We start from the raw sequence: 71,217 nt of genomic DNA on the forward strand, positions 1-71,217 counted from the left end.
AGAAGTGTGCATGCACACGAAAGCTCATACCAAGAACTAACTTAGTTGGTCTTTAAGGTGCTACTGGAAGGATTTTTTTTTTTTTTTTTTTGACTATGGCAGACCAACACGGCTACCTATCTGTAACTGGAAGTTTGCAATGTCTGGGGCAACATACCCCAGTGGCAGTCAGGGGTATAAATATACTGAGCTAAGAGTGTATCTGCTGATTAGAAGAGTGCTAACCTTCAAAGGGGGAGTAGTTCTGAACACAAGAGGCACACTGCATTCTCCAAAAGCACTTGGGAACACATGGCAGTTTAGACATGGATCTGCACAGAAGGGTATCTCTGTCCCAAGGGGGAAAGCACATGTGTTCTGTTGCAGTTAGATATCACAATCAGGCAGCCCACTGGAGAATGTTATTATCAGATCCTGGGGTGAAGAAGAGGTCCCTGGGTAGACAGGCAGCAACACCTATGGGGCAGCAAACAAAGCAGTATCCAGGGCCCATCCAAGATCAGAGTCCAAGTAAGCAGAGTCCAGGTTAGTGTCAAAGTCAGAGCAGTCCATGGTTGGGTTGTGCACAGAAGTGATACAGAGACTTTGTTCCAACAACTCTTCTATTTCTGCCCTGGGGTTTATGATGTGGAGCTACTAAAGCCACACCCCAACTCCTGTCAACTCCCTTCTCTCCAGAGGTCTCCTTAAGAGGAAGGCCCTACTCCCAATGAGTCCTTATCTGTAGTTGGGCATTCCTCTGGCTAGGCTGAGTTCCCATCCACCCTTCCCTTGTGCATGGGACCAATTCTGCTTCGATGAATGAATGAAACTTTATTAGCCTCAGCCATAGGCCATAGCAACAAAAGAACATTGCAATATACACAGAACAGAAATAAAAAGTTGATTATATAAAACACAGCTTAGGGTCCTGAATCAGCAAATGGTGGATCTTATTCTGATTGCCCCAGCTAAATACCTTGCAACCTGCTCATCTTGATCTGCCGAGAGAAAGGACACCGTGGCAGTGGTTGGGCGACCCAGAATGGACAATAAAAGAGGGGTGATAATCTCATTCCTCAAGTCTTTATAAAGAGTGCAAGCCAGAAGGGGATGCGCCACCGATTCAGTACTGCCATCTCCACAGGGACATAAGCATTTTTCGTGTGGAATCTGTTGGAATCATCCCTCAAGTATAATACATTCAATCTTGTGAGAGTAAAAGCGCGTCTATATTTTGGAATTGCTAGGTTATGCAGATAGGATGCCAGAGAATCAAAATGGGAAGGCATGCCTTTCTCTGATGTCATTACAGATAAGGAGTGAGCTGTACATAGCAAATAAGCGAAGGGGAAATGGCTGCTGAGCCTCACCCACCATTGTGAGGCCTGAGGAGGTGATGATGATGATGATGATGATGATGCCTCTCTAGCTGCTGTTATTGGCTGTGGACGCCCTGTGATGTCACATAAGCACATGGCAGCTCAGTGGATATACAAAAGCGGCCCAAGGGGAAACCCAAGGCAAAGCTTGAAAAGGACACAGTGGACAACAGTTGTGTTATTCAGTACTTGGTGATCTCCTTCCGCATGGAGGTGAAGTGTCAAATGGAAGAAGGCCATCATCCGTCAATGAGATGCTGTGGAGCAACGAGAAGGCAAGTGTACCTTCTGAGCAGGACCGCGGCTTGAAAGCAGCAGATATCCATGGTTGGAAGCTGGCGATGGACCTGGCAGAAGCTGTGATTAGCATGTGGAAGCCTGGGATGCCGCAGGGCTGAAGGAGGCTGAAGTTTGTGCACGTAAGCTGATTGAAATTCACCTTCAGAAGGCCATTGACAAAAGCTGTGTGGATATTTGTGGACTGGTGCTGGGGTAAGTATGGAGAGTGGACATAGGTCACCTACCAGACAAGGTATGCCTGGGAATTGCATGTTCAGATAGTGGTGTAGGCTGCCCTTCAGGCTCTGGGCGAATGAACCACTGGATATTCATGGATGGGAGCCAGCGGACACAGCTGTTTCTGCATATATATTTTAATAGTAATTATATAAAATATATCAGTTTGCTGGCAGTTGTGCAGAGCATTTCGCACATATAAATGTCAACCCGTACTGGTTATTGGAGCTGCATTTGAGAAAACAGCTATGAAATTGTTTTTAGAAGATTTAAGTGAAGATCTGAGAGTTTCCTTTCTCACTTTGGAATTTTGCTGAGCTTTTAGATGTGCATTGTTTTCTGTTGCTTTGATTCTGCTTCGATGTATGAGGCTGAACTCACCCCTGGGTGCAGTTGGCCCCTACTTAGCCTCGTTGCAGGATCCCAGCTTCTCACTTGCAGATGGAGCCTGAAGCAAGGTCAGGGCAGAGCCTCCTGGACTCCCACTCCCCAGCTGAGACCTGGCAGGAGGCAGCAGGTAGTTCTGCAAGTGGTTGCACAAGAAAGGCTATGATCCATCGCAGGCTTACCTGGGAGCAACCCTCAATGAGCACGAGGGGACTTACTTTGGACCAGTCTTGCTCTGTACTAACCTGTATGTGTAACCTAGATGGGCTATTGGTCTGATCCAGCAGCCAGACTTATTATGTTCTTACATAGAAAAGAAGGTAGGACTTTCTCATAATACTGTGGAGGAACCATCCAAAGAAGCTGAATGTTGGAAGGTTCAGGGCAGGAAAAAGTAAGTATTTCTTCACATGATGCATAGCTAAACTCTGGAACTCCCTCCCACAAGATGCAATGAAGACCACCAGCTTGAATGGCTTTAAAAGAGTGTTAGGCAAATTAATGCAAGGTGAGGCTATCAGCTAACCATGATGGCTATGTTCTGCTATCACTCTAACAGGCAGTATGCCTCTGCATGCCAGTGTCTGGGCATCACAGGTGGGCAGAGAGCTCTCATGCTCAGGTCCTGCTTGCAAACTTCCTGCTATGGCATCTGGTTGGCTACTGAGAGATCAGGATGCTGGACCAGAGAGGCTTTTGACCTGATGCTGGTTCTTCTCATGAGTTTGCTTCTCGCAACTCAGCAAGATATGCATACCCTCAAAGCGTCCCGGTTTTCCAGGGACCATCGCAGACTTACAAAAGCCATCCCAGCTTCTGATTTGATCCCGGAATATCCCTATTTCTTCCACCAGTGATACCTCTGCTGAACTTGGGGGGGGGAGGTGCTGACGTCTGTGAGAGAGCACCCTGTTGCCTCTCCATGGCCACTGCTGCCAGCCTCCTCCCTTGGGCAGCTTGTAGCAGCTGCTGGAGAAGTGAAGAGGATGTGGCTGAGGCCACTGAGGCCCAGCCCCATGTGAGAGCCAGCTCTGAGGAGCAGACAGAGGGCAGGGCCGTTCTGGGGAGGGAAGAAAGGGGAGTGGAGCAGAGCGCAAGGAGTCTTGATTTTTTATATTTTTAAAAAATGCTTTGTGCATCTGCGTCTGATCTTGCCCTTTTCCAAAATTTATTTGTCGATGTGTGTTTTCCTTTTTGTAAACCTACTGAAGAATACAATGAAATGAAGGTAAGGGGTTTTTCTCAGGATGGTGGAGGGCATGTGTGCTGTGTCCCGTTAGTGTAGTAGCGGTGGCTCTTGCCCTTCTTCTGATAGAAAATGCTGTGGGGGGGTGGACAAAGAAATGGGGGTTGAGGGGGGTCAGTTGGGGGTGAGTGAGAAATGTCCCTTTTTTTTCGTCTGAGCAGCGTTGGAGGGCATGGCTATGCGACCTCTTTCCAACTTCCGATGTATTTTAGGAGAGGCTAAGTAAAATAAAACGATTACACGTCTCCCTCTGTTGTTGTTTTCCCTTCTTTCAATTCAAAATGTGCCCCTGGACTTGTCTTTCCTCCGGATCACTAGTCTTCACCCACGGAGAGGCTCATGCTGACTATCCACCCAAGTGCCATTGGCTTGCCGGGTGGATTTGACTGCCTGCGTCACTCAGGCACAGCTCAGGGAGGGCTTTATAAAAAGCAGGTGCCGCATGCTGCTCTTGAGGACAAGACTGGACTAGGGAACAGCTCTGTCCCTCTCAGCCTTAGAACCAAGGAGCTTCCGGAGGAACCTCCGCCATGCAGCTGGTGGCCAGGCTGATCGCTGTTCTGCTGCTGGTGTGGAGCATGAGAGCATCCGCCTTGCCCGGGGAGGATAAGTTTTCTGTACAGAGCAGCAGGGTGAGTTGAAAAGGGACAGCGTTCCTTAAAAATTCTAGGGTTTTGTGCAGAAGGCTTTTAAGGTTTCTGGTGCTTTAAAAGATGGGCAAAGCTGCCTGGTGGAGGAGAAGAGACTGTGCACAAGAGGGAGGCTTTTGGAGGGGGTGGAAAGGGAATGGAAGTACAAACAGATGCAAATAATGGAGAGATCTGAGGAATAAAGAAAGTGAAAGGGGAGTAAGTTAAATACCAAAGAAGGGTTTTTTCCAAGGTTGCTGTCTTATTTTCTTGAGTATATAATACCAAACTCAAACTAAGGACTAGCATCGGAATGCAGAGAGAACGAGATATTTTGCAGTGCAACCCCAGAGTCCTGCCTGGCTCAATTAGCAGGACTTATTCCCAGGTAAGTGGAGGCTGGATTGCAGGCTAAGGGAAGGAAGGAGAGGAGAAGAAACAGAAAGAAGGAGAGGGAAGGAGAGTGGGTCCATCAAAGCAAGAGAGAGGTGAGAAGAGAAGGGCTTTTAGTTAAATGCATGCTTCTTGTTTAGAAAGGATGTCAGCAGTGGCAAAACAGTCCTCTGGGGGGATGCTGCAGCTGAGTGATAGAGCATCTTCTTCGCATGCCGGAGTTCCCAGGTGGAATCTCTGGCATCTCCAGGAAGGGCTGGGAATATCCCCTGCCTGAAACCCTGGATAACGTCTGCCAGTCAGGATAGACAATACTGAGCTAGATAAACCAAAGGTCTGATTCAAGATAAAGCAGTGTTCTTCTAATGACTACCGTTTGTTTTCTCCTTTTCCTGATCGAAATCCAACAGGTGTGGTTCCCCAAAAAAAATTATTAGAGAGGTGGGGACTACACCTGTTACATTTCTCCCTGTGGTTAAATGCACCACTGGGCAGTATGTGGGCAGGAGGGAGTACGCAGTACAGTCCTAAACATGTCGACTCGAATGTCCTATTGAAATCAATAAAGTTTGCTCTCAGGTGTTTTGAGATTGCAACCAGAATTTACAAAGGCACAAAGGGCTAAAATAAAAATTGACTCCCGTATACTAAGGGTAATTAGTGATATTAGCTTACTGTTGTGTGCCAGGGAATGAGCTAAGCTATTACTATTTCCAATTTTAAATGCCTTTTTTCGCTGTCACGCTGCGCAAATTAGCTCTGTCTCTTATGAACTAGCATCTTTATTTGATCAGGGAGATTAAACTACTAGGCAGTGAAGCCTGCATTCCATTTCCCTTCCACCACACATGCATTCTTTGCTAAGCATTAAGTCTATGAATCCTTAACAGCAGGGTGAAATCAGTGGCATAGCGTGGGGGGTGCAGGGGGGTCGGCCGCACCGGGCGCAACATCTGGGTGTTAGGGAAATCCACGGGTTAGGGGGCGCAAATCCATGGGTTAGGGGACGCAAATTACTTGCCTTGCCCCGGGTGCTGATAACCCACGCTACGCCACTGGGTGAAATGCAGAAACCCAGTCTATGTAGCTTCCTGGGGGCATTGCCTGTGTCGAATCCCTGTCTGCTGTGCTGTTCTGAAATTTTATTTATGTTTATAAAAAAAACCATTTGCATGTTTGTTCTCAGTCCAAAAAAGCAGCCCCCACCAAAGTGGCTCAAGTGAGGGAGGTGGGTGGATATATTCTATAGGATAAAACCAGGAACAGGATAAAACAAGCAAAGCATGAATATCAGGCACAAACTTCAAAGGAAGCTAAAAGTGAGGGGGAGGAAGTCTTGAGGAAGGGCTGTAGCTCAGTGGTTAGAGCAGAACTTTTCAAACTAGAGCATCTGCTTTACATGAAGAAGGGCCCCAGCACTGATCCCTGGCATCACCAGGTAGGACTGGCCCCATGCCTGAAATTGCTTGAGAGCTGCTGCCTGTCAGTGCAGCCAATACTGAGCTAGGCAGGCCAAGGATCTCGCTTGGTATAAGGCAGCACCCTATGTTTCTGTGTCTTCAGGGAAGCTCATGCGTTGCATGCAGAAGGTCCTAGGTTAAACCTGTGGCATCTCCAGGTATACCCTCTGCCTGGAGAGATGCTGCCAGTCAGTGCAGGCAGTACTGAGACAGATGGACCAACAACCTGATGCAGTATTGCAAAAGGCTGCAGTTCAATGGCAGAGCACCTGCCTTGCATTAAGAAGGTTTCAGATTCTATCCTGGCATCTCCAGTTTTAAAATATCAGGTAGGAGAAGTGAGCATCCGGCTGATGCCAATTATGATAATATATTTCAATCCCACCTTCTTTCCAAGTAGCCATACCTGGTTCGTCTCCCCACCCCATTTCATCCTCACAACACCCCTGTGAGGTGGGTTAGGCTGAGAGCAGACAGGTAACCTAGTGAGCTTCATGGGCAAGTGGAGATTCGAACCCTGGTCGCCCAGGTCCTAGTCCAGCACTCAAACCACTACACCACACTGGCTCTCAGCCTTTGTATGACGTGGCTGACCTTTCTGAGAGCTGGGTGCTAGACTGGGATGGATCTTTGGTCTGATCCAGCAGCCAGACGCTTCTTACGTTCTCCATGTATTTTATTTCCCACAGTGACTCTCTGTTTTTAAAACCCCTTTACACTCTCCAGCAAGGGGGCAGGGACTCACTTTCCTGCTTTCTCTTTGCCCTCTGCCCTACTGCTTGCTTTGTGATTGCAGGAGCAAACCAAAGCCCGGAAAGGTCTGATCCTGAAAATGCTGGCAGATCTACTGGACGGGGTGGACGTGAGCCGTGATGGGACGGCTTCCTCCGACGCGGAAGACCTGTTCGAAAGCAACCTGGAGGAAGAGCCCTCTGTGTTGGGGAGGTTACCCCAGCTCACCCAGAGGGATCGCAAAGCCCCCTGTAAAAACTTCTTCTGGAAAACATTCACTGCCTGCTAACACCACCAGCACCAAGCCCTCATTCCCCAGCCTTCCCCTTGTCTTTGCTCTTGGATCTGGGGGAGGGGGGGCCTCCGACTCTTCTCTCGCTGTGTAGGGTTGCCAACTTGGTGGCAGGGGTGGGTGGGGATTAATAGGCCTGGCCTGCTCCTGTCTCTTTAACAGAAGTTTGATCTGCAGCTCTTCCTCCTCCCCCCTAGTCCCTCTTTCCTTTTGTGCTATGTATTTAAAACTGTAAGCCTGAGGGCAGGGATTGTCTTGTTTCAATTAGTTCTATGAAAGCTGTTCTTGGAAGACTTCTTGGCTGGACAATGGGGTACAAACGCTCTAAAAAAATAACAAGGAGAATAAATTGCGTCCAACATTAACTCCACCCACAGTAGATCTGATTTGCACTTTCCAAAACAATGTGGGACCCGAAACACAGTCGTCTTTCAAAATTCGCACTTCCCTGAATTTTGGAAAGGGAGTTCTCCAGCCAAGAATTCTTGCAAATACGTTACAGTATATCGGGGCAAAGTGTGCATTTTAAAAATGTATTATGTTACTGAAAAAAGCATATAAAAACACTATAAAAATATTAGGAACAATTCCTTTGCAAAATGCTTGTATCAGACAAAACCATGTACAAAAAATGTGTATATCAGAAGAAATTTGCACCCAAATGCTACTGAATGTTCACGGAGACTTGTGGCATGCTTACCATAAACTAATGTGGCGAATGGAACACAAGAAAAATGAGAAACAGTGAGAAACTGAAATTGGCACTTTCACTCGTTCCTCAGGCTAAAATTATTATTTGGTTGTAATTAAGTTAATCACGCAACCCATGGACTGTAGGCCCCTAGCAATGGAAACGTAAGGGAAAGTAATGCATTTGCAGAAATTGTTTCCCTCCACTGAACGAAGAAAGAAACCTTTCTGGCTGCTGATGTCCCATCAGAGCTGCCAACTTTGTTACCAAACTATGCTCTTCTGCCTTTAACCGTTGTTTGATGTGCAGGCATTGGTATACAGCACTGCTTATCTCCATGCTGCAAGAAGCTTTCACCCGCTGCTTTCTGCAAATCAACAGGTGCTGTTAAAGGCATAGGAGCATTCCAGATTATTTCCCCCCATGAGTTGGCAACATTATCCTCTACACGGCTCCTCAATTCCCACATCTGGGATAAATCACTGGACTAGGGGTATTCAGGATTTGTAGGTTGCAGTCAACTTTTACTTAGAGTAGACCCACTGGAATGTAAAAGCATGACTAAAGCCACATTCACATATTTAAAGCACTATGATACCACTTTAAGGAGTCATGGCTTCCCGCAGAGAATTCTGGGAGCTGTAGTTTGTTAAGGAAATTGAGGGTTGTTAGGAGACCCCTGTTCCCCTCCCAGAGCTGCAATTTGCAGAGTTCCCTCTTGATTGTTAAACCACTCTAGGAATTGTAGATCCGAGACGGGAATAGGGGTCTCCTAACAACTTTCAGTACCCTTAACAAACTACAGCTCCTGAAATTCTTTGTGGGAAGCCATGATTCTTTTGGGGAAGCCAATGACTGTTTAAAGTGGTACGATACTGTTATGATATGAAGGTGGCCTAACTTAGGTCCACGCATTTCAGTAAGTGTACACCAAACAAAACTTAAAGACGTCCCACTATTTTAAATAGAAATCCATAGGTGAGTGTGTGTACTTTTGTGACAGAGACTAAAATGGATTTCTTTTAGCTGGCGTGGCGCAGACTGAGGGTTGTTGCTGGGGGCCTTTGCAACACAGAGCAGAAAATAACTGATCACATGTCAGTCTCTGCAGATCAAACAGGACTGTTGAAAGGGACATGGAAACAAGGGAGCAGTTGAGACAATGGCTGTGCCCCATATTGTGCATCATCTCTGGCCTCACTAAATTACTGTACAAAAAAACAACAACAACTCAACCAGCCTTTGTTTTAAAAAGCATCTGTCCATCTTGTGGGGTTTCTTTTGCTCTCTCACTTTTTTTTTAAGAAATAAAAAATCTTCATCCAATGTTTCAAACTTTTGGTTTAATGATGGTTCCAATAAAGCATGACCTATGGGCGCCGTGGGAATACGACCTGATATTTCTTTTTTCTTATTTTTCCTTACTACCGCGGCACGTCCTTCGAAAGCCTGCTTCCCGGTTTGGATTCCGGACAGATCAAAATGCACAGAGTAAAATGATAACGTTCACTCCCGTGAAAGGGAGCAATGGCCACCACCTTGGATGGCTTTAAAAGATGTGACCAATTCATGGAGGAGGGAAAGGCTATGCTCTACTGCCCAAGGCAGTTGGCCTCCATTTGTCTCACCAGACAATGGAGTATGCTTCTGGGTTAGCAGCACCAAAGTGACCTTCCTGGGGTGCAAGCCTGGGCAGTGTGTATGAAGGTCCTTGGCTGCCCAGACAATAACTCTCGGCCCCACTGATGTGGTCCAAAGGAAAGCAGAGAAGTACTTTTGGCACCAGCTTGGCTGCAGGATTTGCTGGGAGGAGTCATACAATCATCTTAGGGACTCTACTCCAGATTCGTGAAGGTTTATGCGTTAGTCTTTTCTTCTCCCAAAGGTATCTCTCAAGGCAGCAGAGGTTTAGGACCAGAGTTTTCCTTCTCCTATTAGGGCTTTCTTCCCAGGTTGATGAGCCCCATCTGCCCCCCACTTCTCTTTATACCATGCGCAGAAACCACCTACTTGACTGTTGGACCCACTATTGGCCGTGTCCACTCAATTCTCCAGTGTGATAGGAATTTTGAGGTCTTAGATATATGGTAATGTTCATAAGTGTACCAACCAAGCAAGTACATAGATCAGCACAGGAAGACTGACCTGGAACCATTTTTGATTCCCAAACTGTCCCAAACTGATCAAATGTTTTCTCTGCAAGGTCAAAGGAAAATGGAAAAGCCTCCCCCTTGTCTTTTCCTTCACAAATACTGTCTTAAGGGTATGTCTGTGACATGGTCCAGGAACTAAGTATTTATCATTACAAAAGACTGGCCAGGCTCCCCAGGAAATCCAATCTAGTAAGCAGAGTATCCAATCAAGTAACCTGCCAGACAGGAGATAAACAACAACAGGAGAAAAACAACATTCAAATTTCTGTTTTAGACCGCCTTTTCTGTGATGTATGTATGATGTTTCTGGGGGTGGTCTTGATCTACAGGGGGGCAATTTCAAAAGTCCATATAAGGCCTTGTGCGCCATTGTTCTGGGTTCCTCCTCCTTTCCTGCGGGTGAGGGGAGCACCCTGTTGCAACAGATCAATAAAGATCAAGCTTACTAGCTGTTTTGCCTCTCAATATTCTCTGGTTGGCCTCTGTTATTTTCTCCTACCAATAGGGAACCTATGTAAGGACTCTATATGGGCTCTTGGATACCCCATAAGGGGGGAAAGGGCAGATTTTTGTTTATGACACCAGAGACTGTCTTTGCATGCAGGTGAAGTCCCTAACTCAGTGAATGTTTGAGACCCATCAGATACCCCTCACCTGGTTTAGCTGGTCATTCAAAGCCATTTCCAGGGTGTGGCCACTGCCACATGCTGACAGCTTCTTGGAGCCATTGGTGACTGAGCACTGAGTGCAGGGTGGGAACCTAAAGTGGACAAACTACCCCAGAAGGAGCACAATGCGTCCCCCACCAGAGGTACTATCCCTCCCCTAACATCTCATACTGCCCATAACTTCTGAATACCAGTCGTAGGGAGCTGTTGCACTTATATGCTGCTTTCAGTCCACTGTGAAAATAGACTGCTGGAACCGGCAGCCAAGCTCTTCTTATGTTCTTAAGTTGGCTGGCTTTTCCAAGCCTCTCCAGACAGAAGGCTAAAAGAGATTGCTCATCCTCCCCCATGCTTGGGAGAAGGGCCTTCCCAGGTAACTACCAGAAATAAATGGAACCTCCTTAGCCATAGGCAGCCCACCTCCAAATTCCAGTTGTTGGGAATCACATGTATAGTGTTATTGTGACAAAGGTCCATCTTTTCCAACATCTGGGTTGCAGCTGCAAAGAGCTGCAAAAATACATAGTGTGGGGACTTTCAATGCATATCCCGAGGACTAGGAAGAGGGAGGGATGGAAGAAGACATTTTCATCCGTTTCATTACAGCAATGGCTGGGTTAGTTTCTGGCCCTCCTGATGTTGCAAAACCCACCATTCCTGACCATGCTGGCTGGGGTTAATGAGAACTATAAAGGGTGTGCTTATTTCTCTTTTTTTTAAAAAAAAAAGATATTTATTAAAGTTTTCAAAAAATTATATAAAATAGAAAAAACAAAAAACAGAAAAAGCAAAAAGACATACATACAAAACACATACAACAACAAGTATAATTTCAATCCCTTATATTCATAAAACTTACTTTCCTGACCTCCTCATACCTCCCCTTTCTGTATTCCAATCTCTAAATCAATTCAGCAAATCCTTCCCCTAATTTCTGTTTAATTTTTGATCTTTCTTTTCTTAATCACATAATCATTACAGCTAAAAACCCCTTAATTTCTAAATCAACATCGTTCTAACATTCAATAATTTTACAATGTTTCTTAAGATAGTCCTTAAATTTCTTCCAATCTTCTTCTGCCGTCTCTCTTCCCTGGTCTCGGATTCTGCCAGTCCCATATAGTCTATAACCTTCATCTGCCATTCTTCCACTGTGGGTAAATCTTCTGTCTTCCAATACTTTGCGATGAGTATTCTTGCTGCTGTTGTGGCATACATAAAAAATGTTCTATCCTTCTTTGACACCAATTGGCCAACCATACCCAGGAGAAAGGCCTCTGGTTTCTTCAAAAAGGTATATTTAAGTACCTTTTTCATTTCATTATAAATCATTTCCCAGAAAGCCTTAATCCTTGGGCATGTCCACCAAAGGTGAAAGAATGTACCTTCATTCTCTTTACATTTCCAGCACTTATTATCAGGCAAGTGGTAAATTTTTGCAAGCTTGACTGGAGTCATGTACCACCTATAAATCATTTTCATAATATTTTCTTTTAGGGCATTGCATGCCGTAAATTTAATACCAGTGGTCCACAACCATTCCCAGTCCTCAAACATAACGTTATGACCAATATCTTGTGCCCACTTGATCATAGCTGATTTAACTATTTCATCCTGTGTATTCCATTCCAACAGCAAGTTATACATTTTTGACAAATTCTTAGTTTTGGGTTCTAACAGTTCTGTTTCCAGTTTTGATTTTTCCACCCGGAAACCAATTTTCCTGTCTAACTTATAAATCTCCGTTATTTGATGATAATGAAGCCAGTCTCGCACTTTATCTTTCAATTTCTTATAACTCTGCAATAGCGTGTGCTTATTTCTCAAGCATTTCAGCTCCAATTATCACTGACTGTAATTTCTGTATCCCATTGCCATTCAGCTCCCACCTGAGTTTGCAATCCTTGTGAACGATACTGATGCCAACAAAGGAAACACACTGAATGTTAATTCACCACGGACAATGAACCAGCAGCTACAGACAAAGGACATTACACACACACACACACACACACACCAGCAGCAGCAACAGCAGCATCCCCACCACTTTTGCCTTGTCCCTCTCATGTTTGCCTAAAAACCTACACAGAAACCAGTGCCAGGATGGAAACGCTCTCCAGCAGCCTCCTCCCGAGAGGCAGAAGAACCGCACAGCCAGAATCAACGAGGCATCAAAAAAGCAGCCTGACAACAAGCAAAGTGCCAATGAGAAGTGTGCCCTTTGCAAAGGAAGACGGGTGGTGTGTGTGAGGGGAGGTGGTCACATTAGTAGGAATTGCTCATCACCCTAGGGGTGTAGTCAGGAGCCTTGCAGCCAACGCAGATGACACGGAAGGTGACGGAAGGCTTGTACCGATCCACGCCTCCCTCTGCCCAGCGCTGGGCCATAGGGCTTTTGCATAGTCAGTTTCATGTGAAGAGAAAATGCCGGAGTTGTTTTTTTTAATGTGCACTTCCAAGTTACTTTCATTTTCTTTCTTTTTTATATAATTTTTATTGAGTTTTACAATTTAACAATCAACCAAACAACATGTGACAATTATCTTATAAAGGAGAAGAAAACTCCTCCCTATGGCTCCCCTCAGCTTCCCCTTCTGATTCTTTAAATAGTTACTACTTCTGCTTGTTATCTTACCTTTATGATCTTACACCTAAATGCTCTATATTCTAATCATCTCCATCCCAAATTTTCTTTCATAATTACATCTTGCACTCAGTTACATTCCATATTATTATTCCTTGACCTTTGAACTTATTTTCTTGTTTGTAAAGTGTTTAGTCAAACCCTGCTAGTGAGTCCATTTCTTTGCAGTATTTCCATAAGTACAAGGTTCCCAGTCTTTTTTAAAGTCTTCATTGTCATTGTCTCTGATTCTAGTTGCTTTCATTTTCAAAGCGAATTTCTCCAAATCATCGAACGGTTATAGCTCCCGTTGGTAGAGCATGATTCTCTTCATCTCAGTTGTGGGTTTGAGCATCACATTGGGCAAAAGATTCATGCATTACAGGGGGTTCTATTCTATTAGTCTAAGAAATTCTATTAGTCTAAGAAAACTCAGCTAGTATCAGGTTAAATATTTTTAGAAGCATTTAAATAGGTAAGGGGACTAAAGACAGAAATATAGGAAGCCGCCTTATCGTGAGTCAGACCATTGGCTCCATCTAACTCAATACCGTCAATATTGACTGGCAGCAGCTCCCCTGAGTTTCAGACACAGGAGTCTCTCTTAGCCCTACCTAGGGATGCTGATTATTGAACCCGGGACTTTTTCCATGCAAAGCAGATGCTCTGCCACTGAGCTGTGACCCTTCCCCAAGAAAAGACTTCCTCTCTGCCCATCACTGTATCCATTTCCAAACTCCAGGCATAGTCCCAGGTGAGCAAACGAACCACCAAAATGATAGGGGAGGGGGCCAAGAATCTGATCTCGAACCTGCGCTTCAGCACAAAGCCTGCGAGAAGGCAGGCTGCCTGAACCACCCACCACTGGGAGCTAGCAGAGTGGAAAAAGCTGCCTGATCCCTCTTGCAGAGCAGAAAATCCAGGCCAACGCTGAGCCGGAGATCAGCTGGCAAGGATGTGGGTTGGTGAAATCCAGGAAGGACTGAGCTGGGGAAGGCTGTGTAGCGTCCCCAGGAATGCAGCTTGAATCGCAGGTGAGGGATCCAAAGGGAAGTGCACAACAAAGACATAAACTTCTGCAGCTTGCGAACACAGCAGGAAGGGCGCCCCTTCGCATTATTTTCCCCCAGTATGGCTGGAGAGTCGGATCTGAATAGCAAAAGGCTTTCTCGATGACTCAGGAGTCTTCGTTTTGCAGGAGCAGGAGAAAGCAAGAGACTTGGGTTATTACTGAAGTCATCCTGCTGATCTGAAAGGCTGCATGCAGAGCGAGCTCCAGGCATGTTATAAGACCAGATGAGGAGCCCTGCTGGATCAGCTTGGAGGCCCTCCTGGTCCAGCATCCTGGTCTCAAAGTGGCCAATCATGGGATGGGCACTAACAGGAAGCCCAGAAGCAGAGGGCAACTGCTGTGCCCCTGCTGTTTGATGCTCCTTAAAAGTCATAAGAACCTAAAAAGAGGCTGTTGGATCAGGTCAAGGGAACATTGGAGTCCAGCTTCCTGTTCCCACAGTGGCCCACTGAATACCTCCTGAAAGCCCAGAGGCAGATCATGAAGGCAAGAGCCCCTCTCCCACAGATACCCATAAGAAGAGCCCAGTTGGCCCATCTAATCCAGTATCCTGTTCTCAGAGCAGCCAGCCAAATGCCCCCAAAGGAAGCCCTCAAGCAAGACCTGAGTGGAGGGTCACAGATACCCCCATCCTTACCCTAGAGAGACTCATTCCAGAGGATAACCATATTAGTCTTCTGTAGTGAACACACACACCTTTTTGCCTCTCAAGGAGCAAAAAACTTATTCCTCCCTATGTAGGCACATTTGCTCCTTTGGATAGTGGAAAGAGGGTGCCATTTTCTACCATGGAAGGGACAATGTGTGATTTTGGAAAAAAAGAGAAGAAGCAGCAGCTAGACCATCATTCTTGTTGACACCGGATTAATCTCTCCCCGCTTCTCATCTGGGCTCTACTTAACAGCACCGTAATGACCAGAAATTGCCTCTGACAAATCAGTGGTGAAGTTTGCCTAGTCGCAGCTGCCATGCCGATGGATGAGTCATTATTCTTTCAATTTAGCCCCCTGATCCCTCATAGCATGCCTTTCGGGCTCCCCGTATGGCGCTCCTTAGCCTGGCTTGCAGGGCAACTGCCCAAGGCTGATCCCCTCCACCCACACCCTGGAGAACGGCCTAATGAGAATGAATGGAAAGCCCTTTCACAGCAAATGGGACGCAGGTGGCTCAAAATGGCTTTTTCTCTTGGCCACTTTAAAACCGGGAGAGGGGAGAGGGAGGCAAAACTATTCACACCATATATTGGAGGCACTCAGATACCACTTTAACCAGTAATGGCCTCCCGTCCGCCCCCTAAATTCTGGGAGCTGCAGTTTGTAAAGGTGCTGAGAGTTATTCAGAGAGGTGTTCAGAGAGGTGTTCAGAGGCCCCCTATTCCCCCACCGTACTCTCCAACATTTCTCTGCTGAAAACAGGGACGGCCTAAGGAAAAGCAGGACATTCTGGGATCAAATCAGAAAGTGGGACGGCTTCTGCAAATCCGGGACTGTCCCTGGTAAAATAGGGATGCTTGGAGGGTCTGCCACCCTGGAGTTACAATTCCCATAGTGGTTTAACAATTAACTCTTCTTCATGGGGAACTCTGGGGACTGTAGCTCCATGAAAGTCTCCTAAGAAAAGCACACACCCTCACCTATGGATTTCTATTAATATGACTAGGTCATCAACAATGAAGTTTTACTCAGCATAGAGTCACTGAAATAAAAGGAACTAAGTGAGGACACATTCACCCCATACATTTAAGGCACTATACCATGTTAAACAGCCATGGTTCCCTGCTCCCTCAAAACAAAACAAAACAAAGTATTCTGGGAGCTGTGGTTTATCACAGGTGCTGAGCGTTGGAGACTCCTATTCCCCTTACAGCGTTACAATTCCCTGGGAAATGGGATTGACTATTAAGCTACTCTAGGAATTGAAGCTGGGCTCTTCCTGACCGGAAGAGTCTGCGACCAGAAGGAGGAGTATCAGGAAGAATGGAAGAAATTTAATGATTATTTAGTTAAATTTGTTAAGTTAAACTAACTGGAAATAGCTTGCAGATACTTAATGGGTTTAGGATTTTATTTATGTTAAGTGATGAATTAATATGTTTAATTCTATAAGGTGAAGATTCAAGGATGTTCATGTTTAAGTTAAATTTCATAAAAATTGGGATTTGGAAAACTGTTAAAAGGACATGCAATGAATTCAACCAAGGGGATGCGAGGAAGTCACTTAACAAAGTTAACAACTGTAATTTTTAATAAGGCTAATGATTTATTTTTATTTTTATTGTTTGTCTTGTGTGTTTGTTTGTTTGTTTGTTTGTTTATAATATTGTGAAAACCAATTTAAAAAAATGGGGGGGATAGGAATTGAAGCTGGGGTGGGGAGATAAGGATAAGGGGAGAACTCTCAGCAACTCTAACAAACTACAGCTCCCAGAATGCTTTTGGGGGAAGCCATGGCTGTTCAAAGCAGTATCATAGTGCTTTAAAAGCATGGGGTGAATGTGTCCCGAGTTCCTCAAGCGTCCCTAGATTGCTCAGCTCCCACAAATCCTTCTGGCAGTCCAGCATGCAGCACCTAGCACATGCCTGATCCTAAGACTCCTTTTCAGCAGCAACAGGATCAACAGTCATTTTGCGACACAGAATCCCCATTAGCTACAAAGTTGAAGCCCATCTTTTTCCTCCTTCCTGTGACACTTCATTTTCATCACATTATCTATTTTCCCCAGGAAAACTTCAGCCTCGAAGGTGCGAAATTGCAATTATACACTTCAGAAGTTGTTTTGAGGAGCAGCAAAGTGTGTGTGTTGGGTGGGGTGGGGGGAACGATGGCTCTCAGATCTTTCAGATTCCATTATGGTCCTTCTGTGAAAACACATCGACTCCCATTACAGGGATGCCACTCACCCACAGAACCTTCATTTCAAGGCTGAGAAAAGTGATTAAGAAAAGTTGAAAGAAACAGCCTCTCTCTCAGCCAGTCTGGATCTCCTTGACCTGCCAAACGAAGGCGGTGAGTGGTAGGGTAGTGGAACTTTCAGAAGCGCAGAGTCCCTTGATGATGATTTTATTATTTATATGCCGCCCATCTGACTGGATTGCCACAGCCAAACACCCTCACAGGCGAAGCCAGGACCAGTCCTACCACTAGGCAGTGAGATGATTGCCTCAGGCGGCATATGCTGGGAGATGGTGGTGCTCCTCAACTCTTCTTCCTGAGCTCATTAACCATACCTTTCTGCTGGAGAAGAGAGCTGTGTCTTGCATCTTGCCCTGCACCTTCATATGTCTTGCATCTTGCCCTCCACCTCCACCTTGCTGATCTCCCTCAGGGGCAGTGCAGTGCCATGCTGCTAGTACTGAAGTAGGATACAGAACTAAAGCCACAGGTGGGGGTATATGAAATCAGGCACAAGTGTTGGTCTGGATCCCACCCCCTTTGAAATTGTGCACTACATAGCCTGGCTTCTCGGGCGGTGATCTATAGAGTTTGCACATGAAGTATTTATGTGACCATCAGACACTTGGCACTCCAAGGCACCTCTTCCACATGCTTCAGTGTTACGACTTGCCATCAAAAGCATCCATCTGTTTAAAGCCTGGATGCCAAGTCTGGTGTGGGAGCCAAGTCAACAGATCAAATGCAAGTGTGATGTTTGCTCCTCCGCTCCGCTTTATGATGATTTAACGATTGGGATGAAAGCTTGCAGAGCTGGATTCTGACTTACAGTAGCAGATCATAAGAGTACAAGGCTTAATTTGAGTCCCCATGAACTCAGAACCCAAAGGAGAGAAAGGACAGGCTCAGTTTCCAGAGTCTGTCATGCTCTGCTATCTTGGTTGCGCCTAGAAAGGGCAGAGACTTCAGTAAAGAAATATAGAGGATTTAAACTGCATTGGGAGGGAGGGGTTAGAAACAGAATCAATAGCAAACCCCTACATCAATAACAACTCAACAGTTTGGAAAATCTGGAGTAAAAATAATAATAAGTGATACGCTTCTGCAGTTTGTGCATTGGGAAGAAGCTGGTTGCCATACCACTCAATGTACTTGTATACAGGACTTAACCCTAAAGCTAACAGGCTGTTAGAAACCTCGTTAAGGAATAATACAATTACCAGGTTTCAATTACATCAAGTCAAACATTTTATAACAATACACAGTATCATAAGCCAAGCCACTAGACGTCCTCTCAACTTGCGAGACATTTATTGCTCAGACCACAAAGAATGGAAAGTGTATAGTTTCAGCAATCTATAACATTTTGTTGGGTGAAAGTATAAGCATTCACAATGGATTTTAAGTCATCTGGGGACAGGACTTACAACTGAACACTGATGAAACTTTATAGAGGTGTAGAAGCGAAAAGGCGCCGTTTAAATCTGTCTCTGCCAGTTGAGAGAGAATGCTTTAAAAACAGTGTTCTTCTGGGACCTCATTCCCCACACTCTGAGCAGAATAAACAATATGCTTTTTTCCCCGGCGTTGGAAAGAGGTGTGGGGAGCAAGGTGGGGAGTGAGGTATCTTTTTCCATATATAGTAGCCATACAATGGCATTCTTCCATTCCGGAATGCTGTATGTGAAGAAATCAACAAAATCGCCCGTCAGTCACTGCAGCTATATCCACAACTAGTTTTGCTTGTAATCTAAATCAGCAATACACAAAGACTTGGTAATCTGTCTGTTAACCGCTGTAAGACTTTTTATGGCCCCAAATGGGAAAGTCCTTGAACCGAACACACTATTCCCGGTCTCCTAACTTTGGAAATGTCATTATCTACATTGGACCTTCCATATTAGTTTCCTCTACCATCACCACCCCTCACTTTGTGTGCGGTTTGCATGTATGAGCAGAGACCAACTGTGAGCGATGATGGAATGCAAAAGAGACAAAGTTCCACATTGCAAGTTTCCTACACTAGAGTGGTATAGTGCTTGCAATGTTGGACTAAGATCTGGGAGACTGTGGTTCTAAGTCCCATACTCAGCCATGAAGCTCAGTGGGTGACCTTAGCCCAGCCTCTGTCTCTCAACCTAAACTTACAGGGTTGTTGTGAAGATAAAATGGTAAGAGGAAAAACATGTATGCCTTTTTGAGCTCCTTGGAGGAAAGGTGGAATATAAATGCAATCAATCAATCAATCAATCAAAGCTGGTACCAAGAAGTGTGGAGATCAGCACTAACACATAAACCAAAAGCACTAATAAAATGAACAGAGGCAAGCATATTTCAGAAGACTTGTTATTGCTTTATTACTTGTGCAAATAGGGAAGAAAATAGTTGGCAGCCACTGGCAGCTCATGGACAACTTTGGCTGGGAGATCAGGGGCGGTTCCTGTAAAAACACAAAGAGATGAACATGAATTTCTAAACTGAACTTGTGACCCAACAAGGTCATGCCAATGTTACATTGTAAGTCCCTCCCTCATAATGTGTTATTGTTGCTGTAAATGTTACAATTCAGATAAAAACATCCTCCTCCCCCCCCCCAAAAAAGTTAACTATGTTCTGTAGTTAATGTAGACCCATTGAAATTAATGGGCATCACTATTAATTTCAATGTGTCTATCTGAGTAAAACTTGGATACAACCCAGTATCTGCCCCAAAACCCACAAGTGAAAACTGCATCCTTTTACAAAAATCTTGTATATGGGCTCTATTAGCTCCACACACACACACCCGATCACTAGTTGCCTTTTAAAAGTAATGCAATGCTACAAACAGCAAAAGCAAATAAATAAATCATAACCCAATATAGCAAGACACGCAAAATAAAATTTAAAATGTGCTTAGAAATGTACACTTTGGGGGGAAAAAACATTTGAAACACTTTCTTTTTTAAGGAAATGTCTTTATTGCTTCAACAACAGAACAGAATAACTTAAAATGCCCACATATCTCAATGCAAATGTTTCAAATTCACAAATGATTGTACTGTCGAGGGCCAATGGGAGTTGTAGTTCAGAACATCTGGAGGGCACTGGGTTGCGAAAAGTTGCTTTAGGCATGAAAATTATCTGGAAACTTATTCCTCTGTATGCTTGGAACGGAATCTTCTGCTTATCATCGGCATCATTATTAGAGATCAGTTCTCAAATATTTTCCCTCTGGTGAAAAATATCAACTTGCTTCTCCGAGCTGAAGGGCAGAGGAGGCTGGCACAAATCTGCAGGTGACAGGCAGTGTTTGCTGCCTCACAAAACAGACACCTCGGATAACAAGGGCTGACTGTGATAAGCTGGAAGTGTAATTACAGGATATCTCGGTGCAATTCATCTCTGGAGCAAGGCGGTAGCTGTCACTGTAAGTCAGAATCTCTCTCCATCGGACCTTCTGAGCATGTGGGCGTAGAGAGGAAACAGGCAATAATGCGCAGGAGATTATGTTCAAGTAATTAGAAACGTGGCCTCTGTAAATAAGAAGGGGTGTGGGCGCAGTGGCAGAGCACCTGCTTTGCATGCAGAAGGTCCCAGGTTCAATCCACAGCATATCCAAGTAGGAGTGGGGAAGTCTCCTGCCTTAAACCCTGGAGAACCATTGCTACAAGTCAGGAAAGGCAATACGGAACTAGACGGATCTACTCAATGCATGGCATCTCAGGGAAAGGATCATAGGTGTCCTGCAGATCACACTTTGCACACAAAAGGTCTGCGGTTCAATCACCAGCATCTCCATGTAATGTCCGCTGGAGAGCCACTGGCAGTCATTGCAGGCAATGCTGAGCTAAATGGATCAATAGTCTGACTTGGTATAAGACAGATTCCAGTGTTTATTGGATGTATCCACAGCTCACTGGAAGAGCATCTCCATTGCAGGCAGAAGGCCCCAGATTCAATCTCCAGCATCTCCAAACCAGGCGGGTAAAGAAGCCTGCCTGAAACCTTGGGCAGCTGCTTTCAGTTAGTTTATATCAGCTTTGCCTAACCTGGTGCTCTTGAGGTTGGACTACAACTCCCATCATCCTTGACTATTGGCCACAGTGGCTGGGGATGATGGGAGTTGTAGTACATCAACATCTGGAATGTACCAAGCTGGAGAGGACTGCCACAGGGATGTGGAGCCTCTGACATGCAAGAGAAATAGGCTAACATATCCATCCCTACTCCATATAAGGCAGAACTAATATTTTCACTTAACTTTTTCTTTTGTAGGTATGTACGCATATAAACATGTAATTATGCTTAATTTCCAGCTAGATTTGTGATCAATGGTGAATAAAGTAGTTAGTCAGTACATTGCATTACATGTACAAAGGAATTGTTAATATTTACACTGTCTACTCAATTTTCAAAACTCAGATCATAGCTATACGTTGCCAGTATCACTGCATAGTTCCTTTATTAATTCTAGCTTAATACCAACTGATAGCACCAAATACTACCACGTACACTACAAGCATAATGTAGTAAAGTGTCATATAGGCCAATATTATAAATGCAATCTTATACAACCCATTAATACTGTTTTTAGTTAGCTTGAAGAAATTATGGCAGTTAATATCTATTCCATATCTGATGGTTAAAAAGTTTATAAATCAGACCCAATCACATTTAAAGCATTGGGAAGGGGGTAACTGAACGCGCTCTGTATCTTTTGCCATGAATTGGGGGAACCTTTTTTTCAGGCTGAGGGCCACATTCTGTTCTGGGCAATGCTCTGGAGGGCCACATGTCAGTGGTGGGTGGGGCTAGAAACAAAAGGAGGTGGAGCAACAAATGTAAATGTTACCTTCATACAACAGGCTAGTCTCTATACACACATGCACACAAATCCCCCTCCAAGCAAGCAGGAGGCATTATCAAAGTTCAGAGACACATTTCTACTCACGGAGGGTGTGAAGCTGAGGCAGTGAGGAGCATGGCCTGAGATTTGCCCTGTGTAGGGGAAATTAGCCATGGTTTGCATCCAATATTGGGTCATACGCAGAGCAGACCAATTGAAAATAATGGGCATGGGGAATGCAGTGCTCGGGAGATGGGGGGAGTCCATTGGATCTATGGAAGTATGTATTTGAAAGTGGAAATTTGTTTATTAAAAACCTAATAAAATATTTATAAAAAAAAAAAGAAAATAATGGGCATGACTTAGTTCCATTCATTTCAATGGATCTGCTCTGAACCGGTGTGGTGTAGTGGTTAGGGTACTGGACTAGGACCTGGGAGTCCAGGGTTCAAATCCTCACTTGGCCAAAAAGCTCACTGGGGTGTCCTTGGCCCAGTCACTCTTTCTCAGTCTAACCTACCTCACAGGGCTGCTGAGGGGATTACTTGAGGAGGGGGAAAACCACATACACTACACTTGGGCTCTGTGGAGAAAAAGAAAAGATACAAATGTGATAAAATAACTAACTAACTCACTCACTCACTCACAGCTGGATATAATCCCTTTCTTCCTTTTTCACAATTGAAGGACTGAAAGTACTGTGTTTAAAATAGCTAAACATGCAAAGTCTGCCTTCCGGTTGTGAATAGCACAGCTGAGGCTACACAATCAGCTTTTCCTCCCCTATTACCCATTAAAAGTCATGGTGGTTGAAAAGATCAGGGCTTTATTCCCAAGCTTTGTGAAAGGAGTCAACTTCTTAAGTGTGAGTGCACACATAATCTGATGTCAGGTATATTTGTCTATTTTCCTTAATATTTTTTTCTTTTCCTTTTCCTGTACTTGGTTGCAGAACATTGGCTATATTTCTCCCTGTGTTTACCCATCTTGCACAAGAATGGGGAAGACCTGGCTGGCGAAACAGAGCTGCTATTGCCTCATATGCCTCTGCTTTGTCCTCTCCCAGCCAACTACCAGAACAAATCACGCGCTTCTCTACATCTCTCCCCACCTTTTTACCCTTCTGACTCTGCTTTCCACTACACGGCTCAGCTCAACTTTTTCTCTGAAAAGCTTTTAAACCCGGCACTTGCCCTTCGTCTGTGTCCCACCTGAACTTTTCATTTTCTAAGAGAGAGAGACAGAGAGAAAGCAGATTGAGGAGTGCACATGCTTACTTCCACCTATCAGTCTTGTTTCATGGAAGCTATTGACCAGTCTGATGGGAAAGGAAGAGATAAAGGTTGGAGTTCAAGAGAAAGATAAATAACTGCTGAACAAACAGAGGGGTGGTTTGGTGTGTGTTTTCCCCCCAAAACAGTGCAAACATACAAGAGACAGCTGTTGATCCCAGAACACAAAAGGACATAAAGAGGGGCATTGCAAGAATGAGGTAAGTTCTATCCAAGATGTCTTTCTGAAAGGGATCTGGAACACTACCCGATGTAATCTTTACAGCAAAGTAGAATTGATCCTTGTAGGATCGCTGCAAAATTATGAGACAATCAGGACTTTGCAGTCTGCTCTGTGGCAAATTGAAGTATGGGTTGCATAGATTAAATTCACTCAGATTTCTTGGGCAAACCCTTAATCTGAGAATCCTGCAGAGCAGTGGTCTGTTTCTTGAAGTGAAGGGATAGACTGTACCTCTGCTGTAAGTAGCACACTAAAGGAAGATCCAATTTCGGAGCTCAGCATGCAGTTTGCAAAATGGAACTGGTAGTTCAAATCTCTTTTTGTTATCATTATAGTTCATCAGAACCCACTGATCAGATGTTTACTTAAGAAATAACTGACATACCTCCTTTTTTGTGAAGTATAAGCTTATTAATAGCTACCACTGGTCATGATAATTATGGTGTATGCATCTGAACACCAGATCCCAACAGTTGGGAGACTGTTGCTGTTGTGCTTAGGCCCTGCTTTGGGGGCTGATCCAGCAGTTAGGTTCTTTTAATATTCTTATTGCTCACCAAGTTGGGCCCTTCTGCTATTTCTTTTTTTTAAAATCATAGTCACAAAACAACAGAACAATGTTTCAACTGACCGAAGGGCGATATTTGGCAAAAACAATAGGTTTGATGGTAGTTGTAGTCCAACATGTTGGCTGCTCCTGGTGTGAACAGTATTCCAAAGAAAATGCACGTGCATATCAGGAACGAGGAGCAAATCCATTTGGTTCACATTTTAATTGTTCTATAGATTTCACAGATCTGTAAGTTGGGGCACTGCATTTTGGGCAGCCACCATGGGTGAGAGCTTAGTTCGGTTTCTATTTAAAACAGCGCTGGTGCCCACCCCACTGCTAAAAGGCTGCCCGGGGGGGGCAGCAGGGAGGGTGAGTGGAGGGTTGCTGCTGCCATTGCAAGAAAATACTGCATGGTCGTGTGCCCATGAAGGGACCCTGCAGCAGCACTATGCCTGGGAGCCCCTGAAGTCTGTTGCCAACTCTGCCTAAGTCTGGGTGCAATTGTACGGTGTTAATAGGTCAGCCTACTTGGATGTGCATCTTGGGTTGAGTCAGCTTGGACTCACCAGTCTTTCCTCATTGTCTCCTCTGCAGACTTTGCCTCTTCCTCTTCGCCTTTTCCCATGGGGTGCTCAGCGACCTCGTCCAACTGGAGAAAATGTATGGAAGGATTGCATCCCCCGACTTCCCAAACATATACCCCAATGGCAAGGAGAGGACATGGAACATTACTGTGCCCCCGGGCTATGGTATCCGCCTCTACTTTACCCACTTCAATCTAGAGCTTTCCCACCTGTGCGAATATGACTATGTGAAGGTATGTGACGTCACAGACATGTGAGCATGCTTTTAACAGGTAGTGTCAGGATTGCTGCTCAGGAAGCTCATTCAATTCAGACCCAAGAAACCAACCAAAGTGATATCCTTCATGCCTGGTTAATTTCCAAAGGACTCTTGCTTTCTCTGATCTCTTTGAATTCTTGCAAGTTCATTCCCCTCTTTGTGTGCAGAGGTCCCAGGTTCAATCCCAAGCAACATGTCCAGGCAGAATATATCTTGCTGTCTGTCAGTGTAGATTATACTGTGCTGTGTGGTCCAATAATCTAACTCAACTTCTTCATGCAGCACGTATTTAAACTGTGGAACTCGCTCCCACAGGAAGCAGTAACCAACCTGGATGGCTTTAAGAGGACTGGGCAAATTCATGGAGGTGGTCATCAATGGCTACTAGCTATGTTGTTTCTGCTCTGTCTCCATGGTCAGTGGGAGCAATGCTTCTGAATACAAGCTGCTGGAAACTACAGGAGAGTGCTCTCATGCTCAGGTCCTCCTTGGTTTCCCACAGGCATATGGTTGGCTACTGAGAACAGGATGCTGAACTAGGTGGCCCATTGGTTTGATCCAGTAGGCTCTTCTTATGTTCTTATAGTATAAGGCAGCTTCCCATTTTCCTGGGATAACCACTGGCAGGTCCACTTAAGGGCAGGCAAAGAATCAGCAAAAAAGAGATATCATTGCATTTATATATAGATATGTATCTCATTCATCTCCCTGCTTTCCAGTTGCGTTCAGGAGGGACAGTCTTGGCCACCCTGTGTGGACATCAGAGCACAGACACTGAGGAAGTCCCAGGGGACAGGACGTACCACTCCATCAACAACAACCTAGCTGTGACTTTCCGATCAGACTATTCCAACGAGAAAGAATTCACTGGATTTGAGGCCTTTTATGCTGCTGAAGGTGAGAGGTTGGAGGTGACGTTCCTCTTCCATGCAAGCAAGGCAGAACGGGCATGTCAATGGCAAGTGGTCATCATAGAAGAGTGGTAGAGCACATGCACTGCATTTAGGAGGTCCCATGTTCAGTTCTCAGCATCTCCAGGAAGGACTAAATTTTTCTTCTTGAAACCCTGGAGTTTCCCTGGCATCTTTAGGTAGGGCTGGAAGAGACACCCATATGAAATCCCAGAGAGCTGCTGTGCATCAGCGTAGACAATACTGAGCTAGATGGACCAATAGCATGACTCAGTATTCAGTACTCAGACCCAGCTTTGGGTTTTCGTATGTTTTTCTTTGCCCAGAAGAGGCCTGATTCTGCCATTACCCCATTTCCAAAGGGACCAGAGTCACTATTCTCATGTGGTCTAAGATGAAAAGATACATGCACCATGTTTTCCAGTGCTAATGCAGATCTAAACATGCAAAAAATGTCCCAACTACGTTTTACAGAGTAGACCCATTGAAATTAAAGGCCATTAGCCATGTCAGCCCTTAGTAGGGCTGGCATGAGGTGCAGCCCTCGGTTTTTCCACCTGCGGCACCATCTCAGCCCCTGCGTCACATATGTGTCCACACCCACTCCCATAAACCCCTCGCCAAAATGGTTGCAACTTGCTTTGGGAGAGCTACATCCAAGCTCCTGTTTCTCCTCCCTTTCCTCCAGACATTGATGAGTGTGAACAGCTCCCTGACAGCGAGCCACTTTGTGATCATCGTTGCCACAATTACCTGGGCGGCTACTACTGCAGCTGTAAAATTGGCTACCGTCTACACAAAGACAAAAGGACCTGTACAGGTGAGTCTCTTGGGAGCTGGTGAGAGCTGCTTAGGTAAAAGTAAAGGGACCCCTGACCATTAGGTCCAGTTGTGACCGACTCTGGGGTTGCGACACTCATCTCACTTTATTGACCAAGGGAGCCAGCGTACAGATTCCTGGTCATGTGGCCAGCATCACTAAGCCACTTCTGGAGAACCAGAGCAGCTCACGGAAACGCCGTTTACCTTCCCACTGGAGTAGTACCTATTTATCTACTTGCACTTTGACGTATTTTCGAACTGCTAGGTTGGCAGGAGCAGGGACCGAGCAATGGGAGCTTACCCCATCACGGGGATTCGAACCGCCGACCTTCTGATCAGCAAGTCCTAGGCTCTGTGGTTTAACCCACAGCGCCACTCGCGTCCCAAGAGAGCTGCTTACAAGTGGGTTTTTAAAACAAACAAAAAACCTGTTTCCTTGACCAGCTTAAGTTAGAGCTGTGGTTTATTTAGGTATTTGCTGATTGTTTACATGTTTTGTTTAAAATTAAGATGAGGAACTTTAGACCTGGGGGCTAAATATGGGCCTCTTGGCTGTTCTGTCTCGCCCTTCAGACTCTCCCTACACCTCTCACTGGCCCTGCCTTGCACAGCAAGTACATTTGCCTGGCTGTGATGTATTGTTGAATTCTGATAATGCCTCTTGCTTGACTGGATGGATAGAGACTGGGGTGTGTGAATATGTGTATAAGCTGGCCTACTGTACTAAAGTCAAACAGTTGTTGCTCCAACCACTTTTGGCTCCAGCCCTGCCCACCAGGGGCATGTGGCCCCTGGAGGGTTGCCCAGAAGGAAATGTGGCTCTCAGGCTGAAAAACGGTTTTCCACTCCAGTTTCAAAACTGTTATATGGTGCTCCCCAGCAGAGCTTCCAAGGCACTCCACAAAATTCAGATAAACTAACACAAATATCAGAAAATACATTAAACTACACTAAAACCCACAGGTTGATTACCGGTTTCATTTTTGTTTTATAAATTAAGTTTCTAGGCCTTAAGACTGTAGGGATATTTGGAATACCTGAGGTCCAGAAAAAAAGCTTTGAATTGTGTCGGGAAACCAATCAGCAGCCAATAGGTTGCATTCAACGGCAGCCCTTTGTTTTAAGTCTGCAGTATGCTAGGTGCAGTCTTTGATTTTTCTGCCACCCACTCAGGAAGGCTTATTATTCACCAGCTCTTTTTTCTCTTTCCTTTCTTCTCCCTCTCTCCTCCCTTCTTTATTTTCCAGCATGAAATAAATAAATTCGCTGCTTCGCGGCTTAGGGAGAGATGGAGCTAGACGTGTCAACATTCCCTCCTGAACTGCCTGTAGCATCGTGCGCAATCATACAGAGCGCTATGCTTGATCCGTGACTAGCTTGTGTCTTCTTCCTCTTCCTCCTGCCTAGCACTGTCTCTTGCAGCAAATAAAATGGCTTTCTCTGTTTCTCCCAAGCTTTCTGCAAACCTTTCCTCTGCAGCCTCCGGAAGAACATAGGAAGTTGTAATCTATTGAGTCCAACCCATTAGTCCATAGTACGGTTTACACCAGGCTTCCTCAACCTTAGCCCTCCAGATGTTTTGAGACTACAGTTCCCATCATCCCTGACCACTGGCCCTGCTAGCTAGGGATCATGGGAGTTGTAGGCCAAAAACATCTGGAGGGCTGAGGTTGAGGAAGCCTGGCTTACACTGACTGGCTGCTGTTCTCCACGGTCTCAGGCAGAGAGTCTCTCCCAAGCTTACCTGGCACTCTCTTCCAGGAGCTATGATTTAGAGGCAGACTGCCTCCAACAGTGGAGGTGGAATGTAGCCATCATGTTTAGTAGACATTGTTTGCCTAACTTTTAAAGTCCATAAGCACACTGGAATTTTTGACTGCCTAGGGCATCACTTTTCTTCCCCCCCCCTTCCCCTCCCCTGGATAAGTCACCCTACAAAGAGACAAGAAGTGTACAAGTACAACTTCATTTCCCCAAGAGATCTGGGTAAAAGTTGTATCCAATAGAATTAATCTAAGCCTTGAAAAGCACAAGGAGCCATAAAAAGGAAGTGGGAAAGGGCGTCATTTTTCCAACATCCTCTTTTGCATGCAGGTGGTCCCAAGTTCAACCTCTGGTATCTCCAGCTAAAACAGGGATGTTGAACCTGTGGCTTTGTTGGGTTCAGCAGTTAGGGATGGTGGGAGTTGTAGTCCCCTATCTGTGTTAAAAGGATCAGATTAACGGAAACACTATTCTGATGTCCTGGAGGGTCCACTGCAAGCTGGAGTAAGATAATGCTAGGCTGTGTGAACAAAGAGTCTGATCTAAGGAAGCTTCTGAGCAGCAGTGACACTTTTAAAAACATAAAATGGGTTCATTTTAAAACTTTGCTCGTTTTCACAAATTGGTCTTCAGGGCAACAGGCTGAGAATCATGTCTTTAAACAGAAACACACACACATAGAAAAGCAGCATGTCAAGGAGAAGCCTTTTATACGCACCAGCTATCTATATCAGGCAGATAATTTAAACATGGAAGTTCTCCCTGCCTGCAATGAAATGGCAAAAGCCATGCACGTCACCCACCCACTCCCACTTTGCTTCCACTCTTCAAACTCGCAGCAACTTCCCAGTTACTCACTAATGTAATTCACAGCCTACTGTTAATTTTGGACCTAATGATCCAGCCATCACGAGTTCACCAGTTGAGGCAGGCTCCTTCCTCAGAGTTCAAGTCTCTCGTGGGCAGTATAGTGTTACTCTAATAAAAATATAGCCCTAAGTGTAATTGAACACTCTCCCGGCGCCCCTAAAGCCCAGCTAGAGTTTACAGCCGAGGACGGCGTGAAAAATTGTCCCATTCCTCTTGCGCAAGCCATTTTTTCTTTTTCTTCTTTTTTAAAACTGCTTTATAGATTTTTCTTGCCTGCAGATCTGTGAAATAAAAATACAGCCCATAATAAAGGCAGCTCCCTGTGGCCATATCCAAAGAGCTATAAAACACAGGAGAGCCAGTTCAAGCCGTTCCATTGTCGTGACCACAAGAAGCTGTCTGTTCTCACTGTGTAACAGCCGGGGAGAGCTGGTCCCACTTTGTCCCATCAATTGTGACAAGGAGTGCTCTACAGAGCACGGCAGCATGAGCATCACAGGCACATATCGGGGAATGCTGGGACACCACTTGTGCCAACTGGGTAGCATATGTGATGTCCCTGCCTCATTAGTGCCGGTTCAAGAATGACTGTGATGGAACAGGCATGTATTGCACGATTGCTACAAACTATGATGGCTATGTTCTAAACGCCACTGTCAGAGGTAGAATAACCTCTGAATACCAGATGGTGGGAATCCCAAGTGGTGAGAGCTGGACCTGCTTGTAGGCTGAGATGTTGAACTCAGGACCTGCTTGCAGGCTTCAGTGCTCTACTTATCAGTATTGTCTACACTGACTGACCAGTGGCTCTTTAAGGTCTGGCTGGAGAGACTTTCAACCCTACCTGAAGATGCTAGGCATTGAACCTAAGGCCCCTGGAAAGTTGCTCAGAACAGAATGCGGCCCTCAGGGTGAAAAAAAAGATTCCCAAACACTGCACTAAATCCTCTTGTGATGTTGGCAGGTTATTTGAAAGTCACAGTAAAGAAAGAACTGCCTGACTGTCGACTGTCAGAAAGTCAGAGACAAAACAGAAGCTAACACCAGCATTTAAAATGTGGTTGGGTAAAGCTTGTTGAAATGGCACAAGTTGCAGAATACATTCAGTTACGCAATAGCAGGAGGGGAATCTCAGAAAGTCTGAAGGACTATTGCGTCTTATTTACAAACACTATGATGAATAGATATGGATTAGATATCAACTGCTACAATTCACTGAAACTAATTTAAAGCAGTATTAATGAGTTGTTATGAAGGCCAGTGTTTGCACTTAAATATTTCAGTGCGTATCTGCATTGAGCCAAGTTGTTGGAGGAGCTAGCTACACCCCTGCCGACAAGAAAATAAAACTTTTTCTTTCCAAGGTTATATGTGGTCAAGCGGGAAAGAAGCAAAATAGAGGGAGTGGGGGAGAAGAGGCTTAGTACTTGAATGCCTTTCTGATTTTGAGTCATCTCGAGCTGCACCACTGCGAAGGCAGAAAATATTCCTGGCCTACGTCTGTCAACCCCTTGCTCCATCCTCCTCCATAAATCAGCAAGGAAGTTGCTGCAGTTCAGATTCAGAACCCGCAGCTGCCTGGCCCTAGCCAAGTACCAGGCGCTGTCAACAAGCAAGAGTTCCTTCAGGCACTCGGTAACCAATCAATCCTACCTGCTGTGTCCAGCGGGAGATGCCATGACTCCGAGCATGCCAGTCAGAGTTACAGCTGGATTTTGCAGAGCAAGGATGATTTCCACTCCTACACACGCCTGGCGACCAAGAGAGCCGCTGAGGGGTGGGTTGTATTTTTGAAAGCATCGGGAAGGAAACAGAGAGGGCAGCTGCCATCAGAATTGCACATGTAAACCAGAGTTGGGGAACCTCTGGCCTTCCAAATGTGGCTGGACTCCAACTCCCATCAACACCCCCCGCCCACCCGCCAGCATGGCCAATGGATCAGAGATGATGCAAGTTGTAGTCAGACCAAAGATTCCCCACCCCTGATGTAAAGAGAAGGCTTTAGGGACTGCATTATAGAGTAAGATCACTGGTCTCTCTCAGTGCTGTCTACACTGAATGGCAATGGCACTGTGGAGTTTCAGACAGGGGCTCTCTCTCTACCTGAAGATGCCAAGGATTGAACCTGGGGCCTTCTGCAACCAGAGCAGGTGCTCTGCTACTGAGCTACAACCCTTCCCCTTTAAACAAATGGAAGGCCGATTCAAAGATGACAGTCACGGAGGTAGCAGGGTTTGCAGCTATCGGTGCTGGTTGCTGGTGCCCAGCTGGAAAAGGTGTACCAGAAGCCAATTAAATTGCTCAAGGCATTAAAGCACCTTCCCTGCATGGAGATGCTAAAAGCATATGGAACATTTTAGTTCAGGGAAACTTTGAGCAAAGCTGGATAGCCAAGGTTCACCATTGTTGGAGCTGATGGTGTAGCTCACAACTCCCACCTGGCAGTCGTGTTCCAAGCCAGTTGGAAGGCACCAGTTTGGCGGAGGCTACTGTGTTTTTAGAATTATGAAACTTTTTTCCTCCCCTCCCATTTTCAGATTTGAATTGGGGTGCGCTCAAGCAACTGATGGATAATAAACTGGGGGTAGGGAAAGTGACATCCTTCGCACAACTTATGGAACTCGCCACCAAAAGATGTTGCAGAAATGGCCATTGATTAAATTGATTTTTTTAAAAGGTTTAGGTAAGAACTAATTGAAACCCCATTGAGATGCAGTATATTCTGGTTATAAATAATTGGCCATCACTAAAATAGATCAGGAATTGAAGATAAGAGAGATCAAAAGAAACAAATTTGCAGGAGAACTATTTTATTGTAATTAAATAAGCGGTCACAAAATTTGGAAATAAGATGATAATTTGCTGGACAAAAATTTATCAATGATGTAAATGGGAGCGGGAGGCGTGAAGAAGTTCAAGGAGGATATGAAATTTTGTTAAAACAAAGCAATACTGTTGATTATTATTGGATTTTCTATTCTGTAAAAACCTTAATAAATATTTATAAAAAAAAAAAGAGATGCAGTATATTCTTACCCTGTGCGAGGGCCAAATGGAGGAGTACTGCTTGATATGCCACACAGCACAGCTATCTCAGCAAACACTTAGTTATCTTATTGCTACTGACTGTTTGGCATTGGGGTTTTTATGTATTTGTTGTAGGTTTTGTTGGGGGGGGTAGGAAAATAGGGAGAGACTAAATTTTAATTAGGGAGAGGGTCCCCAGCTCAGTGATAAAAGGATCTGCTTTCTATGCAGGAGGTCCCAAATTCAATCTGCAGCATTGGCAATTAAAAAGATCAGCAAATAGATGATGGGAAAGACTTTTCTGCCTGAGACCCTGGAGAATCACTGCCAGTCAGAGTTGACAATACTGAGCGAGATTATCTAGTCACCATTATTAAAGAATTTATGAATAATCATTAACATGCATCTCAAGGTGATTTCCAAACATACCATAAAAACAGATGAAATTGTTTGAAAAGCAGTACAAGAACTAAATTTCAGAAATTCATCAGACCTGCTATGATACCGAGGCCTAGCCAAATTCTTCAGAACTGAATTAACAAGTCATAGCTTTCTCCCCTTTTCCTTACATCGGACAACTATTTGCTTATTGTGGGGTCTTCAGATGTTGTTAAGACTACAGCTCTCATTAAACCTAGTCAGCATGGCCAATACTTAGGGATTTATTATTATTTACTGCCTATCATCATAAAATAGCAAGGCGGCTTACCAAATGAAATCAAAACAATGTAACAATCAGATATTTTTTTAAAAGGAATGCCAAATATCCAGGAACTCCCCAAACAACTAGCACTAAAAATCAGTGCTTGGGCATCCCATCAAGAGTAAGGGACAATGAGAGTCATAGTCTGATAAAATCTGGTGGGCATTAGATTCCTTGTGTTCAAAACACATTCGGAATCCTTGAATACATTTGTACAAATGCATTTGAACTGATGGAAGACACCATGAGGGATGTGCAGACAACAGAAAAGCAGGGTAAAAATGGCCTCATTAACATAACAAACTGCTCTTTTGACAAATAACTTTATAAATTTATTTGCTTTCCTGAGAAGAATTTGGGATTTATTTATTTTCTCTCTCTCCACTTTTCAGCCAATTGCCTAGATAAGGTGCTAACTGCAAGATCTGGAGAGATTTCCAGTCCACGTTATCCCAAACCATATCCCAAACTCTCCCAATGCAATTATGGGATCCAGGTGGAAGATGGATACATGGTCGTCTTGGAATTTGTGGAAAGCTTTGATGTAGAGACCCACCCAGAAGTGGAATGCCCCTATGACATCCTTAAGGTCAGTTGGACCTGCTCACTAGGTCGTCTACTACTAAAGAAACTTGTTTTCTGTACAGTCAACACCAGTTAAGTTATATCCAATGCTAGTAGTCCTATTCAGAACAGGCCCAATGAAATTACTGTAATAGGCATGGCTAACTTAGGCCCAATCAGTTTCAATGGGTCTACTCTGAGTAGGACTTGGTTGGATACAATCCTACACCAATGAAGAGCTGAGGACACTGCAATGCCCCAATGCATGGCAGCAAATTGCAGTTACTTCTGGGGGCACCTAACTGGAATGCTTGAGCTGTTATCAGTTTTCACATCCGCCTCCCATTACAAAGAATTCAGATACTCTTAGATCCACACTAATGTACTGAGAATATTGAAGTTGGTTGCATGTATTTATGGACCAGGTAGCTACAAAATTGACTTGGGGCAGATGGCTAAACTGGTGCATCCAGCCCAATTATCTACTCTAGCTGGTAGTGGCTCTCCAGGGTAGCAGCCCCCAGGCATTCCCCTCTTGGAAGCCCAAGTTATGTCTACCATATATATCCTGGACCCCCTAAGCTAGTCTGTTCTCCCCTCGCAGCAGGGGTGGGGATACTGTCCCACTGCCAGTGTTTCAATATTTGGGTGCCAAACCGGGAAGCTTCTGTATTTGGAACCAGTAGCCCTCATCCCCGGAGTTGCTGAGGAAACTTTAACAAGCAAAAAGAAAAAAACACAATAAAATCAGTGCAGGTTTGAAGGGCTCAGTCTGCCATCTTGATTCAAAACAGGGATCCAATTTTATCCAAGGTAAAACCCTGCTCATTAATCTCAGGAACCATCGTTTAAAACTTGGTTACAATATCTTAAGGGGTGCCCAAATACAAAGCGAACAAGCCATTTTCCAAAATAAACAGTAGATCGAAACGAAGAGAGGGGGATACTGCCTCAGGCAGCAAAGTGCTACTGGGTCGCCCCTGGTTGCCTGACAACAGCTGTGGACATCTTGAGGCAAGCAACTTAAGAGCCAAACAGCTGATACTCGATCAGCCCGTGGTGGAAGAAAGCTTGGGATGTTTCCCTTCACTGTTTCAGATCAAAACACCCAAGCAAGAATTTGGCCCGTTCTGTGGGGACACCCTCCCTATGAAAATTGAAACCCGTAGCAACACCGTCAACATCCAGTTCACCACAGACCTCTCTGGAGATCACACAGGATGGAAAATCAGATATACCACAACAGGTAAGATTATCGCTTCTAACCAAAAAGCAGGCAGCAGTGAAGTTCTGCTGGGTACACATATCATTTCCTGGCTCCTAGGGAGCCCTGGGAATGGTAGCTCTGTGAGGGGGCCGAGTTATGGTCCTCCAGCTCTGGGGCACAAGGATGCCAAGCTGCAGGAAGCCACAGGATCCTGAGGGAGCTGCTTCTTATTAGCTGTTGGTCAACTGGTTCAGTACTGCCTACCGTTGTGACAGGTAAGGCATGAGGTAGGGATACCAGCAGTAAGTGTCAATGACAGGCAGAGCCACCTGCTGACTAGCTGTACGTAAGAAGGGAGGGAGGTGTGGGCTGACTGAGAGCAGACCCAGGCTGTTGAGGCTGGGCCCCAATTCCACCTTCTACTACTCTATCTGTTATCAGCCCTCCAGGCTCTCAGGCAGATTTCTTTCCCCATCATGGATGTTTTAAGAAATAATGCCAGCTGGAGACTTATCCCATGTCTGCACCTTCTAAGGATGCTCATTTTCCTCCCTAGTTCTTTAACTATCAACTGGTATAGGACCTAAAGAAGTTGTCCTATATCCAGTGTTATTTTTCTATAAAAGAGGTGCCGGAACTCACCATCAATGCCTTCCTTGTTCTCTTAAAATGGCAATGGCACCCATCTGAGAGTTGCCAGAACCCACCTAAGACGTGCCGGAACTGAGTTCCCCCAGGTTCTGGCTGAAAACTCCCCTGCTTATACCCAAAGTTTATCAAGATTAGTAATGACTACTTTGGGTGGCAATAGTTCTCCAGGGCATGCCCAGGAATAAACCTGGAAAATTCTGAATACAAAGCACATGTTACATAACTGAGCTAGGTCCTTCCCTATACAGGCCAAAGTCCATCTAGCTCACTGTTGTCTAATCTGAGTAGTGGGCAAGCTCAAGCAGGGCTCTTATTATTTATATATGCTCCTGCATTTCTTGAATTACAGCTCCCATCATCTCTGACTATTGAGTCATGCTGGTGTGGTTGATGGCGCCCAACAACAGCTCAAGGGCCACAGGGGAGCCGCAATCCAGAGCTAGATGGACTAATGCTCTTCTAAGGCACCTTCCTATTCACAACACAAGCAACTGCAGAAGGAACAAATTAGCCATCATTTCAACTGTGGGATTAAGCAGGATGTAGTGTGAGAGCACCACCTCCCCCACACATTAGTATGGACGCAAGATTTGAATCTGCTTTGTCAGGAAATGCCAATGAGGTGTTTTTTTGTTGTTGTTCAACTTTCTGCAGCATTGCCATGCCCCAACCCTGAAGCGCCACCCAATGGCCACATCTATCCAGTGCAAGAAAAATATATTATGAAAGAGTCCTACAATCTCTCCTGCGATATCGGCTACACACTCTTGGAAGTAGGTAAAACCATGCCTTGCAGTGCACACGTGAGCATATGGGTATACTATTTAACTAAGGAACCAAAGCAGTTTTATGTTCTCACAGCAAATATGACTTTCCGAGTGCCATGGCCAAAACAACTTGAGGGAACGCCAGCCTTGGGAGAGAAAGGGGGAGAATACTTAGTGGGCAACTGGGGGTGGAAAATCAGGGGGTATGTAAGGGTATGTAATGGAGTATCCTGGAAGAGAGCATGGCTGGCTAAATAGCATATCTGCACCTAAGACTGAGGCATAAAGGCTTGAACTGGCTGCATGTTATCAGGCAAGCTTCAAGTTTCTTGCACTAATTTGCAAGGCCCTTAGCAACTTAGATCCAGGATACCTCAAGGACCGCCTGATCTCTTACATCCCTCCTGGATCAGATATTTTGGGTAAATCGCTGTTAGCTGGTCTCCCTGTGGCTCCAGGGCCGTATCTAGAGGGTGGTAAGGTGGGGCCCCACCACAGGCACAGGCGAGGAGGGGCACAAAATCAGCTAAAAATATGTCCATTAATATGTCTATAAATAAAAATATTGATTATTGCCTCATAAGAAAAGGTTTTAAAAAGAGGGTGAATTGAAGGGGGGTTCGAGGAGAGGTGGAAAGAAGAGCTAATTTGTCAGTGGCTGGGGGCACAATCTGGACAGTTCTGCCAGTGGCGCAAAATCACCTAGCTACGGCTCTGTGTGGCTCAGAGGTAACTATCGGAAGTCACACATTTAGTATTGTGGGCCCAAACCTATGCAACTCCCACTGTGGCTGAGTTTAGACTAGCTCTCCCCTGCTGAACATAAGGCACTTGACAAACCCCCTCTAAGTTTTTGTCATATTGATCCAACCAAAGCATATTTAGAGTAGACCCATTGGTTCTAATCAGTGCTTTCGGGGGGTATACAGGGGTATGCAAACCCCTAAACATTTTGTGAATCTAAGTTTGGCCTCATTGAGGGACAGTATTTCAATATGAGTAGGAAAATGAGAGTACCCCTAAACATTTTTTGGGGGGGACCACTGGTTCTAATAGGTCTACTCTGCATTAGGGATGGGCAAATATTTTGTTTCTTGTTTTTTCAGTCTTAAGTTTCATTTTCCTCACTACCATATCAGTTTGTGATTAATTTAAAGGCCATTGGAATATTCACCAGCATTTAAGTGTGAATTTCCCAATACACATTTTTTTATATGCAATTAAACCTAATGTGCATTTTGAAAAGCTATTTTCCTAATGCAATGTGTTCCTTTGCATTATTTTTTGTAATTTATTTATAAGCACACATTACATTAGTCTATGCATTTTACTTGGCTGGAGAACTACATTCCATAATTCAGAGAAGTGCAGATTTTAAAGGAGAGTCATGTTTCAGTTCACATATTATTTCAGAAAGTGCAAATCAAGTAAGTCTGCCATTAAATGAAAAGTGAATCTAAATTCTCTCTGAACCCTATCTTGGACATAACTAACACTGAATATCACCCATTATTGAAAACTAACGGCAAACACGTTCTCGCAGGCTGAACTAGACATATTTCCCCACCGGGGAAAATCCATTTGGGCTGTCAAAGCTATGATTGTTTTCAAGAAAATAAATAGGATTTCTGTTTTCCTCTTTCCCTCCCACAGAATGAGATGATTGTGGAAACTTTCATGGCGATATGTCAAAAGGACGGCTCCTGGAACAAGCCAATGGCTCAGTGCATCAGTAAGTCAATGCAAAGGAGTGGGTGGAGGGAGGTCTTTGGATTTGTAATATTCAGATGGATTACTGGTTTAATTATTTCTTGTGGGAATCCATATTGTGTTTGACAGAATGAAGCAGTCTTGCACACAAAAAAAGCGTAGGAGGCAAAGCAAGCTTGAATCAGAGCATAATAAAATTTGTTTTAATTGGAATAGTCTCAGTGGGAGTACAGATCAACAGGCACCCAAAATTCAGCTGCAGAGTTGCTATCAGGGTTTTAAAAGTTTCCATCATTTTCTTCTGGCAGGGCTCCTACGCTTTTAATGGAAAAACCTGGATTTTTCCACTTGTTTTTCTTCTTTAATTTGATTTTAAAATCCAAAAGCCACCTTGGAGATGGGAAAAAGTAGGAAGCTGTAAACTTAGTTATTTTATTGATAATATTTATAGGCTGCGCAGGAACAAGAGTTCTCATTGCAGCTCCAAAATGTTTTATATTTTAAATACTTTATGTAGGCTTGCTATGTCAGGAAAATTCCTGACAAGTCCTGTTTTGGGGTGTAAAAATGGCATCGGGGGCAATTTTGCCAAATCAGCAACATAATGGAAAAAGCAGCAGAAACAGCTCAAAAAGTTTAAAATCACTATTTTTGGGTTAGGTTTCCAAAAAAAAAAACACACCTCAAATTTGTGGGTGGGAGGAATTTTATTTTTTGAAATATGGCAACTCTATTTTGTGGACTGCAGCCTTCACAATGAATAAATCCAAAGCTTTGAATTTGGATTCTACTGGTTCAGTTGTTCTGTAAGGACAGGGCTCTGGGGTAGATATCAAGGGCACAATTCAGCAAAATGAGCAGGAGTGAACAGAGGTCTCTTGAATTGCCATCCAGAGCATGATCAACAAGGAGAATTGAGGCAAACAGGCCCCACCACCAGCACCTGGGTCAACATGGGCACACTAAGAACCACCAAGGCTGACACTGATTGCCATATATTTCCCCCAAAAAAATGTTTTATAGTTGGGGCAGCTCACTGGGCATGTTTATGGATGAGTATAGATTGTTTTTCTTACTTTAAAATATGTTTTAGCCCTCCCATCAACAAAATGGTTGTTTATTCAAAAGTCGAATGTGATTAGCATGAGAGCAGCGGAAGCCAGCTCCTCCATTTTATTCCTGTAGTCATGATGGTGCTCACTGGAGCATGTTTAAACTACACATGCTGTGTTTCATTAGGTTTGGAAAACGTTTTTAAAAAATCAAACTCATAATCAGAAATGTAGTTCTTGTTGCAAAGCATGAAATGGCAGTGAAGGGGAGAAATGTTAAGTGTGTGCTTCACAACATGGCCCTTCAACAAAGAGTCTTGTAAGATCATTGGGCAGTAAGCAATGAAGGAGTTCCATTAGTTAGCAGTTAACAGAACTATATAGGGACACGGGTGGCGCTGTGGGTTAAACCACAGAGCCTAGGACTTGCTGACCAGAAGGTCGGTTGGAATCCCCGCGACGGGGTGAGCTCCCGTTGCTTGGTCCCTGCTCCTGCCAACCTAACAGTTCAAAAGTACGTCAAAGTGCAAGTAGATAAATAGGTACCGCTCTGGCAGGAAGGCAAACGGCATTTCCGTGCGCTGCTCTGGTTTGCCAGAAGCAGCTTAGTCGTGCTGGCCACATGACCTGGAAGCTGTACGCCTGCTCCCTCGGCCAATAATGCGAGATGAGCGCTGCAACCCGAGTCGGCCACGACTGGACCTAATGATCAGAGGTCCCTTTACCTTTAACAGAACTATGATGTTAGGTAACTTTAGATGGACTCTAGGGGTAGTATCTATCTGTACCATTTTCTTCAGCAGATTTTAATCTATTTAACTTGGATGTGCAGCCTACAGTGATGTAACTCACACTGCAGAGAACAGCCTGCAATGGTAAAGGATGTGCTTACAATGGTCCCACAAGCGATGCTCGCTCCCACACGCTGACCCCCTACTTTCCACAGGTCTACTTTTAAATTCAAAGGCTGACCTGATAACATGGTAAGCCCATCTGTGAACCCACCGCAAGTACAGGGAGTGAATGCCCACATAAAATGTGTGTGCGAAATAGCATTTTCACTAGCACCAGTTCATACTGTACTGGTAAGATACAGGTTGAGTTAAGAACATAGGAAGCCACCCAATAGTACTTCTGTTTATCCATGTAGCTGAAGATTCAAGCAAGGATATTTTTTTGCCAACTCCTTTCTGATTCTTTGCACTAGGACAGCTTGTCTCAATATAGCATCCTCCAGAGGTTCTGAACTACAATTCCCATCAGCCCTGAGGCGCACAATATGGGAGCTGTAGTCCAAAACATCCATAAGGTAGCTAAGATGCAGAAGGTTGTTCCAGATACCAGGGACTGAATATAGCACTTTCTACATACAAAACAGGTAACCTGTTACTGAAAGCTTTGGTTCTTTTCCAGTCTAGCTAGTCCTAGGTTTCCCTCACCCAGTCTTACAAAGCATTTTAAAACTGTTGTTGCTCCATTCTTTTCAGTTGTTGACTGTGGTCCAGCCGAGGACACAGCAAACGGTGCACTTGTGTACGTCACAGGGCCTGATAGAACTACATACCAGACTGAGATAAAATACAAATGCAAGAGCCCCTACTATGCTCTGAAAGCCGGACGTTCTGGTAAGAGAAATGAGTTTAAGGGAGCATGGGCTTGATACACACATCTTTAAATGTAAACCCCATTGTCCCAAATGGGACAATCGCACTAGGACCTACTTTGCAGTATTCTTTTTTAGCCAGCCATGACCTCTTTCAGGATACTCCGTTCTATCTCCCCCTGCAGTCAGCCAGCATTCCATGGCCACTGAGCCTTCTTCGTTGGGCTGTTTTACGGTGCTTCTCCATTTAGAGGTTACTCCCCGGCTTCCAAAATATTCTGCCTACTTCTCCAAACGTTTAGTCCTAACAAGCCTGCAGCTACCTCCTTTCTTGGGCTTGTATGGTGTCATTTTGGCTACCAGTGAATCAACACTTGAGGGCAGAGTTCTCTATTGGCCTTTTATGATATCACATCAGTGTTTAGTCATGCCTCTTGACTGAAAAGCAAAGGGCCATAAATGTATCTGTAATGGGCTCAACAGTGGTTGACATTTGCATGCATATACTCCACCCAGCAAGTGGTTGTGCTGCTGTGATGTCACAGCATGTTCACACACATAATCCAGAGTCAATGCAGCATACCCGAGTATTCCTCAACCAAGCAACTCATGATTATCCAGCCGAGACACCTCACGGGGTTTAGGGAAGATAAAAATGCAAAACTGGTAGGAAATAGATTTACATACTTAGGAACAGCAAGTCTGAAAGAGCTGGATTTTTTAGCGATTTGAAGAAGCCAGCTGTATATTGGGGGCACATTTAACAACATTTATATACCTCTTGATTGTAGTAAAACCTCCAAGCAGTTTCATTGTAGAGTGCTTTGCTCTGTGCAGACATCTAAACTGCTTAACTTTTTAATGTAGGCAGGTACCTGTGCGCCCCTGATGGCTACTGGAGAGATTCCATGGGAAACAAAGCACCTCCTATATGTGAGCCAGGTAATGTATGAAACCACAGGTTCCCCACTCCTGCCATACATAGCCAGGCGACACTTCACAAGATAAATGCCCTGGAAACATCTTGTTTTCTCCCCCTCTCCAAATTCACTTCAGAAGTTGAAATATTTTTGACTGATGTTGAATGTATGAAGTACTGTATCCCATTTTGTCACCCTCACTTCCACCTCAGTTTTGACCAGGAATGGAGAACCTGTGGTTCTCTTCAGCCCCATCCACCATAGCCAACAGCCAGGGACAGTGGACGTTACAGCAGCTAGAGGGCCTCAGGTTCCCCATTCCCGACTTTTGTCTTCACAGACTTTAAAATGGTGCAAAGCAGCCTTTATACCATATCCTACCCATCAGCCCCCTTTCTCTTAACTCATCCAGAGCTAGAGGTCCAACATCTGGAGGGCTGCATCTTCCCCATTCCTGACCAAAGACAATGCCATGTCCCAAAAGAGAAAGTTACAGCCATTGAGTTAGAGGGAGATGTTGCAGGGCATCTAGCCCAACTTCTGCTCACTGCAGAAAATCAAAAGGTACAGCATCTTTAAGAGATGGCTGCCTGGCCTCTATATGAAAGACTTCCAGCAAGGGAGAACCCACACCCCTCCAGGGAATTTGTTCCATTTTTAAATTGCTACCACCATCAAGAGCAGTAGCTTAATGTTCACTTAAACTCTGCCCTCCAGTATAACATAAAACCATTAGATCTATCCTTGCCCCCTAGGGTAACCAAGAACAAATCCCCTCTTTTATACAACCCTTCAAGGTATCTGAAGAACGCTATCATGTTCCACTCAGGTGGAATCTAGACCATATAAAAAACACGGAAAATGCTTTTTAAAAAAGTTTTGAAAAATATATTGAATTTGCCATAGCTCGCCATCACCATCTAGTGTCACATTTGTATAATGCACTTTACAACACACTTAAAACATTATATTTGCAGCTGTATAGCTGCCTCCATAGCCTTCTGTTGTTCAGGCTAAAAAGTATCCAGTTACCAAACAGTTCTAGGTAATACAATTTTTTCCCTGCAAAAAGGAAGGGAGAATGGCCTATCTTAAATTGTTTGTGTGCCGCCTTTCATTTCAAAGCAATGGTAAAGAGATCTACAGCAAAATGAGTAGCATATATCAAAAACATAATGAAAAAGTCTTCACCAAAACTGCAGTAAAACCCCCATTGCAATCAGTTAAAGTAGCCAAAAATGCCAGGAACTGGCATTAACACCATAAGGATGTTACTACCAACAGGAACACACAAAAATCAGTATCTCCCTTATCTCCAAGAGATTATTCTACAAAGTAGATGCCACAATGGAATTAGCCATTTATTCTCCATACTACAGTGGTACCTCTGTTTAGGAATGCTTCTGGTTATGAACGCTTCAGGTTATGAGCTTTGCTAACCTTGAAGTAGCTGCTCCTGGTTTCGAACTTTGCCCCAAGATGCAAACGGAAATCACGCGCAACAGCGGGAGGCCCCATTAGTGAAAGCGCACCTCATGATAAGAAGTTTCAGCTTAAGAACGGACCTCCGGAACGAATTAAGTTTGTAACCAGAGGTACCACTGTACTGTAAAATTGACAGCTTGAGGCTGGGTTTTTTTGTTTTCAGGCATACTGCATCTTTCAAATGAGATCAACCTTCCACAACTTGCTGCCCTCCAGATGTTTTGACTACAGCTCCCATCAGCCCCAGTCAATCTGGACAAGGGTCAGGGATTGTGGGAGTTGTAAATTCAAAATGGAAACATGGGATTACCATGAAGTGTTCTTCTGGTCAGCAGGGAGAGCAGAACATGCAAGAAATGATTAAAACCTCTTCTAAAAGACAGAGTCAACAACACAAAAGAGTATTTACTGAGGCCCTCAGGAAAAGGGAACGTATTCCCCAGTCCCATCTTGGCCATAGCTTTGAGGAGAAAACCTCCATACACTAACTAGAACAAACACAAATTAAAAGCAGAACAGAAACAAAAATGAAAGTCAAAAGGGCCACAGAGGAAAAATGCCAGGACCCTAAATAAAGAGGAACTGTGTAAATTTGAGCATATAAGGCAATTTACATAACATCTACACACCAGGTTTAGCTCATTTCTATATATTCCAGACGACTGACTTCTTTGCCTACAGAGGTTCCGAGATTCAAGCCCCAACATATCCAAGTAGACATGAGAAACCTCCTGACAGAAACCCTGGACTCACTTATCAGACAATGAAAGTCTATACTAGACACCAGATGTAGGGAAACTGTTTTAGGCTAATGACCATGTAGCCTTTGGGTGAGTGCACTCTCATTTTGACCCCTGGCCTTGATACTCCTCATCCCTGCTCCAGGCAATATTGAGTTAAATGAACCAAACGTCCAGCTGTGCACCAGGCATGCGTATTATTCCTATGAAAATACCCCCAACCCACACATGATGCAACCCTCCTACAATTGTTTTGAACACAGGTAGGGTACTCCAACTCAGAAGCTCCCAGCATAGGGTAAACTACCCTGTTAAGAAATTGGCCTGACATGCCAGCTTTTTCTGGGCAGAGAATTTGAGAAGGACAGAGTACAGGCTGTCCCTCACCCACCCAAGCTACTCCCCTCTTTGGATCAGGCTACCATTCTACAGCTGTTCTCACTTAAAATTCAGGACTTCTTTCAGAAACATTCATTTTGAACTATAAGCAATATTCATGACAGTTAAAAGTCCTGCTTCTCTAATGGAACCCTAACACTATTCGTTCTCTCTCTCTCTCTCCCCACGCCCCAAGTTTGTGGAATCCAAACTTCAAATACTCTGAAGCGCATTTTTGGTGGAAAGAAGGCACTGCCTGGCCAGTTCCCTTGGCAAGTTCTGATCACTAATGGACAAGGAGCAACTGGGGGTGGAGCTCTTTTGTATGATAACTGGATCTTAACAGCTGCCCACGTCCTCCCAGAAGCAGACGCTTCGTCCTTGACACTGAAATTGGGGCTTCTAAGAAAGCGAAGCACTCACTACCACCAGGCCTGGGCAGAATCTGTTTTTGTGCATGAAGGGTTTACCAACGATGGCATCAATTTTAACAATGATATTGCTTTGATCAAACTGAAGAACAAAGTCCCCATTAATGCGAACATCACTCCCATTTGCTTGCCAGGACAAAGCAGCAGGTTCCACGTAAACACAACCAACACTGGTGTAGTAGCTGGGTGGGGGAGAACAGAGAAAAGGATGCAGTCACACAGCCTGATGTACACTGAGCTAGATGTGGTTGATCCAGAGAAGTGCAAAGCTGCTTATGCAAACCAGACTTTGGAGGGGAAGCAACTAGTGTTGACAGAAAACATGTTCTGTGCTGGATATGAACAAGGAGGAAGAGATTCCTGTAGCGGAGATAGTGGCGGGTCACTGGTGTTTTTTGATGCCGAAACAAAGAGGTGGTTTGCAGGCGGCATTGTGTCCTGGGGTCCTCCAGAGTGTGGTTCTGCAGAGCTGTATGGTGTATACACTAAAGTGATCAACTACATTTCCTGGATTGAAGACATCATTTCCCAAAATTCTTGATTATTATTTTTTACCATTTCATTTGTATCACATTACCAAGAAAAGAAAAGCTTTACACAGAATTACAATTACGCAAGAAATAAAAAATATATAGTACATTAACTGGGACTTCAATTTTAGGTAAATATGCCGAAGATCAAGCAGTAAATGCTTCCAGGTTATTCAATGTACAGCAGAACCCTGTGCATGTTTACTCAAAATCATATGCTGCTGAGGGAATTCAGTGTTGTGAGCTACCGAAGCAGGGAAGGCAGCATGTTTTCCAAAAAAATGAGGCACACTCCATGTAAAATTAGGTATCATTTCACATGCCTCTTGTGTGCTTGTTCTACTTTTGGGGAATAGGAGGGAGCTGTTTCCCCCCCCCCAACAGCTGGACCTTTAAAGTTGTTTTTTCCCCTACTCCCCTGGAGCAAGTGCCACACAACAGTTTCATAAGTTCAATGCAACATGTTTCTTCTTCCAAATTTAAATGTTAATAAAAAAAAAACACAAATGTGTGCACTCTATTGCTCTCCTCAGCAGAGGTACATCAGGATTTCTGTTCCTTCTGGGGGTACACGAGTGGGTCTTAATGACCATCTGAAGTTTCCTATTAATGATCCTCAACAAAGAGTTATAAGAGATGTAATATGTTGATCATCACAACCAGATGGTTCATAGAGGTGGTAAAAGAATCCAGTCCCTAAAGTCACTTAGTACCTCTTAGTGACATGCTTCAAGATTCTAAGTTGTTGCTTTTTTACCACTTCCATTGCCACTGACAATATTACCTTCTACAAATTCCTCCACTCACTGTCCAAACTGCAGGCATTGGTCCTAATGGTATTAAACTTCCTTCTGGAACAGATTAAAGAGCCCAATCTTAACTAGCTGGTGATTAAGTTCAAGGGCTTCATTTTCTGTTTTGTCAATCTACATCTAGTAGCTCCCCAAAATTATGCAAACTCTGACAAAGCTGTAGCACCCATGGAACTCCCCTGTGCCCTACTACTGAGAAAAGATTTCAGAAACTATTCTGTTCTTATAAGCAGGGTGTACTGACAGCCAAAACAGATACATACAGCTCAGAGGAATAAGACAAGACCCCCCCCAGAGGTGCTGTTTAATCAGCTGCAACATTACATTTGCAACTGCTGAGACCAAAGCACTCCAAGACTCAATTCACACCCACACAAATTTGGACTGCAAGAGGAAATTGTCAACACTACATCTATTTGAGTAGCATCGCCTCAGTAATTAAGAGATGCTCAGTAGGTAACCGAAATACACAAACACATTTGCTCACATAGGGCCTTTGTTAAATTACTATGCTGTTTATTACTAAATGAAGCTCATTAGCAAGATAATCCTTCTAGCGGTGTTAAACTGACTGTGCTCCTTATTTGACACTTTAAATCACATTAGCATAATAGATGCAAGTCTATTGAAAGTTAAAGCAAAACAAGACTCGACACTCAAGTTATGAGAATACCTTTTATTAACTTGCTTTAACACACTGGTGGAAATAAAAATTAAATATATGAATAATGTTTGAAAACATTTCTTAATACACTTAAGTATCTGAGGGAGGGGAGAGAAGAACCCTTAGTGATCTACTGGGATTAAAATATCACAGCATGTGTTCCCCCTTGGCCCTAAACTTTTTTAAAAAAAGACAAGTTAAAAATAATTTAAACCATGCCAGCGATGTATTAAACTTACCCTTATGATCCTTCCCGAGATGACACAGTTTAGCCTTTGGAGGTCCGAGAATACCATATTAAGTGTTACTCAGCAGCAGTAGCTGGTATTAGTGCAAGTGCTAAAATGCAAAATTCAGATGGTACAGAGTTTGGCAATGGATGTGACTTAGGTGCAGAAAAGGTTAAGCAATTTATTCAAGAATATCTGTTCTCTGGAATAGTCAGATTTGTTTTACAATGAGAGGCAGGTGCTGGAGTATGTGTGGATTTTAGCATTAAACAGCAATGCCAGTATGAACACCCAACAACACGTTTTAAGTGTCCATATCAGTCTTTTAAAAAGAAAGAATATAAACTGCAGATTGAAGGGAAAATGGAAGCTAACTTTTCAGGGTTTGGGGAAAATTCACAATGAAACAGCACTATATACCAGTTTTCCAGAGTCTGCAAAATGGAAGCTGTAAAATTTAAATCAAGTAATGGAATGACCCTCGTGATTTAACAAATTTAACAAGTTTTTAGGACTACTGAGTCGACAACCTTGTCGATTCTGCTCGTTTACACAGGAAAACCTAACACTTCTACTAACACATGGTTAAGTGGATGTCCTTTATGGGGAAACCAACTGAGGACTTAATACTGTAGCCCACCAATTCAGTCACATAAAACAGAATACACTGGAGCCTCAATACCACAGGTATGCTGAGAGTTTTGGCTCTTGTCTCCAACACTCAGTCTTCTAAAGGGAACTGCTCATCAGGGATGGGATACCTCATTTGGCAGAACCGGATTTCAGATGTGTATCATCACAAAATGCTACGCAGATGGGACTTGAGTGGAGCTACAGGGTTCAACTACATTGATGGAACAGCAAACTTAAAACAGCAAATAAATTTTTACAACAGTTTTATCCCAACATAAGATATAAAAAAACAAAGTTAACTGCTATGAACCCTTTGCATTTGGGGGCTGTCAAACACACACACATATTACTTAAATCAGTTTTATTTAAGAATGTCCTACATTGACAAATCTTATAAAAAGCATCCAAACACAGAACTGCAGCAAACAGCATTCATATGGATATCTTACAGACAGAAAAAAATCTTCCACCCATAAGGGAACCCCCAAGCTCGGAAGTGAGCTCTGCTACAAAAAAAAAACCAAAAAAAAGACCCACAAAGCACACCACAAGCTGGATGTTCCCATCAAAAGCCCCACCTTCAGTTCACGTTACCACACTTACAGGATCATTAAACAGAAAAGAACACACACCATACAGCATTCACAGCAGAGTTGACATAAAGGAGAAAAAATATATATACAGATATTCATTTCACTTAACACATCCAACTAATCGGTTAACTAAGTAAAAAGCCCCCCCACTTAAGTTCTTCCAGATCACGATGTCCTTCTGAATGCAAGAAAAACACTCGTACGTCCGCTCCCAATGCTCTCTCCGCACACTCTCACCAAAGCCACAGGATCGAGGGACATCGTGCCAAGAATTTTTGTTTTTATTTTTTAAAAAATCCCAAAATGCACCACCAGGTCTCTCTCTTGCATGCGCCTCCTCCTTTTTCTCGCACATACCAAGCCCTCACATGCCTCGGCACCACCAATCCAATCCAATCCCACACAAGGTTTTTCAAAAGTTCAAACAAGCCTTCTGGTTCCATCTCACAGCCTTGCGTTCATAGCGTTGAATACGACTCCATGAAATAAAAAGAGTAGCGGATAAAAATGGAACACCCACCGTCTTAAGACGTAGCATGTGCAGTGTGATGAAGGAGTCTTGGATGAGGAAAGCATGGAGACAGGAGTATTCCTAAGGCAGGTTTTTTTTAACTGCACTGCTTTCAATGAAGTGCTTCTTCCATACACATTTGAAATGAGATGAACTGCAAGGATTAAATGAGGTCTTCATACCGTACTTTAGTATGAGGAGGGGAGACAGTGTTAAAAGGAAAAAAAGCCGACACCAACATTGCATTCTCCACACAGGACATTTGGGGGAGGGGGAGGGAGAGAAAGAGAGAGAAAAATTCTTATGGCGGGGGATCAAATTAAATTTTTAAAGAAAAAAAAACTAACAAGGAAAGGATGCTGTTTCTGAAAAATGGCTTCCATTTTTGAAACATGCAAAGATCTCAGCTGACTAGGAAATGAGGAATCAAATTTTTACGAATTCCTATCAAATTGCAGAGCGTCCGTTTACCAGTCAGGCGAACAGCAGTTCACTTTCAAACCACTCAATATCCCAACTCATGTATTCCAACTCATTGTAACAAAACCTATAAAACTCCATTTAATCTTCCTTTTATTCCCCATTAGAAAAGAAAAATTTGTCAAAAATATTGTTGAAATATACTACACGCTGAACAAATTTGGATTTTTTTTGTTTAGTTTTGTTTCAGTATATGCATCTTATAATATACTTACCAGGAGCTCTAGAAAAAAAAATCTGATTTCCCACCACAGAGTCAGTTATTAGGTTGCCTACATTCCCCAGCCAGATGATTTGGATTCCATGCTTGAGCCAAAACCGCCATTAAAACCACTGCTAGAGCCCGTATTTGATGAGCCCCACCCTATTGCTGCACCCGAGTTAGAGCCTCCGTAAGAATTACTCCCTGAACTAAAGCCCTGGCTCTGCTCCCTCTGCATGTTGCCTTGTGGCTGGTTGTTCCCCGATGGCCCAGACTGGTTTTGCTGGCTAGCTAGCATGCCCATCATCCCCCAACTGCTTTGGAGCGCTGCCTGAGCTGCTGCCATCATGGCTGGGTTGATACTAAAGGCTCCAAAGTTCATCCCACCACCCATGTTACTGCCCTGGTTGTTTCCCAACCCTCCACCTCCACCACCTCCCCCCCGGTTAGGAAATCCACCCTGATTCCCAAAGCCTCCTGGATTACCACCAAATCTTCCACCTCTTTCTAGTTGTCTACTGCTATTATGCTTAGGTTCAGCATTGGATATATGGACGCTGATTCCTTTTATGATCAAGTCCTCGCCACAAAGGGACTGGGCAACCTATAAGAAATAAGGTACACAGACTGAGTAACTTTGAAAACAAAAATCAGGCACAAGCAAGCAACTTTAAACCGAAGTAACATACAAAACTATAGGGCTTAATTTTATGCTTATCCTGGTCTATGACAGTAAAAAAGTACTTAGGATATGTACACAACACTACTTCAAAAGTAATATTGATCCCCTCATTGCAATGGAAAATTCAGTCCTCGTAAAGAATGACACTGTAGAATGAGAACATTCCATTTTAAGTGCACTGGACCTCTTTACTGTTTCTGCTCAATATGAACAGCCAAGGGAAGAAGCAGCACATTTGCTCACATCACCTTCATTTAAGATTTCTAAGACAAAGATGCTATCTTTATATCAATGACAATTTATACAGTTTACTGTTCAGTAAGATTACTTTGCACAGACTTGTAAACAGTGACTCAACAAGTGGTCTGTGGCAAGAACATACTGCTTCTCAGCAACAAGCTGAAAAGGTTCTAGAACTAGGAGTTTTTTCCTCTTCATCCCTCAGTCTCCTTTCAATCAGTTGGTGTGCTACAAATGCGCAATATGTATGCTTAGACAATTAAGGCAATAAGTTTAGAGGCTACTAATTCCAGTGGACAAGGCTTGCCTTGTGTCTAGCTCTGCAACTGAACACTGACAAGTTGTATAAGTATTCAGCTACATCTGTCAAGCAAGTCAGTGAACAGGGGTACCTCCAGGGTCAAGCTTTCCAAATTTCCACCTTAAGAGTGAATGTGATATGCACCCAATAGGAATGCTATTAATAGAATCATAGAACTGTAGAGTTGGAAAGAATCATCTAGTCCAACCCCCCACAATGCAGGAATCTCAGCTAAAGTATTTATGAAAGATGGCCATTCAATAGGACAACAATTAGTCTGTCTTAACACTCATAAGCCTGCTGCACAAGGTTTTTATACAAAATAAGTAAACAGAAACTTAATGAACAATGATTAAGAATAAGTTGCCCACACATCAGCAAAAAATCAGGGCCCTGAATGAATACCTGATCATCAGCAAACGTAACAAAAGCAAAAGCTCTGAAGGGTTTGGGAATGAAGACATCAACCACTTCTCCATACTGGGAAAAAAACTGACGGAGCTCATCTGCAGTCATGTCGTCGGTGCAACGCCCAACAAACACCTTCCTGCTACGCAAAGGTTCATCTGGACTTTGCTGGTGTCAATGCAGAACAAAAGATTTCAATTAATACAAATGTTTTTGCCTAGCTATTGTAATAACCAACATACCGATGCAGTTGTACACACCACAAGAGCCGACAGATTTTCCAGATAAACAGATAGAAACTAACCATGAAACCCATTCTAGATTCTGTAACTGTATCTTTTGATGCTCAAATGTATAGTAACATAGGATTAGAAACAGACTAGCAAACAAGGAATGTTACAAGCTTAGAAGAACTTGTGCCAAGCTTAGAAGACGCAGTTAATTATACTGTAAACATTTTTGAGAAACTGGGAGAAGCAGCACAACCATTTCTTGTTTCACCTGCACTCCTAGACAAACGCTGCAAGAAATTAACATGACACGCTGGCTACAATAGTAAGAACACTTCCTTTTTCAGAAGTGGGGAACCTCAGGCTTGGGTGGGGATCAAATGTGATCCTCCAAGCCCCTCTACTTGGTCCTGGAGATTTCGCCATGACATACCCATACTTGACAGCCCATATCCTTCATCAGCCTTGCTTTGCACCCAAAACTGAGCATTTTTACCTGGCTGAAATGTGCGCTTGAAGTCTGATAATGCTTTTTGCTTGCCTGGAATACAGGAGGCTCTGTGGGATGTATAGAAACTAGCCCATTGATAAAGGCAACACCGCAATACTCAGGCTGCATTTGCCACTAACCCCTCCTACCACAAGCATACGGCCCCTGAAAGGTTGCTCAGGTGGTCTGAAAAAGGTTCCTAAGCCCTGTTCTATATGGAACAGTGAGTGAATAGCCAGAACCCAAAGAACTATTTCAGTTGTGATCAAAGGGTCTTGTTTGCTGTTCCTCTTTAACCGATTTTGAAAAGTGCCATCAGTTTCAAAAGTGATCTGCTATGTGGCATGGAGGGATGATGCTTATGCAGTATTTTGAACCCCAGCCAATGTATTTAGAACTAAAGAACATCTCATTTTATATGTTATTTGGGGCTCATTCTTGACAAGTTTGGCTTTACATACTTACAAAGCCTAGAACAAGTTACATTAAGTACCTTAGAATTTGGAAGTTTGCAGTCGCACCATCTTCCATCTATCATGTGGCGCTGAGACATGACTTTCACCTGGGTTTCATAGTCAGTGAATCTTACAAAACCAAACCCTTTTGAGTGGCCAGTTTTGATGTCCTTCTTAACCTGGAGTTAAGAGAAGAGATTACATGGCTAGAACAACAATCACAATGTGCTGGCATTTATGTACTACTTCTATTCAGCTATGTTATAGACTGAATTTCAAAATGTAGTGCAAAAAAAAGTTCAGAATATTTCACCTTGCTTTAATCATCTTCCCTTGCTAACAGCTATAGCATAGAAACCAGGCTTCTCTGTCCCTCCTCAACCATCATTCTATCTGGCTGCAGCCAAGGCATACAATGGAGGAGGGGCCACTCCATCAGCTCTACTGAGAAACCAGCTCAGCTTGGCTCTTTCTGGACTGTTTCCATTCAATCTGATCATTATATGAGCTTTATAACTTTAAGAAGTGGTGTCCAAATTGGCTTGTTTGCTTCTTCCTTCCTCATTCATTGTTAGCTTGAGTCATGCATTTTATATTGTAAGCCTGAGGGAAAGAACTGGCTTGTTTGTTACAAATCTTATGTAAGCTGCTCTGAGCTTCTCTGGCTGAAGAACAGGGTATAAAAAGCTTCAAATAATGTTATTTTGACAATCAAAAAGTTAAATCAGTGTGTGCAAGTTTCAATTTAAGAAGAAAGGTTAAATTCGTGGCATATGCCATTTAACTTTCAAGGTTCACACACAAACACATGACTCAGACTTAGATGAACAAGTCCAGCTACCAGCATGAAAAATGTCACAACTATTCATTTTTACCACATTAAATTCAACTGACAAAACTCAATACCAAAACAGACTAAAACCAGGAACTGAGCCAAATTCTGAAACACATATAGCTGCTCAGTACCACTGGCTTGCCTCGGAGGACAACACAAAGGAAATCAGATGTCTGAGGATAGGAAATGGCACCTCAACAATTCTGTTACCAAAAAGAAATTTCTGTTCTCGATACCAGGTTGGGATACAATTTTTATTGTGAATTTTTTTTTGAAAGTCATTTTGAGAACCGCTCAGCACTATAAAGTGGTAATATAAGGAAGGTAATGGTAAAGGGACCCCTGACCATTAGGTCCAGCCGTGACCAACTCTGGGGTTGCGGCGCTCATCTCACTCTATAGGCCGAGGGAGCCGGCGTTTGTTTGCAGACAGCTTCCAGGTCATGTGGCCAGCATGACTAAGCCGCTTCTGACAAACCAGAGCAGCGCATGGAAAAGCCGTTTACCTTCCCACCGGAGCGGTACCTATTTATCTACTTGCACTTTGACATGCCTTCAAACTGCTAGGTTGGCAGGAGCAGCTCACCCCATTGCGGGGATTCGAACCGCTGACTTTCTGGTCATCAAGTCCTAGGCTCTGTGGTTTAACCCACAGCGCCACCCACGTCCCTTATATAAGTATTCAAAAGTAAATAAATGTACAGCAGCTTAATATATTTGAATTAGGCAGTCCAGTGGGAAGCGCTTCAGAGAACTTAGGCAGGGTGGCAAGTTGTAAGGGGAAAAAATAGGAAATCACTAACTTCACAATTTTTGCAGTGGGTCAAGTAATATCTAGTAGTTGCACTTCTATGGTTTAACTAATTGTGGCTCATGAAAGGGTAGTTACTCCTGTTTCCAGCCTAAATGCAAACAGAAGGAACAGACTGACTTCTCTTCCTCCTCTCCATAAACAGAAGCAATGGTCAGTTGTTTTACTTAGGAACAACACAGCATTCATGATAGGGAGTACAACAGTTACCCTAAAGTCCAGGGACATAACTGTTTATCGAAAAGAAAGCTAGATACCTGCACCATAAGAACTTCTCCGAATGTGCTGAAGTACTCCTTCAGGTCTTGCTCAGTTGTTTTCCACGGAAGACCCAGAACTATCAAATCTGATGTTTTCTGTACTGCTCTTTTCACCTTAACAGCTGATGAGGCATCTGCCTCATCCATTTTCCTCTTGTTGTCTAAAGATAGATGTGTCCATCAAACAGTCAGCACTTTTAAAAATAACTAAACAAATAATCCCATTAGTTGCAATGAAACATTTTAGTGGAGCAGATAATTCTAGAGCTACATACAGCCCAATCCTAAATTTACTCAGAAGCCTTCAATGTAGGGCTTTTAAAAGGTTTCCCTTAAAATGCATGTACTCAGAAATACTACTGTGTTCAATGAGGCTAATTCCCTAGTAACCGTGTTTAGGATTCCAGCCTTAAAGTGTATTTGCTATAAATACACCAATTGCTCCCACTTGTATTTTGGGGAAAGTCTTATTTTAATCCTTTTCACCTTTAAAACTGCTGCCACTGGTAACTTGTATCTAAAAGAATAAAAAAAGTATACTATTATTATTATATTTATATACTGCCCTTCATCTAAAGATCTCAGGGCAGTTCACAAGAAAAAATAATAATCTAGTTGATCAATGTGGGGTATAAAAAATAAAAGTTGCTCAACTGCCTAACAATTTGAGCAACTTATAGGGATTTGGAATTCTAAGGCAAACTAAAAGAAAATAAATTATCCATATATAGGTTTTCATTTTCAAAAATTATCCACGATTCTTTCTTTTTTTAAAGCAAAAAATAGCACATACAAACAAAGCACACACCTTTGGGATAGTTAACAACATACACCAGATTTCCCCAGCCATTATCTGGTGCATGCAGAATTCCTTCCACTAATCGGACCCCTCTCATACACTGAGACACGGGGTTCCTGTAACGCAGGCCACATGCTCCTGGAAACTGAGCAGTAACTGTGGAGAGCAAGACAGTCCCATCATCCTCTGAAGGAATCTCAATGGGTTCCTCATTTTCATCTTCGGTAACCCGAATGTATTCTGACATTTCTGCCGTGGTGTTGCTAAAGAATAAAAAAAGAGAAAAGTGAATAATATCTAGTTTTTAAAAACTGTAATCGTTGGTAGTAACAAGTTACTGTAGAAGTGGTTTACTATATGTACAGCACTCTGAAGTAAAAACAGTTGTCCCTCCGTTTTCCTAATTAAGTAGTACAGGTAAACAATTATCATAGTTCTATGGTAGAGCACATGCTTCACAATCAGAAGGTCTCAGGTCAATCTGTAGAATCTCCAGCCAAAACAACATGGTTTTAGGTTATGTAATAGACCTCTACCTGAAAGACTAGAGAATCATTATCACTCAAAGTAGATAATATTGAGCTAGATTTACAAATAGTCTGGACTAGTGTTGGAGAGCTTCCCATGTTCTTATACATAATATGGGTTATAGCTACCAAAGTCTTACTCAGAGTAGACACACTGAAATTAATGGATGAGAGTTGGTTGTGTTCACTGAGTGAATCGGCCAGCTCTTATTTTATTCTGCTTTTCAGATGAAAATTGTATCCAAAATCAGTTCATATCAATCAGTAATCTTCAGGTCCTGACCTCATCTTACAAATGTAAATAAAATTAAAAACAAACAAGAGAAGCATATGGAAATGAGCTAAGCAAAGCCAAAGGAAAATGGCAAGTGGTACAAGCATTTATATCTGGTTTAAGAGGTTCAACTACCTTGTGGCCTCTGCTGCTCTGGCTGGCAGCATTAAGTCAGACAGCACTTTCTCTCACTTCAGCAGTCCCAAGGCAAGTGGCAGTTGGAGAAGAGTTCCTCCTGCCAGGGAGGGGGGAGCTCTCTGTAATTATTATGTCTCCAGCTGATGGCTGGGGGCCAGAATGACCTTAACCTTTTCTCTAAAGTACAGAATACGCAACCTTTCATTGGCCCTTACTCCTCTGTCTAATAGTAGAACTCAGAATGTGCTTCCCCTTTCAAATAATGTTAGAAAACAAGGATGAATATCCCTAGAAAAGTTATTTTTGGAATCACAGAATTGTTGAATTGGAAGGGATCCTAAGGGTCATCTAGTCCAACCCCCTGCAATGCAGGAATCTTGACTAAAGCAGCCATGACAGATGGCCACCCAACCTCTGCTTAAAAATATCAATGAAGGCGTCTACCACCTTCCAAGGAAGTCCATAGCTCTTACTGTTAGAAAGTTCTCCTTTCTTGTAACCTGAAGCACGTAGAATACTTTGAGATCATTAGAGAAAATGCACTTTTATTTGTTTCAAGTTGTGCATTTTAGTGTTGAATTGTTGTATATTTTATTGCTTATAAGCCTAGAACAGCTCTGTTAGTAGAGAATAGGTCTATTCATCTCAGGGTCATGGGTTCGAGCCTCACACTGGGCAAAAGATTTCTGCACTGCAGGGGGTGGGGCTAGATGACCCTAGTGGTCCCTTCCAACTCAATAATTCTACGATGTTTGGAATCCCATCCTGGGATGTACAGATGGGGTGGGTTACTCTTTTAAAAAGTAAATGAAATCCAGCCAGATGGGCAGGGTATATAAAATTTGTTGTTGTTGTAAAATAGTAACCTATAAATTAGTATTATAAAATAGTAACCTATAAATTAAGGTAATAAGTAACCACCACCACAAATAGTAGGAGTTAGAAATACATTATTATCAACACACCTAACAAAATTTTAATTCAAATAAAAAAATTACATTAGTAGCATCAAAATTTAAAATATTTAAGAACACATTTGATGCATCGATACACCTCTTTAACCTGGCCCACCCTATTCTCTTGACTGCAGTGTATTTTAAAATTTTTAATATTTTATTTTTAAGTTATTGTAACCCATCCTGAGACCTCATTGTGTAGCATGAATAAGAATCAGAAATCGTCATCATAATCATAAACATAATATTAACATTTACTTCGGAGTAAACACACAGAACGTTCAGCTGTAAAGACATGATAAATATAATACTTAAGAAAGACCATGCTTAGAATTAAACACAATGTTTACAATAATGAAGACTGTGCTTGCCATTATTAATAAACATAATACTAAATATAAATCTTACCAACAATTTTAATGCTTACCACTACCAAGAATAAAAATTACGTTTGCTATTATTAATACTGTAAAGAATAAATAATAAAGGATCGACTCCCCCCCCCCGCCCCAGCGCGTTTAACAGGTCAACCCTCTGCGCTCCTTTACTCTGAGGTAAGCTGCGCTGCGGCCAACGGCGTTTATACTGTACACGCATATATATATACTGTATATACTTATATATGTGCTTCGAATCGGACGTCCTGAGCCTAGTTTATTCCACAAAAGATACACCGTGTGCGACAACGGCCCTCCACGTTTCACCGCTCACTTTCCCGGCCTTCCTGCGCTAGGCCCGAAAGCTACTCTGAGGCCTCCGCTAGGCCGCCTCGGCCCACCCCCAAGCCAGCTCGGGAGCGGGGCCCAGGTTTCCTCTCAGCCTCGGATCCCGCTCGCTTACCGTCGGCGCGAGGCCTGTGGGAACAACCGACCAAAGAACGACGACGACGGTGAGTTCCAGCCCCTGCGTATGCCGCGCGAGGAAGAGGAGGGGGACTCTCGGGCCTCCGCGGTTTTTCCCTCCCTGCCGACAAAATGGCGGCGCCCTCTTTCCCCTCAAAAGCAAGAGGCTCGAAGGCGCGTTCTCGGAACAGTCCATCCTGACCGCGCGGGGAGGCGACAGGGGTTTTTTCGAGACGCTGAGGAGTTATCCGCTCCGAGGAGAGCCCCGTAGACTGAAAATAGGGCTTCCGGTTTGGTGGCGCTTTCCCAGCCCGTGCTTATCGGGGGTGGCCCCGTTTAAATAATTTGTTTGAGAGGAAAGTTGATGGCACTCCCCTTCCTCTAGCCATAAACCGAGAATGGTATGGTCCACTCGGCTGCGTACTGCGCTTGCGCTCGCAGAAATGGTGAGCTAAGGAAGGGGAGGAGGAAAAAGGAGACCCGAGCAAAGCTCGCTGGGTAGCGGTGGTTGGTAGTGCGCGTGCGCAGGAGTTGTCGGTGAAGCGTGAGAGAAAACCGTTGCACAATATGGCGGGGGCGGGGGGGAGGGAAAAGTTCCATTGAAGCGCATGCGCAATAGCCGAAGCGTTTTTGTGAGGTAATTAACAAAAAAAATGTTAATTTTTGTTGTCGAAACTTGAATTTGAGGTATTTTGTTCTGTTTCTCCTCAGCACCAGACAGGCCAGGAAACCTCTTTCAAAACCCTTGAGGAGTTTACACATATGGAGACGTTACTTATATGTATTAGTTGCCTCATAAACTTGATACAGGCAATTAACAGATTCAGACGTAATTGATACAGTAACATACAACCTTTAAAATAACTGCATTTCCATTTATTTGTTCATTCTTCCAAAGCAGCAAATAATAAACCTCCTTCTCCAGTGATCCATCAATTAAAACAGCTCCTTTAGTTATATCTGGCAGGGACAGTACTGTTGGGTAGTCTTTCAGAACAAAAATCCCAGAAAGCATTTTTCACCCAGCAACAATGGATTCTAATGCATCCTGTCTGCTATACATTTTTTTGGGGGGGGGAGTGCACCCTCTGGGTTCTATGGTTTTACATATTGGGACATAATATCAACCACCTGTTCCTTAGCAGCTCTTAAAATAGGTAAATACAACCTCAAATAAACAACACCACATGACCTATTACACTGGGTCATGATGTATTTAACAAAAAAAAAAGCCAAAATGGAGAAGTCATGTGTGAAGAACTAAGTTATATTCAGTAGCTTGCAGAACCGCCATTAGCAGCAATAACTTGAAGCAACTGTTTTCTGTGACTTTAAATATATATATTTTATTTATATATATATTATTTATATATATTTATATATATATTATTTACTTAAGAAAATATTTATTTTTTTAAAAAGTCATACAGAAAACAATTACTTCAAATTATCACTGCTAAAGGTGGTTATACAAGCTACTGAATGTAATGTTATAAGAATTTTTAGATATTATTTTATATATATATATTAAATGTTCATAAATGTACCAAGCAAATACATACAAATATGTAAACCACATGTCTGAAACCCACAGAAAAGTCCTGAAACCATTTTCTCTCTCCCAAAATGACCTCAAATATTTCTCTGCAAGGAAATGAGAAACCTCCCCCATTGTCTCTGTCAGGGGCGCCGACTTATAAAAAATATTGGGGGGGCCCATACCGGGGTCCTGCCCCGGGAAGTTTTCTAAATTTTAGATGAAAATTAGTGAGTTTTAAAGTTTTTTAAAAGTATTTTAGAGTCATATGATCAACATTAGTACCCCGAAAACTCGACTCTCTATAACTCCACACTCCGGGAAACTCAACAAGCCTGAAACACTTTTTGGCTTTGAAAAAAGAAACAAAACATAAACACGCACGGTATTTTCGTAAAAAGCTAATTTAATATACAGTAACAATTATGCTTATAGACTATTACAGAGCAGTGAATATATAGCTCTGAAAAGACTGAAATGATATTTAAATAAATCCTAAACTATCATTAAAAGAATAAAACATAAAATATTGCTGTCGCACAGTAATAGTACTTTGATTAATAAGTGAAATAGCTAATTTAAGCTTACTTTGAATAAGGCTGAGGGTTCATTAAATAAAAATAATATCTCAAAGTTAATGCTTTAATACAGTTAATAAAGTTAATACAGTATGCCTAATACTGTATGTAAATACTGTAATACTGTATGTAAATAACGGGCTTTAATTGGGTCTTACACCCTAAAAATATTTAAGTATTTGAAAATAACTAATACAGTACTATAGTAATATAGAAATACAGTACTAAACTAGTACTAATATTTCAAAACTGAAAATTTAACATTCTGTATGGATTTAATTCTCTATTTTATAAAGATTTTTAGTATCTGACAGTGAGTTTGGAGTAGCCCAATGCAAAAATCCTGAGGATCCATGTGGATCCGTGCTTTGTAACCACGTTTTTGCACCATTGTGACCCCAGGCCACAGTGGGTGTGTGATTTTTTTGGTGCAGGCTGTAGCCATGGACATGCTATGTTATCTGATGGTGAATTTGGGGTGACCCAGTGCAAAGATCCTGTGGATCCATGCTTTGTAACCACGTTTTTGCACCACTGTGACCCTAGGCAACAGTGGGTGCGTGATTTTTTTGGTGCAAGATGTAGCCATGAACATGCTATGTGATCTGATGGTGAATTTGGGGTGACCCAATGCAAAAATCCTGAGGATCCATGTGGATCCGTGCTTTGTAACCACGTTTTTGCACCATTGTGACCCCAGGCCACAGTGGGTGTGTGATTTTTTTGGTGCAGGCTGTAGCCATGGACATGCTATGTTATCTGATGGTGAATTTGGGGTGACCCAGTGCAAAGATCCTGTGGATCCATGCTTTGTAACCACGTTTTTGCACCATTGCAGCCCCAGGCAACAGTGGGTGCGTGATTTTTTTGGTACAGACTGTAGCCATGGACATGTAATGTGATCTGATGGTGAATTTGGGGTGACCCAATGCAAAAATCCTGAGGATCCATGTGGATCCGTGCTTTGTCACCACGTTTTAAATGGGGAGGGAAGGAAAAACACAGAAGGGACAAGAAGCACAAGAGGGGTGTGAGGAGAAGCAGCTGGCTAAGAATTCAGGGGAGGAGTTTAACGGGGTGGGGGGGAGGAAAGGAAGGCAAAAGTCCCCCCCCAAGCCAGCCCTCTCTCTCTCTCTCCCACCTGCATGTTTTTCGGCTGCCTGCGAGTCCCTAGAGCACGGAGAGGAGGAGGTGGTGGGCTGGAGCCTGCACGCAGTGTGACTAGAAAAGAATTAGAAGGAAGGACTCGATCCTTTCCTTAACCCTCTGCTTGCCAGGAGGGCAGGGGATTCCCTGCTCTTTGTTGAGTTTGAGCAAACGCAGCAACAGAAGCCGGTGGGCAGTAAGACCCTGAGGCAGAATGCAGGAAAGCAGCAGCTTCTGCCTTCCCTCCGGCCCAACCACCCGATCTTATTTTTGCCTGATTTTTGCCCCTGCGCTCCGGCTCCAGGGACCACACATTCGCTCAATAACACGCACAGACATTTCCCCTTACTTTTTAGGAGAAAAAATCTGCGTGTTATAGAGCGAAATTTACGGTAATAATTTTCTTAAATTATTGGGGGGGCAGAGCCCCCCAAACGAATTTTTGAGTGGGCTCGGGCCCCCTCAGGCCCCATGGAGTCGGCGCCTATGGACTCTGTCTTCACAAATTCTGTCTTAAGGGCACATTTAAGGTGTGAATAGAGTGAGCCTGTGACCTGGTTCAGGAATTAAGTATCATTACAAAAGAATGGCCAGACTTCCCAGGTAATCCAGTCAAGTGACAGGTAACCTGGCAAACAGGATAAAAACAATGCACTCAGATTTCTGTTGTAGACCGCCTTTGCTGTGATGTAGGTATGATGTGTCTGGGGGGTGGTCTTGGGCTACACCCCTTCCATGATGCATGTATGGTGTATGGAGCAGTGGTCTAGAGCTCCAGGGCAGGGAATTTCAAAATGGCTATTTAAGGGCATGCACACATAATAATACTAATTTTTTATTTATTCCCCCCATCTCCAGTTCAGAAAACCGGGCTCAGGGCGGCTAACAACAAATTTAAAACACTTAATTGTGATACAACAAAAAACAGCATAAAATACAGTATAAAAGCGTGAATAAAATAAATTCAAAGTTCAAAAATCTATTTAGGGCGAAATCCATCTAATAAACATTAGATGATCACTAGGGCTAGCTGGCTAAATTAGTCCTATTTGGGCCAGCAAGGAAGGCCAGGGGAGAATTAGCTGTGGGATCCCAGAACGGTTAATCTTCATAAAAAGGGGAGGGAGAAGGAAGGAAGGAGAATAAAAGATCAGGCTAAATTCAAATTGAAAGCCAGGCGGAATAGCTCTGTCTTACAGGCCCTGCGGAAGGAGGTTAAATCCTGCAGGGCCCTGGTCTCATGGTTTGGTCCTCCTCCTCTCCTGCATGTGGGGGAGCACCCTGTTGCAACAGTTAATGAAGATCAGGCTTACTAGCTGCTTTGCTTCTCAATATTCTCTGGTTGGTCTCTGGTTGTTTTCTCCTACCGATAGAGAACCTACAAAACGACTCTATATTGACTCTTGGGTACCCCATAAGGGAAAAGGAGCAGGTTTTTTTACCTATAACGTTAACTTAGTGCTTCACACATGGTATGGCTTTTATCAGACTTTCACCTCGTTGTGTGAAGGTATTTTGGCTCACTCTTCTTTACAAAGTCACTTCAGTTCATTGATGTATCCTCATATGAAATGTGCGTTTTCAGTGCTAGCAAAATTGGGATCTTCTCTAACTATATTCCTATGAAGAGGAGACCCGAGGGTCCCAGCGTGCCCAAAAGCCCTTCCTCCTCTTTGAAATATGAGGTGTTACTCAGAGGTGAATGGAAAGCAATAATAATATGCTCAAAGGAGCCCCTTTCTTTATAATTGGGTTCCAAAGCTCTGAAGTCTTTGCTTTGAAAAGGGGGAAGGGGAGGGGGCGAGCTGTCCATGTAGAAGCTCAAATTGTAAATTTTTGCAAAACTTTGTTGCCACTGTGGGCGAGTTTCACACATGCACATCAAATCTTGTTCTTAAAAGATTTCCTCTCCCCTTTTTCCACAGCATGTGACAGAAGCAACCTCCGTCTAAGGAAGATGGTAGTGAGAGAGCCCAATAACAACACTTCAGAAGAAAAGGTTTCACACAGGTCACACTTCTTGCCAAAAGGTAGCAGGCACTCTGTGCATTTCAGCTTCTTCTGAAAGCGGGGGGGGGGGGGGTCAACAATAGTTTGGCTTCAAATGTGCACACACACTGCATGGCAATTCATGTTTTGTACTGATTTTAAACTTTAGAGGGGGGTTTTATTAACAGTTTTAATACTACAAAACAATTCCCTCCTCATCTCAAAGAGGAGACAAAGGGGGAGTCTAAAGTAAAATAAAAGACAAACCAAAAACATGAATCTGTCAGCACAGCCCATCAGAAAGTATCAATATTCAAGTCCAAAATGTTTAACACAGCCAGAAAGTTGTGCATATTGCTAGTTGTTTTCATGTTTGCTTGCTTGCATAAACAATAAAAGAGTGTCAGTCTGCTACGAAATAATCTTTATATTTTGTTCCTTAGCCAGGCATAGTTTATATGTTAATTTTTCCACGAAAGCGACTTGCAAAACTAGCATAGCACTCTTTAGGTCCTTCCAATATTGAGCAACAACTAGCTGGGCAGCTTCAAGAGGATCAGTTGTTAAAGGTTTGAAATGCAAACCCCCACTGTTCTTTTGAAAAATGTTTTCTGCATTCCTCGAGATTCCAATTGCTGCTGTCAAGTCATTTTAATAATTTCTGCAAAAGCTACAATCTAAAACTGACACTTTTTAAAACTACCGTCCTATCTCACTCCTAAATGTGGATTACAAAATTTTTGCAGACATCTTGGCAAGTAGGTTTAAGAAAGTTTTAAATGAAGTGATTCACAAGGACCAAGCAGGCTTTCTCCCGGGTAGACATTTATTTGACAACACAAGAAACATCATTGACATTTTGGAGTTTTTACAGATTAACTTAAACACAAGAGCGGTGTTGATTTTTATTGATGCGGAGAAGGCCTTTGATAACATTTCTTGGCTGTTCATGAAGAAAAATTTGGAAAGGATGGGAGTAGGGCGGGGGTTTGAAAATGGAATAGAAGCAATATATTCAGAACAAAAAGCTAAATTGATAGTAAACAACGTGGTGACAGAGGAGTTCAAAATTGAAAAAGGGACACGACAGGGGTGCCCTCTGTCTCCTCTGTTGTTTATTTCAGTCCTGGAGGTGCTACTGAACATGATTAGAAATGACCGGTTGACACAGGGAATTGTGGTCGGAGAGAAACAATATAAACTGAAAGCTTTTGCAGATGACTTGGTATTAACATTACAGGAGCCAGCCTCTAGTACTAAAAGAGCGTTAGAATTAATTTCTGACTTTGGTCGGGTGGCGGGATTCAAGCTGAATAAACAAAAAACTAAAGTTTTAGCAAAAAACTTGACAACTACTGAAATAGAGGAGTTCAGAAAAGAAACAGAACTAAATGTGGTTAAAAAAGTAAAGTACCTAGGAGTGCACTTGACCTCCAAAAATTTGAATTTATTTAAGGACAACTATGAGAAATGTTGGTCAGAGATAAAAAGAGATCTGGAAACATGGTCAAGATTAAAACTTTCCTTGCTGGGCAGAATAGCTGCTATAAAGATGAACGTATTGCCGAAAATGCTATTTTTGTTTCAGGCCCTCCAGATCGTGGATAAGGTGGAATGTTTTGGAAAATGGCAGAGGGACTTATCTAAATTTGTCTGGCAGGGCAAAAAGCCCCGAATAAAGTTTAAAATACTAACAGACGCGAAAGAAAGAGGGGGGTTTGCCCTGCCGGACTTGAGGTTATATTACGAAGCTGCAGCCCTCTGCTGGATGAAGGATTGGATCTTATTGGAGAACACCGATGTCCTTGACCTGGAGGGATTTGATAATGCTTTTGGGTGGCATGCATATTTGTGGTATGACAAGGTTAAAGTTCACAAATTGTTCAAAAACCATATTGTCAGAAGGTCAATTTTCATGGTCTGGTCAAAATATAAAGACTTATTGGAGAGTAAAACTCCGAGGTGGCTCTCACCGATGGAGGCCAAAGCACGTAAAAGACTCAATATGGAGGCCCACTGGCCTAAATATTGGGAAATAATTGAAAAAATTGGAGATAAATGGAGGTTACAGAGTATGGAAAAGTTAAAAAACAAGGTGCGAGATTGGTTGCATTATGCTCAAATTCAGGAAGTTTTTAAAGCAGATAAAAAAGTGGGTTTCCAGGAGGAAAAATCGAAACTAGAAACAGAGTTGCTTGAGCCAAAATCTAAGCTAATTTCGAGAATGTATAATTTGCTGCTTAAATGGAACACACAGGATGAGACTGTCAAATCCTCTATGATAAAATGGGCGCAGGACTTGGGGCATAACATTATGTTTGAAGACTGGGAAAGGTTATGGAACACCGGAATGAAATTCACGGCATGTACTGCCTTGAAGGAAAACATTATGAAAATGATATACCGGTGGTACATGACCCCAGTCAAGCTTGCAAAGATATATCACCTGTCCGATAATAAATGTTGGAAATGCAAGGAAGAGGAAGGGACATTTTTACACCTCTGGTGGACCTGCCCGAAAGTGAAGGCCTTCTGGGAAATGATACATAATGAACTAAAAAAGGTGCTGAGATTCACCTTACCTAAGAAACCGGAGGCCTTCCTTCTGGGCATGGTGGACCAGAGGATGGTTAAGAAAGATAGAACTTTCTTTATGTACGCCACTACGGCAGCGAGGATTTTGTTGGCAAAGCACTGGAAGACACAAAATCTACCCACACTGGAAGAATGGCAGACGCAGCTGATGGACTATATGGAGTTGGCTGAAATGACTGGCAGAATTCGAGACTCGGGAGAAGAAGAAACGGAGGAAGTATGGAGAAACTTTAAGGACTATTTGAAAAAGTATTATAAGTTGTATGAATGTTAAAAAATGCTCCTTTCTAGGAAGGTATAGCTTCAGTATCGGTAAATTTTTGAATTGATAAATAAGACACTATAAGACAGAGGTGAGGTAATGAAATATTTTTATTGTGTGGAAATTAAAAATTAATGCAATAGTATTGAAATGTTTATATTAGACAACACGATAAAACGGAAGACATATTGTTATGCATAAAATAAGTCAACAAATTGCTGAGGTTTTGGTTATACAGGGAATGCAGTGCTCGGGAGATGGGGGGAGTCCATTGGATTTATGGAAGTATGTATTTGAAAGTGGAAATTTGTTTATTAAAAACCTAATAAAATATTTAAAAAAAAAAAAAATAAAACTGACACTTTTTCACAAGTTCACACTGAGCTCGACTTTTGAGTCCTTTTAACAATTTTTCCGCATTAGCATTGCTTTCTTCTTTGCCATATCCTCAACCTACCATTTTAAGCTGAGCAATTAAGACAAACTAATTCTTTCGGCCTAACAGCACTGCTGGGCACACAAATATGTGCTTTGCCAGCTTACCCTCATGCCATGGAGAGAGTTCAGAGAGTGTCCCCTGGGTATAAACAAAAGCAACACTTGTAGCCGCCAAGTGTGCTCAGCTAAGTACACCCGTCAGCACAGTACATAACACACTTCAATAATGATTTGTTGCCCCAGGTTAAATGTGCCCGTGTGGGCAAGCAAGCACAGTGTAATGATTAGCCACCAGCCCTCATAAAGGTTACATTGGAGTGGCAAAGGAGCTCTAATGGGCATCTTAATATCGCTTTGCGCTAAAGAGGTTAGCTACAGGTAACTTCCTAGCGTGGCATATTTATCTCTTCAGTTCACTCTTAGTTTTTCTCACATATGAAGTAGAGATAACACCTTTCCAAGGGTTCACTAATAAAATGATTATAGCCTGTGGAATGTGGAGATGAAAAAGGTCAAACCCTTGGGGCTTCTAGGGTGTAGCTCTGCTCACTTTTAACATCTAGCCTCTCCTGCGCTGCACTCTTTTCTGTGGCTGACCTACCCAAAATCCAAAAAGGAACTACCAACATTCAAAGTTCCTCCTCCTTTCTCTAGTTAGTTAGTTAGTTAAAGCAGTTTACCTAAAATTTTAGATAAACATTAAGATTACCTACTGCAGACTAAGTGAATGACTCAGGCGGTGCAGGGGTCGGTGTGCATGAGGTGTGGAGGCAGAAAACAGTCCTCACTAGGACTGCAGCAAGCACACACTCTTCTTCAGCCATTAGCTCCCTCAGCACAGCAAGATATAAGCAGCTAAAAGATCCCAGTCTAAATAACATATAAGAGCTGGCAATTACCACAGCAGGAGAGCAACAGCAGAGCTGCTCCAGCGCAGCTGTTTTCTCATTAAAAGCAGAAAGTCATTTGCACTCAGGGACTCACAGCAGCAGCAACATCAACAAAGAGGCCAGGAATAAATGTCTCTTAGTTTTCCCTGTAAAGGGGGAAGGGTGAGTGTTGTCCAAGTGGTAAACAATGATTATTAGAGACTTTTTAAATGATCTGGATGGAGCCCTGTGTTGTTGTTGGGTTTTCTTTCATACAAGAGGCTGTTCTTTGTGCTGGAACACTGATGAGCCACCAAGGAACCTTGGTTCCTTGTCCACACAACATTGTAAAATGTTTGGAGGTGAATGGCAATGCCTGCAATCCCCCTTTTGACCTAGCCATACCTTTACCTGCCCCACCCCAGATGTCATGTATGATATCAGGTGTAGGGTAGGTGGGTGTGGCTTGACCAAAATGGCCTTGGTGGGTCAAATGAGGAGACCTTGTGGACCTAGTTAAGCCCACAAGCCATATGTTCCCCACCCTGTTATACTAGTTTCCCAACTTTGTTATAGTCATTACTATGGGTGTTCAGTCCTAATCCCCACTACCTATCCAAGAACAATACTGCAGTGAAGGCTTGGCTGGAATCTGCAGTGGGGTGAGTTCCATAAGTTACCCAGACAGCAAGGGTTTGTGGCAGCATCTTCTCTCTCCCTTCAACTTCAACTGCCGACCAGAAATGCCCAGAAGCAGTTCATCAGGTGGTGTCCTGAACCCCAACATATCCAGAGTTATGGTAAGTCCTGATAGTGCACACAGTCCCAAGGGCAACACTAGAGAGTAGTCAGACTGTGCAAATGATAAAATACCAAAATACCAGTCCAGGTCCAATACAATGAGCAAGGTTCAAAGTCAATCCGCAGCATCAGATTTCCACCTCTACAGAAGATCCAGGGTTGGAACACCTGGGGTCATTCCTGAAGTCCAGTGGAGTTCCCAAAACAGCCAAGCTGTGGTACATCAACGGAGAAAGGTGAGCAGACACAGAGTCCCTGGCTTGCTTCCAATCTTGATTGCTGCAAATGAGTTTGCTCCAGCTGAGCAACTCTGCCTTGCCACTTGATGAAGCATGTGATCCTCACCTGCCCTGAGCTTAATCCAGCTGAGTGACCGCAAAACTTCTTCAGACCTAACAGGCCCCATGATCTCTACTTGGTCCACTAGTGAGCTGGACTGTGTTCTCTTGCCTGCATCAGTCTCCTGGAGTGCATTTCCACTGTTCCTGATGTCTCAGAGACCCCTATGATTCCAGAGTTGGGAGCACCTCTGCTTCTGGTGATGTTCCTCTCTCCCCTGATCTGTCAGTTGTTGTTGCTGCTGCAACATCTTCTGATGCCCTGTGAGTACCTCCTAAGTCCCCAACCTGCCCTTCCACATCTTTAGTTTGTCTCAGGGTGTACCAATCATGGCTACACCCTTCGCCAGGATCCTCTTCCCCTTCCTCAGTGTCCTGTCAGTTTATGACAGTGGTCCTGAGCATAGTCAGTAGGTGGGGAGTGATTGTATATGGATGAAGACTGTCCCCGAACAGTCCTTTAGTACATGGACAAAATCTGGCTTGAGTGAAGAGTCTTTGTGTCACCAAGCACAACACAGCTGTCAGTACACAAGCCCCACACTGGCAAGTCTATGCAAACCCTGAAATGTCTGGAAACATCATCAGCTCAACATCAGGAGATCAAACAAGGGTCACACAGAAATGTTTACACTCATTGTGTTCATAAACATTGACATAGCCCCAGTATGATACTTCCAGAATTAAACATCTCCTTTGAAATGACAAGTTATAGAGTTCTTCTGAACACATACAGAGTATCTTTCACTCTCCTCTCAGCGCTCTCCACATCTGGGGGCTACAAGGGTAGAACTTCCAGAGGAGGTGACCAGGTAGCCAAAGAATGACCCCTAACATCTCTTCTTTTTAGAAATGAGTTAGCATGTGCACCTCATCCCTAGCAGACACTCAAGACCACTGAGTTTAAAAATAAAACCAAAGTACACGATAGCCATGAGAGCTACATCTTTTTAAAAATGCCCAACAGCCATGGAGAGTGTTCATTGCTGCTATAAAGTCATTTTGCCTGAGAACCTTGTCTATAATTCTTCCCAAGTTAGATAGTCCTGGATAGTAAACAGTTATGTTCCCCACCATTCCCCATGCACCTATTGTGAGGAGGTAATTTCAGCTTCTTCCTTAGAATCAAATTACAGAAGCCATTACCTTCTCTTTTTTATGTGGGATGATGGTCCACAGTCTCTTTGAGGAGCAGAGTTGTTCCTTCTAACCCCCATCTCTCCCCAAGCCAAGCATAAAAGAGCTGTAAGGAGACAGCATGCATACAAAGAGCAAGCCTGACCCCTGCAGGGCAATTGTCGATAATATGATTTGCCAGGACTTCAGATAAGCTATTCACACAGTAAGAGAAATGTTTCCTCAATGCAGAAAGAGGAATCAGCATTTGGGGGACTTCATTCAGGATGACTGTCAGCACAAGGCAACTGCTGGCTGCCTTCTATCTCTTTGCAGCTTGTAGGTCTGAGATATACCGGCTCGGAAGATGGATGTTTCATTTGGCTATCATAGCAGGCAGCACTAGCCTCAGAGGTTGACATTGTTGAGTACCTGTTGAAGCCCATACCCAACCAAGTGGCCCTACTGCTGACCCCCGATCTACCTTTCTCTGTGTTTGCTGCCTTCTCCAAATATGCAAGCAAAAGCATCTCGAAAGCAGTTCTTGCCTTGGCCTCTTTTTAGGGCAGTGGTGCTGATTTAGAATCAGCCCAGAGGGAGAGGGCAAATGAATGGGCAGTGGTGACAGTGGCAAAGAGGTGGGCCTACCAAGTGCATTTTGGCCAATCCCATCACCACCCCTGAATTGGATGTGGAGGAGAAGCATAGGAGGCAAGAAAGCGAAAGGGGCAAAAGTATAGGAACAATGGGTGGTATCCAGTGTTAGACCTACTCAGAGTAGACTCGTTGAAATTAATGGGTATGTCTAACTTAAGTTCATTAATTACAATCGGTCTACTCTGAGGAAGATTTCGTTGGATATAGCCCCATGGCAATCAGGATGTTGGAGACAGTGAAACAAATGACGTTTTGGGTGGAAGATGAACTGCAGCAGAATGGAAACAGTGCTGCATGTGATAATTACAGGGCAGAACAGAAAATGGTGCGTTATTGCATCCCAAAATGGCAAGCCCTGGGGAGTAGGACAGGAGGAAAGCCTACTCAGTGAAAACCCATACAGTGGAGGGTAAGCTGAGGCTGAGATGGGAATGACTTGCCCATGGTTCCCTAGCAAGTTGGCGGCAGAGACAACATTTGAACCAATAACTTCTGGAGTCATAGCTCAACTTCTTAGCCATTATGATATACCATCCCTCATTAAAAATGAACATATCCTCTTTGGCTTTACCCAATGCATGTTTTGTTTATAATGCATTCCAGTCAAGTTGCTAATTCCTGGCATTTGACTCAGCATGGAGCGGGGGGGGATATACTTGTAAAAAGGGACCAGGTGATATCACCCTATACTACGTTGTTTCATGCTTCAGTCCTTGAGTTGTCTGAGGAGATTTATTGGTAGTTCCTGGATAGCTCACCTCTCTGCACAAACTGTAAATGATGAGGTCTCTAAGAAGCATAAGAACTTAAGATGAACCTGCAGGATCAGGCCAGTGGCCCATCTAGTAGAGCATCCTGTTCCCATGGTGGCCAACCAGATACCTATGCGAAGCCTGCAAGCTGGGCATGAGCGCAACAGCACTCTGTCCAACTACACTTCTCAGCAACTGGTCTTCAGAGGCATGATGCCTGTGACAGTGGAGATGGAATGCAGCCATTGTGACTAGTGGCCATTGATAGCCATGTCCTCCATGGTTTTGTGTAATCCTCTTTTAAAGCCACATGACCAGGAAGCTGTACACTGGCTCCCTCGGCCAATAAAGCAAGATGAGCGCCGCAACCCCAGAGTCGTCCGCGACTGGACCTAACGGTCAGGGGTCCCTTTACCTTTAAGCCTTAGTTAGAAATAGCTGTCCTAAATAGTTGGGATTTTGAAACCCATGTAAAATGCACAACATAGAACTCTTGAGCACTGCAAGGGGAAAGGATTGTATATTGTGGGGGCCACCACAGGAAAGGGCTTGTCTCTCATGCCTACCAACCAAGTTGACCCCATAGTCGACATGAGGACAATAGCCCTTTCTCGCTGTTTCTCAATCTGTGTTATTTAGAGCATACGCACCAGCTCCTAGGGGTCAAGCCACTCTTGACATCCCCCTTTTTTAGGAGGCCGGGCCCCTCAATGTTCAGAGGGTGATCGGCTCCACCTCTTGGCTCCTTGTGGCATCAGGACACTGCACAATGTGGGG

The 71,217-nt window shown here is 43.5% G+C and overlaps 3 protein-coding genes across 17 annotated transcripts; 2 read left to right on the plus strand and 1 right to left on the minus strand.

The window, feature by feature from the left end:
* Nucleotides 1-3,679: 3,679 nt before the first annotated feature.
* On the plus strand, nt 3,680-7,386 carry CORT (cortistatin). Its single transcript, XM_081923944.1, has 2 exons — nt 3,680-4,142; nt 6,789-7,386. The coding sequence occupies exons 1-2, from the start codon at nt 4,041-4,043 to the stop codon at nt 7,011-7,013; spliced, it is 327 nt and encodes a 108-aa protein (XP_081780070.1). The 5' UTR covers nt 3,680-4,040; the 3' UTR covers nt 7,014-7,386.
* An 11,023-nt stretch (nt 7,387-18,409) lies between these two features.
* TARDBP (TAR DNA binding protein) lies at nt 18,410-57,517 on the minus strand. 15 transcript variants are annotated; one of them, XR_014171311.1, is made up of 11 exons: nt 57,361-57,516; nt 54,635-54,888; nt 53,824-53,987; nt 51,959-52,099; nt 50,743-50,913; nt 48,442-49,718; nt 46,705-46,804; nt 23,055-23,170; nt 22,464-22,526; nt 19,477-19,555; nt 18,410-18,792 (listed from the first exon to the last, which is right to left on the minus strand). XR_014171311.1 is itself a non-coding variant. In XM_081923741.1 (8 exons), the coding sequence occupies exons 2-8, from the start codon at nt 54,870-54,872 to the stop codon at nt 18,594-18,596; spliced, it is 1,095 nt and encodes a 364-aa protein (XP_081779867.1). In that variant the 5' UTR covers nt 54,873-54,888; nt 57,361-57,517; the 3' UTR covers nt 18,410-18,593. The 15 variants fall into 15 exon arrangements, 8 of the variants coding, with proteins under 8 accessions (XP_081779867.1, XP_081779866.1, XP_081779862.1 ...); XR_014171312.1 differs by lacking the exon at nt 23,055-23,170 and adding an exon at nt 23,221-23,261; XR_014171307.1 differs by lacking the exon at nt 46,705-46,804 and having other exon boundaries at nt 49,616-49,718.
* Nucleotides 23,226-45,102, plus strand: MASP2 (MBL associated serine protease 2). The gene is made up of 11 exons (XM_081923610.1): nt 23,226-23,435; nt 24,606-24,828; nt 25,574-25,751; nt 26,454-26,585; nt 33,344-33,540; nt 34,614-34,761; nt 36,028-36,146; nt 37,794-37,872; nt 40,390-40,527; nt 41,373-41,447; nt 44,225-45,102. Exons 1-11 carry the CDS (start codon nt 23,431-23,433, stop codon nt 44,998-45,000), a joined length of 2,070 nt encoding a protein of 689 aa, XP_081779736.1. The 5' UTR covers nt 23,226-23,430; the 3' UTR covers nt 45,001-45,102.
* Nucleotides 57,518-71,217: the final 13,700 nt, after the last annotated feature.

Source organism: Podarcis melisellensis (assembly GCF_964234715.1).
Source record: "Podarcis melisellensis genome assembly, chromosome: 8".
Lineage (NCBI taxonomy): Eukaryota > Metazoa > Chordata > Lepidosauria > Squamata > Lacertidae > Podarcis > Podarcis melisellensis.

What these genes read in the sequence shown, in the direction of transcription:
- CORT (XM_081923944.1), top strand. Translation starts at nt 4,041, where the DNA reads ATGCAGCTGGTGGCCAGGCTGATCGCTGTTCTGCTGCTGGTGTGGAGC. An exon ending in TTTCTGTACAGAGCAGCAGG is followed by an intron (nt 4,143 to 6,788) that starts GTGAGTTGAAAA and finishes TTGTGATTGCAG; the next exon opens with GAGCAAACCAAAGCCCGGAA.
- MASP2 (XM_081923610.1), top strand. An exon ending in GCGAATATGACTATGTGAAG is followed by an intron (nt 24,829 to 25,573) that starts GTATGTGACGTC and finishes CCTGCTTTCCAG; the next exon opens with TTGCGTTCAGGAGGGACAGT. An exon ending in GGCCTTTTATGCTGCTGAAG is followed by an intron (nt 25,752 to 26,453) that starts GTGAGAGGTTGG and finishes CCTTTCCTCCAG; the next exon opens with ACATTGATGAGTGTGAACAG.
- TARDBP (XM_081923734.1), bottom strand. Translation starts at nt 54,872, where the DNA reads ATGTCAGAATACATTCGGGTTACCGAAGATGAAAATGAGGAACCCATT. An exon ending in GAGAAGTTCTTATGGTGCAG is followed by an intron (nt 52,100 to 53,823) that starts GTATCTAGCTTT and finishes TCTTAACTCCAG; the next exon opens with GTTAAGAAGGACATCAAAAC. An exon ending in TTACGTTTGCTGATGATCAG is followed by an intron (nt 49,719 to 50,742) that starts GTATTCATTCAG and finishes TATTTCTTATAG; the next exon opens with GTTGCCCAGTCCCTTTGTGG.